Raw genomic sequence first — 61,767 nt, forward strand, 5'->3', positions numbered from 1 at the left:
AATAATTTATTTGAACAGAAACGTTTTCAAAGTTGTAGTTTTAGAAAACTAAAATAAACGTGGACTGTGTGGGTGAGTGAGTAAAAACGTTGAATCTTAATTACAACTTTTTTCAGCCTGTAAGGAAACGAAAGACAAATATGCAGCAAGTGAAAGAGAAATGTGTCAATGCACTATTGCTTAATCCGTTAAGAATGTATTTTCAAGCTAAGCTTATCCTTGTTTTAACCCTTAAGACACAAACACCTTGCAATACTACAATGTGGGATTTTGATAAAACACCTGGCAATCCGCTTACCTTAAAATCTTTTTCTGGCCACGTGACCATACATTAAAGTCTGTAGCCAGTCAAGGAAAAGCTGGAACTGTCATGTTTAGGGAGGAATTTCATGCGAGGACATTTGGCAACCCGTGATCTGTCGGAGCAGGAAAGGTAGAAACCTGACCGTAAACTGCTGAATTGAGTTGATACTAGGTTTACCAAACTAACTCAGCCAAAAATCAGCGACATGAGATGGTTTTAGATTGGTACATAAAAATCCAAAATATAGTTTGTTTTTGTTGGTTTCACATTGTCTTTTGTTAAGAGTTTGTGAGTTTGACAAGACTTGACTGACAGGACAGGCGCGAGGTTAACCCAAGGATTAAGCCTTTAAAACTCTTCACCTCATCACTAATGTTTTATGGAGTGGCATTAGTAACACATTAAAACAGGTAAGCACTTATATCAATATAAATTACTTTCAATAATGAGTGAATGAATAATACAGTACTTGTTTGAGGTTCAAAGTATTAATGATTAGCCGCCATGCTAGCAGCGAAACAACCTGTTGCTGTTCCTAAACATCATCAACAAACCAGGAAATCACGACTGTAAATGCATATAAATCACGTTTAAAATGCGATATAAATTCCAGATCTTATACAATTAATCTTTAAAACAGTTTATACTTAGAGCCAGGAAAAAAGTTGTGTGAGTTGAACTAGAGACAAAGTCGATGTCTTGATTTCGTAGTTCAGTGATTTGACGTTATTTACCACTTTATGAATAATCTGGTCACAGACAGTAGACGCTTCCTCGTCATGTTGCGTTTTTATCACATTTGCTGACTAGTTGGGCTTCTCGTTAAGTGTTTGAAACTAAATGTCACATAATGTTTCATAGTTTTTGTTTTAGACCCTATGGCTTTTGCTCTTAAAGATGTGGTGCCTTTCATCTGCCGTTTTAATGCACTTTCTGTCTTCAGAAGGTAAAGTTTATGATGTGAGGTTGACAAGCCCATGCATTTTCAACATGCTTTCAGTTATCCTGTTCACGTTTCAGCATGCACATCTTCTTAAGGGTAGACACCTAGAAAACCAAATACCCGAGGGTCTCTTTTCTGCCATTCAGACAACGAGCCTCAGTTTGAAGTTGGAATTAACATAAGGTGTATACCTTATGTTTGAAAAGACAAATCTTTACTTTAACATGGGCTGACGTGGCTTTTGTTGTAATGTGATACTCATTACTGTGTTACTTTGATGTTGTTTGTCATGTGCGTGAAACGGAGATATTCCATTTAATGGACCTTGATTTGTGGTGTCTATTTGAATGCATGAGGTCAAGGTAAATTATTAATGATAAGCTGACTGTGTGCCGTTGCTGCTGTGACTAACACAGTTAGTTGCGACGACTTACTTGGGAAGGGAAGAAATTCTTTCTTAAAACTGAACGTAAAGTCCACACTACAGGCTTAGTAACTACTTGCTAGTTTGTAACTAACTCGTTACATTCCCCCACTTGGGGGTCTTGGCCACCTGAGAACGCGTGCACGCGACAGGAAGTAAGAGCACACGTCTGTCCAATGTCTTAAAAACGGCAAAGGACTTTTAAGGTCCTACTTTGGTTGATGGAGTGTCCAACAACAAGTTTATGTACATAGAAGTAGGTCTCCAACTAACGATTATTTTAATTGTCAACCAATCTAACGATTATTTTTTGATTAATCTAATAAAGAGTTTTTGGGTGACCTTATTAATCCTTTGGCAAACTTTCCAATAAATAATAAGTTGTAGTATTTTCTTACATTATAAAGCATATCATACTTTTTACTCCACTACATTTCATAAATAAATATTCTTGTTTTAACATTATAATCCTTGTTTACATTAAAAGCACTTTCTTCTTTTAAGTAAGTTGTTTTAATAAAAAAGACCTTTTAATGTATGTAAGTACTGTATTAAAGGCAAAACATTTAAAAATGTGTTTATTAAATACTATAGTGTGATATATGCTCTGTATTTCTTTCCACCAAGTAATATCCGACTCTGTTTTCAGAGTCGCATTAATGCATTGGCTTCGTTATTTACAGTTATGCAAATCCCAATGATGCTCTTAAGACACCTTCTCCTTCTGAAGTCGAGGGGATCCTTTTGCTCCCCAAAGTACATAACCGTTAGAACACAACGAAGAAGAGATGATATGTTACATGTTCCAACAGTTTACAGTTAAATCAGAGCAGAGGTTATATATATATGAATATGCACACATTCAGACCGCTTCCGGTGCTTCTAATAAATTAAGCTACACTCAGCGAGTAATTCACCGTCTCTAGCGAAATACATTTTAAACAAAACCAGGAGTATCATCTTGTGATTATGAAGAATAATGAAAACATTGGAACATTTGGGAAAGATTAACGTCCTGATCTTCACCGTATACATGCATGCTGACTGGAGATTGACAGATGAAAGCACCAGCAGAGGTTCGAGTTTCTTAATTATGCTATATTGGTTTATTCATCGCATAAAGCTATCGAATGACTTAAAAAGTGCTTTTATGGTGGTTTCATGAAAGTAGGTCCTATTTTGAAGCTAACTTGGAAGTAACGTAAGCAGGGTCACAATCTGCAAAGCTTCACATACACTTACTTACACAAGTACAATAGCATTTATGTAAATTATTGTGTGGTAAGTTTTCTGCTTTCCTGTAGCTCAGTGCTAAGAGCATGGCGCTAACATCGGGAAGGTTGTGGGTTCGATCCCATGGGATTACACATACTTCCAATGCATTGTCCCATTCATTTTTTATAAGTCACTTTGGATAATAGCGTCTGCCAAATGTATAAATGTTTAATGCGTAGTGTTAAAATAAATTAATTCATTACAAAGGTCTACATCTACGTACCCCTCTCCGTCCGTTTGTGATTGCGTGTCCAAGCCGTGATGATCCTCCGTCCATTCACTAACCTACTGTGTCCGAAGTTCGTGATCGCTGTTTGTTTGGTGTATTATACTTTCTCTTGTTCTGCTGATTAATGTACACATGCCCGGGAACAGAAACTGCCATTACAGCAGATAAAAGTGAATAATATGATACGTCAACGCATTTCACGCAGGTTGCAGCCCTACATTTAAGGTTTAAAAGCACTATTTCATTATAATAGCCATTTATTCTTACCTTACTTCTTGACTGACTCTCAAATGGTTCGTTCTGCGATTCATCGGTCTTATCCCCTCCTTTCCGCTAGCCTAGTCTGATGTGATTGGTCAGATAGTCTAGTCTGCTGTGATTGATCTACCGCAAATGAGCAAATGACTGTATCTGAGTATTTTTATGGATTTGAACTAGGGATGGATGCACTGATGTATCAACCCATATTGGAATAATTTAACACCATCGCCATATTGGCAATAGCATGGAAAAAGGCAGATACCGATGGTTTATTAATTAATTGCACGGAGGTAGGGCTGTGCGATTAATCGAAAATAATCAAAATCGTCAATTTTGGCCTTCAACAATTACAAAAACAAAATAATCGTTGTAAGCCAATTATTGTGCCACATTCCATTTTGCAAGGATCCTCTTGTTTCCTTGTGGTATAAATCCACAGAGCACCCCCTCCCTTTACAGTGGAACAGCTGTGCTTTTCTATAAATTTATTCTGACAAATAAATGGATAAAGTAGTTTCGAGAATGAGTATAAGGTTGAAAAAAAAGTCAGGACCCGTATTCTTAAAGCTGCTAAGAATCTTCTAAGAAAGCTCTTAATTTAGCTTTAAATCTTTTAAGTAGGACTACGATTCAGGACCAATCTGAGAGAAACTCTGAGCAAGGAAAAGACAAAAACTTTTATCTTAGTGAGGAGGCAAGGCTGACCCCGTTGCCATGTATGACAAAGTCATTCAAAGACTGTTGGTTGGCTGGTTGACCAAGAAGGAAAAAATAGTAGTAGTTTGAAATTGCTTTTTTCCTGTTATGCCATTCTCACGCATACACACGCACTACGTATATATATATATATACAAAACATCCTGTCTTTATTTTTTATTTACCATGGTGTTAATGTCAACATATTTGATAGAAGATGAACAGTGACACAATAAGTTGTTTGTGTGATCATTTTAGAATATTGTGACAGAACCAAATCATCTCTTCTGCAATTCCCCAGTTGCTAAAGATGCATGCACACGCTATGTTGTACGTTGTAAAATGTGCGCTTCATGTTACCATCTTTTTCACAAGCAGTGATTTGATTTTGTATCATACAGGTTGTTGTTTGAAGTGAACTTGATGTTGAACAGCACATTAAAAATATATATATATCGTTTGTCAACACACGTGAAGCTCATGGATTTGTATGTGTCTCACTGAATAAGGACAGAAACACATGAATATCATATGCATTTAACTGTTTTCACTGTTTGAGAAAAACTGAAAAAAATCTTTTCACCGAACTACACAAACTCAAGCGCCTATTGTGGGAGCATCTTCACAACGACCCGTCAAAATAAAACACAGAAAAAATAATATTCAAAGATCGATGAGAATTGTTCAAAATTCGCACCCCTCCCCCACCGTGACGACACACTGCTTTATTTATCATGGAATAGGCAATCTTACATCAAGCTATAGATTAAGATAACGCGCTGAAACATTAATATATTAACAACCTAGGGATGCACCGAAAGGAAAATTCTTGGCTGAAACCGAAAACCGAAAAAGAGGAAACCAAGGCCGAAAACCGAAACACCGAAAGAAATTTTGCCAATTATTAGTACCCTTGCATTTATGGCTATTACTGTGTACTAACTTTACTAAAATCAAGGCATTGCAATTGCATAAATATTAAAGTTTCAAAGAATAAATTAATTACAAATTATGCAAATATTTATTTAGCACATTGCAACAACGCACAGTATAAAATAAAATTCAACTAAGATGTTTAACTTGACCCCACTCATGTGTATATTAAATAATAATGTACAGGTCTACTGGCCTGCTGAAAAGCTGTACAGTTAAATGTTCTCTCATATAAACAAAGTGCATTTTACATTTTTCTCTGTAGGACTACTACAAGAAAGTCTATTCAGAACAAGTGCAACTGCTTAAAGATACAACAATATTTTCTCTGTAGGCCTTCAACATAATAGTGTATCCAAACAAAGACTCCCACAGCCCATATGTTAACTGTAGAACTTTAACAAGAACAAATGCACCAAGAATTGCAGATGTGCAAAGTTGATAATAAGTAGCGTAAGAATAGAATAACCAACTTATTCTGTCGTCTGAAGCGCTATGATGTTCAGGAACGGAATTTGGAGAAAAACGTGTTTAAAGTTAAGTTAAGAAAATAAATGCCCAACAGTCCAATATCACAATTAAAAATCACTTTACAGTGGTAAGAGACTTACTCTAATAACAATTTAGTAAAAAAACAATTCCTAGTGTTGAAGTCTATAAAAATACTGTACAAAACCGTTGGAATAAAACGAAAGTAAGGAAAATTGTGCACGGCACATTTAAAGAACGAGAGCTCTGCCATTATCACAACACAAGGAAAGTGACAAACGGACATCAACTAATAAGCAGTGAAGCAAGTTTTAAGTTGTTTATCATGCGCATAGTGTCTGGACTTTTGATCATCTCTTGTATATTTTGCGATCGTGGTCCGGCTCGCGTGAGCAGTGGAGCGGGGATAACTCCTGGTGCTGTAGACGCGGAGCTCTGTCATCTCACGAAAACATTGTATAAAAAACTTTGCATGCCATAGTTTACACAGGACTGGCGGGAAATGTGCATTAACACTTAATTTTTCATGTTATATGGTTTACTTTGATAGGTGAACTGTCTTTCCCGCGTCCCAGCTCGTCATCCGACCGGTTTTCCCAAATCGCTTCACATGTCTAGTCAGTCAAATGACAACGACACGCAGATCGCTTCGCGACCATATCACGCTGAAGGGAAACGGGTGTTTACAAATTGCCCTCATTGTAATCTGCCAGAATGACGGCGTCACTGGTAAAAAAAATCTGTCAATGACAAAGAATTTTTGGGATTACGCGACCTCTGGTTCACACACGTAAAGGAATATTGGTCGCACTCTAGAGCCCTGAGGGTGCATGCAATTTAGGAGACGCTTTAGTGCTGCGATTAAAGGAATAACGTCCGCTACAGATGCATCACAGGAGCGGTATCTGTTTGTGTCATCAAACATATTAACAGTATGTCGATCAGCATCAACCGCTCATAATGCTAGGACATTTCTTTGTAAAATATGTGCATGCACATTTATACCAACCAAAAAACAGCAGTGTGATTGATCAAGGAAAATATAATAAAGCGATAAAGATTTAAGACCAGATTTAAAACATATTAACCGAATGACGGCATTTATTAACAATCCGGAACGATTTCATGAATTAATAACTCAAAATGCTTCCATTTCTATCGTCATGAAAAAGTTTCTCCAGTCTGGCAGTGGTCGATTTTCTAGACTGACTGTAAACTCGGTCAAACTCCATAAGATTTTTAAAACCCTTTTCTTCGACAAAGCCGATCGGAAGCATATCCTTAGCAATCATCTAGTATTTAAAGCCGTTATTTGCTTCGCCCCTCTGGTATCCAAAGCTGAAACTATGCGCACCCATTGTCAACAAAATACAAACATCAGTTTCACTCACCGCATGTGGTTCATGTCCGGCATCTTTTAGCGCTGGTACGGCTCTATATGTCAGTTTCAAACGATCTCCAAAATCGAGCGTTATATCCACAGTTTATTTAACATTCATCACACAAATGCAGTGAACTCTCTCTCTATCCTTAACACAAGTGAAAGTGATGTCTGTGCATACCCCTTTTCCTGCTCTCATTGATGCCGTGTGGCTGTGCCGAGTGCTTTTCCGGGGGAATTGGCCAATAAGGGACTAAGAAAATTGTTGCGAAACAGTTTTAAATGTTCGAAAACAACTTTCTTAAACCTATATGATCACTAGAGGAGTGTATCGAGCACAGAAATACTATGTAATACGCCCAACTCGCTTTTTGACAAGTTGACCATGTTACGCATGAGAAGACAGCACGTTTAACATTGTAAAGAAGTCAGAATGCATGACACATCGTTGCAGGGCGGCTTTAAACCTCTGTAGCACCAGTGCTATGTGTAAAAAAGTTCACCCCTGTATTTCAATTCAGAAATTGGATCAAGATTCATTGTTATGAAGATTGTGATATGCTTTTTTGGGAAGATCGCCCAGCCCTAAATACCTCGCTAATAGTAGAAGAGATATGGCGCACCACGACCTCGCCATAGTAGGATAAAAACATGATGACAAGGATTGACGTTTACACATGCACACTTCGGGCCTCCATTACATTTGAAAAAAGGCTACTGATCAATTTGTGTGCTGAACTGATATGGTGAAACTGATGGCACTGTTCCTGTTTATTTCTAACGCACGTTTTTCACAACGTACGAGTAAGCAGTGTGGTACCCAGGCAGTGTATACAACACGTTCCGTGCTGCCTGGGTACCACAGTACAACAATGCGATTTCACATTACATCATTTTATATACATATACAGAAGATACACAACAAGAATAATAAGCCCCCCATCGCTGTCTCCGTGGAGGTACTTCTTTAATGTGTGTTTGCTAAAGTTTACCGCTAAGTGGTAGTCTATTTAAAAAAAATCTTAACTCCGCGCCAGTTGATGCGTCAAACTCTTTGTCTTAACTATGCCTCACTCTGCCGACGGGCGAGAGTTGACAGATTCAGGTGTAAATATCAAATTCAAAAGAATTTAAATCCACAGGCACAAGTAATTATATTTAATACTAGTTATAAATACATAATTTCATTTAACAAGCATTTTAATAAGTTAACAACACTGGTTCTTGCGTGCCCCACATGTGTGGACTGTAAATGGAAAATGCTTTGCCTAAACAATGCTTTAAAGCAACATACAGTAGAGATTTTGTTTTATGAGAAGTGTAAACTATTAAGGGTTCATTTTGAAACCATGGCATTTTTTGTGTTTGTTTAAATTATTCTTTAATTGTCACAGTAGAATGTTGGATTTAACATGGCAGTGATGTGCCTGAAGTCAAATATAGGCTGTACTTTAATTTTCAAAGCTATGTAAAAACTGCAGTGGTATTGGGCCACTTTACAAAACCAGTCAGTGCAGCTCAGTCTCATTGTTTCAGGCTTTTGGTGCACTCTGCTTTGAGGATAGAGTTTAGAGTTTGAATGAGTTTTGTGTGTTAGTGGATTTATTATTGTTAAAGTTCACCTTCAAAATGAAAATTCTGTCTTCATTAACTCACGCTGTTGTCACCTGTGATTTTCTTCTGCAAAATACAAAAGCTAGTATTTAAGTATGAACTAGACTACCAGAGAATTGTCAGAGCACACATGTGTACTGCAAGTTTTTCTCCACCCACTTCAAAAGTCATATGTCTAAACATGCCTGCTTTGTGCATGCACTGTTTAGTCAAAATTCTGCACAACTGAAGAGGCCAAACCAGTTTGACGAACTAAGTCAGCCTTCAAATTGATTACCTTCTTATTTATGTTCTCCTTCATATTTACTGTTTTGTTATGCTTGGTATTCTTTAGTTGAATTTTATTCGTATAACAGTTTAGAATGTGGTTTTACAAAGCAGTTTTGCTGAAATATTTACATGTAAGAATAATGCTTGAAATGGAGGAAGAATATTTTGTTTAAATACTACGACTCTAAAAGGCTGCTGGTGAGATGAGGTGTGTGCACAGTTGTCTTCTGGCTATTAAACAACTACGATTTGTAAAATATAAACAAAGCTGTCCTAAATCAGCATTCTATCAGAGTGTGAGTTCAGTGCAGCTGGCAACATTGAGCGTGTTTACATGCACAGTCTTACGCTGAACATCCTTAAGAAGCTGATATATATAAGGTCATGTAAAAGCATAAACGGTTTTCTTTTATCTGGGAAACGTCATAAACGGCTTAAGCAAAAATTGATCGGCAGAGGTAGGTACTGCGGACATGAGATATAAAAATACAGCTTTTTTAATTAGTAAACAGATTATCGACGATGATGTTACTGGACACGAGAAACCCGGCAAGTCTCAAACTAAACGCGGTTTTCTGCGTAGCCAGTTTATTACTATATGTAAACACACGAAAACAGGTTTCTTTTGAAGCTGATTTTTGATTGATATCCGTTAGGAGTGTAACGGTTCTCAGTAAAAAAAAATAACCGCACGGTTCTCCACCAACGGTTCAGCATGTGCCTGAACTGCGGCTCATCTTAAATCTGTTGACGCATTTATAATATGGTTTGTTAAAAATTATAATGCGTAAAACAGACTGACCAAGTTCAGCTTATGTATGTTTATTGATGAATACACATTTAATACCTACAACAAATCAAATAACGTAGACCAATTTCAATAGGATTGCTTTTATATGATGCCCAGTCATTTATGCTTTCATCACCCTTGTGTTTTGATCACGTGAGTGCAGGTGAGACCTGAACAGCACATGTTGCCGTTTAACAAAACTCATTCAAGCCTTGCCAATTTAAACATTTAAATGCAAGACGATGCACAAGAAAACTCGCTTGCGCTCTGTGAGAAGATCTGAAGCGTGCACAAGGAAAGTCTCAGACGTAGCACAAATATTGAGTTGAAGCGCTTAAACGGTAAAATTCACTCACTAAGTAGGTCAACAGGCCCCTCTTGTCGAGTATCTTAACAAACATAGTAGGCTATGTCTTATGTGAATGGACGAAACACCGCATGTGTACAGTATCAGTGTACTGTACAGTGGATAGTTCACCCTAGAATTCAACAACAATTTTGTTGTTCATTTACTCACCTTAAGTACATACTCACGCTGTTTTTTTATGTAAATCCGCAGCCCTATGTGTTTCATATAATGGATTTAAGTGGGGTTTTGTGAATCTGGCCACTGGACCCCTTACATACAGTATATAATAATATAATGCAGCCCAATGTCTGACTATCATCGGTAAACAATAGTATTGTATAGAGATGTAACGATATGAAAATTTCACAAAAAAACATGGTTTTGTTCAAATGAGCTAAAATTGTTCAAAAAGAACTGATACACAAGCTGAGTTTTATATTGGAAAATCATCTAACAAAAATTACATATACAATGTTTTTCGAATCAGAATATTCAAAGAAAGAGCTCAATGGCCTGAATTAAGGAATTTTTCTTGGTGATAGACGCAATTGTGCTCAAAATTTGTATAAAGCGCTGAGAGGTTTAAGTTTTTCTAGAGCAGGATTTTAATGAACAGTACCTTGGATGAGAACACCAAATCCATACATAAAACAACACAAGCAACGTGCACAAATATTAATGCAGTGCTGTAGGACACAGCGCACATATATATCTCACGTTCATGAGATATCAGTTAATTTTGCGTTAATTACAAGGGAGATAATGAAATATTACCTTACCCGGTTATCATGATAAGTACAGTTTAAATGGTAATACTAACCGTCAGGACATTTTAGCGTGGTTTATCATGAAACCGGTAATAGTTTAATCTCTATTATTGTATCTTAATAACCTAAGTGCGGGGGTCTGACTGACTGTTTGTTTTTATGTTTATGATTGATTTGAATAGCAATCCTTCTCTTTTTTTTCAGGATCCTCTGTTGCTGCTGCCTTCTTGGTCTGGGAATGGAAAACCGAGGTAAGAAAGTGTACAGATTATTATAAAAAGCTAGCTGAAATATCTGTGATTAGCCACTGTGGTCATTGGGATGTGCAAAGCTACAATTTTTTATAACATCACGTGTCGTCTTACAAATTCAGCACTTACAGGGTGAGCAACCTGCATCAAAACAAACTGATTTAATAATTTTACATTATGTTGGGGAACATATGATTGAATGAGATTTGAAATCTGGCAGCAATTTAAACTTCTCCTGGGCCACGTTAACACAATGAAAAATGAAAAAGTTTTTCCTTTGTGTTTTTGAAAAGTTTCACGTACACATGACAGCGTTATCAAAACTGTCTGCATTTAAATGGATCCAGGAAAACGGATAAAAACTGTGTAGTATGCACGCCAGGCCAGTGGATGGCGATGTTGTTGTGTAAAGAAATAGGACGTGCCTTGGCACATAAACATGCACGTAAATGTAAATGTAAATAGTGTGTCTCTGCTGGTCTTATTGGTACAACAATTCCACATTTTGCTGGGGAAACGTTAATACATAATCGAGCAGCAAGAGCTCACAGTACGGGAAGCCGCCATATTGTTTTTGGCTATACTCGCGAGACTGAGCACGTAATACGCATGCACGTGATGTCGTCGGAAAGTTCTATCTTGCCAATTACATGGAAACAAAAAAGGCGGCGTTTTCAAAAAAATTGCACTTTGACACCCGTCTACTTTAAAGGGGATAAATACTTTGAAAAAGGTGAGTTTAGAAATACTAATTCTTTGAGACGGTTCACAGTTTATCAGTCTAACTGAGAAAGTGTAGTTTTTTTGCTATTTTGTTTTACTTTTGGTTGACCACAGATTTATAAAACTCATAAAAGCGTTTTATGAATATAAGCCCGTTATCTGTTCTCCTGTATGAAAAACAGCTCCTGAGTTATGTCATGGATTATGTATGCATTTTGGTTCATGATATCACTAACATTATATGTGCAATGTCAACCTTATAAAAAAGCCTGGTCACGTGACTCATAGGTGTGTGACTTTCGAGCAAGATATCTGATTGTGCTTTGACCAGTTGACACACCCACAGGTAAAACACTGCGCCTTTTATTTGCCAAAGTTTAGCTTCGCTTTGCTTTGTGGAATTTGACTTTTATGGAAAGCGAGAGTAAGAATGTAGAAGAGGAGGGTACCTCTGGTAAGACATGTTTTTATAATAACACCCTTGATAATGTCTAAATGTTAAAGTGAAATAGACTTAATAGTGTATACTATTCTACCTTTCAAGTGCCGTTGTCTGATAACAATAAGCAAGTTGAGTTAATACTGTATTGCTAGCCTCATACATAGCCTTGCCTGTTGGTTCTTGGTTTAGAATTTGCTTCATTTAGAACTATTTATTTTGTACACTGATTTTATTGAAAGATAACTTTTAGTGCTGCTACGTTTATTCATACAGTTTTGGTTTGCTTGTTGGTTTGTTCTGGATATGAGTCTTCACCCACACAAGTAGATTCCAACAAATCGAAAGCGCAAACCGCCCAATCAAGTTTCTTTGTTTTCCCAGAAAACATTTCACACTTGACTTTTGCCAGATGAAAACAATGTTGTCAGATGTGCTTGTGTGTTGTGAGGAAAAGATTCTCTCTCTGTGTTGTAGACACTGTGTCTACCAGAAATTAACACACAAGGGATACACCGAATGTTCAGCAACCAAACTTAAAAAGTTAATGTACAAGTTAATTGGCCAAATAAATTTGACCAAACAATTAAGTTTTTGATGAGGCGAACAAGCAGCAACCAGCTCGGAGAGCAGAGATAGCGAAGCGCATGCTTTACGTATGCACCAAGCATGTCAGCAGTGTGTAGAAGCATTTTAGAATGTCAGCTTTCCGGTTGCTCAATGGTTAGCAATGCCAAGGTAATGGGTTAAATCCCATGGATTGCACATATTCTGATGACAAATGTATAGTTTAATGCCATGTAAGTCACTCTGGAGAAAAGCCACAGCCAAATGCGTAAATGTAAGTGTCAGAGAAAGGCACACCGCTTGACTTGAGTTAGGGATAAATTCTGGTATACTTCAATCGGTAGAGGGGCATTTTTACAGTAGCCCCACCACTCCCAAGATCCTTTGACATCATACAGTAGTGGCATGCACACAGCTCTCGAGCTGTGTAAACAACTTGTCAAGCTATGTCTGTGCATCCCTGCCACGAGCGTTCATAATTTCAAAATTGGCTTTAGCAATGAATCCATCATCTTCTATACTTGATCCTCTTCCTACTTGTGTTTTGAAGAAATGTCTGCCAGCTATTATTCCTCATATTTAAGTGATTGTGAACACTTCACTTATTTCAGGGATTGTTCCCCCAGCACTTAAAGTAGCAGCAGTCAAACCAGTTCTTAAAAAAATTGGGAGTGATAATGTCTAATTATAGGCCTATATCAAACCTGCCATTTGTTGCTAAGGTTCTTGAGCGTGTGGTACTCCCAGCAGACTACTAGAAGCTTTTCAATCAGGGTTTAGGTTTGGACAAGGGACGGAGACTGCCCTTTTGATGTTAATGAATGATCTCCATGTTTTAGCAAATTCTGGAGCTTGTGGCATTTTGGTTTTGTAAAATCTCATTGTTGCATGTGATACCATTTGTCACACTCTACTACTGGACAGATTACAAATGGATTAGCCTCTCTGGTATAGTTTCAAAATGGCATATCTTTCAGAATGCACTCAATTTGTTTATTCTGGTACAAACAGATCTCTACTCCATTGCGGCAGGGCGTCCCTCAGGGGTCGGTATTGGGTCCTACACTTTTAACATTTATATGTTGCCTCTTGGGCAAATTATTCAAAAGCATGGTCTGGGTTATCATTGCTACACAGATGATACCCAGATTAACATTATGACTCAACCTGATGTTACATCAGCACTTTCGACGTTATCTGATTGTTTACTGGAAATACAGGTTTGGATGAAACAGAACTTCCTACAGTTAAACCGTTCAAAAACTGAAATTCTTATTATTGGCACCTAAACTGATGTTAAAACATGTAATAATTAAAAATTTACATTGGATTGAGTGTCAGATTCTACCTTCTGTACAGGTGCGCAATTTGGGGGTGATTTTAGAGGCACAGCTGATTTTTAACACTCATTTTAAGAATGTTACTAAAGTAGCATTTATCATCTTCGGAATATTGCACGTATAAAACAGTTTCTCTCTATGCCTGCTGCAGAAAGACTTATTCATGCCTTTATAACATCTAGGCTTGATTATTGTTATTCTGTTTTTGCAGGGTTACCTGCAAGTAGGATTAAGAGACTGCAATATGTGCAAAATTCAGCTGCTCGTGTTTTAACTCGCACATTGTCCTGAGGTCATATCACTCCTGTGCTTTCTCAACTCCACTGGCTTCCAGTTCAATCACGATTGATTTTAAAACTCTTGTTTACTTATAAACCAGTACATCGGCTGGCCCTAGAACATATCTGTTATTTGATCACAGTGTCCACACCATCTCTGTCACTTTGCTCGGCCGGTTCTCTTACTCTGTACAATTCTCGTTGTAAACTCAAAACTATGGGTGGGAGGTCTTTCTCTTATATTGTTCCCAGTTGGTGGAATTCTCTGCCTTGTCCTATTAGGAATGCTCCGTCTTTTGATTGTTTAAAGAGTAAGTAGCATATGAGTTTTAAGGGCTTACTTTGCTTTATGGAGTGTCCAACAACAAGTTTATGTACAAAGAAGGTGTAAAAACACTATTATGTCGTAATAATAGGTAATTATTCTTAACTTACTTCTTGACTGACTCTCAAATGATTCGTTACGCGATTCATCCGTCTTATCCCCTCCTATCCGATAGCCTAGAGTCATGTGATTTGGTCAGGTGGTGTAGTCTGCTGTGATTGGCCAAACGCGCTTGTAACGAGCAAGGCGGTACGAGTGCAAGTTATGATCATAAGTGTCAGCTGCGCATTGCACAGGTATCACATCTCTTTGGAGGAGATCTGAAGCATAAAAGGACGAGCGACCGGAGTGTACGTCGAGAGAAGACCAGTCCTAGATTTTATGTTTGTGTGCCCGGCAGTCGACTGTGCGGGTGCTGCCGGCATTTTACTTTCGTTTTGTGGTTAGTTTATTTTTATTAAAAGTTGTTGAACATTCGTCAGTTCCTGCCTCCATCTTCCCATTACTTGAATTTTTTGAAAGCGTTCATCATATGTCGCAAATGTAACGCATCTGAAGACGATTGTAGACAATAGATATACAATAATAGATTGAACACTTGAATTAGCCGGGTTCATAGATAGATGAAAAAACTGTAATACCCCAGAAATAACGGTACATTTTAATGTTAACGGTATATGCATTAGCTAAACACAGACATAAGGTACACAAATATTTAGAACTCACATGAAAATATATGCCCACATGAAAATATATATATAGTAAAACATACTTAACTATACTACAGCATTTATTCAGACATATATATATAGATATTGCAATGTTTTTGAACTCTTAAGAAAAAAGCAATAAAATAGTGCGTAATTTAATTCTATGTTAATATAAACCTGTATCTTACATCTTATGTTTTTTTCTTTAAATGTATTAAGTCTACTAACATTAAATTTTTTTGACGGCATTTTTTGACACAAGCTTCTTTCAAAGGAAATGAAGTATTCCTGCTGAAATAAAAACATAGAACCCTTTCCAAAATACAACAGAAATTGTATGGATTTAATGTTTATAATGGGAATTGTATTGTATGGATAATTGTTTTTTACTTGTGTGTGATGGATTATATTGGTGGGATTGTAAATCCTGTTGGAGTAAAACCCAAAACACTCTACAAAGAGTAATTTAATAGAAAATTCTAATTCACAAATTCATTGTTTTTTTTCAGCAGGGATGGTTTTTGCAGTAAAAACACAGTATCCACAAATCTTATCTATATAGAAACCATACTCCAATTATGCTATTTTTAGTAAAACCACAGTAACTAAACTTTTACCATAGTTTCATTATAGTAGCTATACTCTATGTCCGTAGATAATATGTGGTAATACAAACGGTAATAAATCCTACAAACACATGGCTTCTAACCTCTCCTATACGCAAGAACCTTACTACTTACTGGTAAATTGCTGCTAAAACTGGTAAAGGGAATATACAGAAAAACAAAACACTGCTTATAAATACGTATGGGCCTAGGGGGTTAATGAGGATAATCAGGCTAAATAAAGTATTATATCTAAACTAAACATATAAAATACTTAATACGACTGATACTGTGAGCTACTCTGTGTATTCAGTGTGTTGCTTTAGAGACGTAAGGTATACGATAATAAAACATTGCACAACTGACAAAGAAAATTCACTTTAATACTTGAGTGCTTTTAAAAGCACGTACTTCTGTCCTTTTACTCAAGTATGAATCTGTCTCTACAACTTTTACTTTTGGTGGAGTCATATTTGACCAGTAGTATCTGTACTTTTACTCGAGTAAGGAAGTTGTGTGCTTCGTCCGCCTCTGCTCGCAAGACACTCAACACTTAACTCTGATAACACACAAGATTAAGCGAGCATCTAGCAAACCCAAGCGTCTCTTTTATCATAAACCCAATCGGCATGTTTGCAAGAGGCACGTATTTTGACATGATGCACAACACGCATAGATTCATATGATGCGGCAAACACATATTTTGCATTCCTGCATCCCGGGAAACTGCGGAGGATGCAGACAAAATCCTGTGTAGGCAGTGCCGCTGGGAACAGGCATGCCTGGGCACCTTGTCCTTACATGCAAAACTGGGCATTTAGGGCATGGTATGATAAAGGGTTTGTGGTGAGCTGAAACTTCATAGACACATTCTGTGGAACCCTAAGATGTATATTACACTTGTGTAAAAGTAGAAAAAAATCAAACATGAAACAAAATGATTACATTCAGATAAGTAAGTACTAAACCATTGTAACTAGGGCTGCAGCTATCGATTATTTTAGTAATCGAGTATTCTACTGATTTTTCCATGGATTAATCAGGTATTCTAAAAATAAATACTTTTTCTTTATTAAAGAGTAATACTAAAATGGGTCTCATAAAATGAACTAATTTGTTTCCTTTTTAGAAAAACAATTTTTTAATTGCTGAAATTGTATACATTAATATCTGTGAAAAGCTAACCAAGCGCAGACGCAGACAAGTTCATGAGGATCACGCGTGTAGCATGTTAAACTGTGCAGTTCACACGCAGAACAGCCGGATGGCATGTGCAAATAACATCAACTACACATGCAAATTCATGTCATGTATGTGTGTGTGAGACCAATGAGAGAACATAATAACATTGCAGCGTGACATCTCGTACATACATTTTATAGATGGAGGATATCCTGCACCCGCCTATTTTTTCAGCACCGTCCCAACGAATTTCGCATGTGGGCAATTCCAGCGTTATGGAAGTGACATAAAAATGCTCAGAGAATTAAATTATGTTTATTTTGAACCATCTGTTTATATTTTACTGAACCCTTGTTGATAGAGTCTAAACATCAAAAAATGTCAGTCTATGGAAACAATTTTTTTATAAAGGGAAGTCTAAACATGCTACAAAAAAGGACGTGTATTTTGGGAGATGATAAACTTTGTAGGATTTCTGTGAAATAAAATGTACAATCCTGAAGCAATAATACCCAATGACTGGAGAAGTTATGCCTCTTTATAGAACATACAATAGTTACTTTATATTCATTTTCATGTGTCCATTTATGAGGAATATGTTACGTTATGGATGTAACAATCCTGAAAATGGCACTTACCTTACTATGAAAAATCATGCACTAAAAATAAAACAAATTCTTTACAAATTTGAAGAGAGATCTCACATGGGTATTTGAACCACCAAATGATAAAATCTGTGCTGTTACCATAGTAAGAATCGCTGGTAAAAACTATTTTTTTCGTGGTAAGGCAGACATTTTCACGGAATTGCCCATGTCTAGTTTGACCGCGGCATAATTATGTAAGCGATCTAAGAGCATGGTATGGTCAACAGTATTGAATGCGGCACTTACCAGTACCAATAGTGAGATACAGCCTTGGTCGGATGCTAAAGGCAGGTCATTTTTTTATTTTAATGAGAAGAGTTTCTGTGCTGTGCTTAAAGCCCGACTGAAATTTGTTGTGCTATCATTATTTTGTTAAAAAAAACACGACTGTGTGGACACTAGTTTTTCAAGTATTTGAAATGTTCATGAAATCATCGCTACCAAGGTGTGGTGGAATATCCAGTTCGGGTGATGTCTGTATGTACAAATAATGACGTTATTCATGCGAGACAAGCAAGTTGCAACAGGACCGCTATAGTTGGCTGTAACACATTATGGACAGTCGTAAGTAGAAGCACCCTTTTAAATTCTCCTTGATATGCATAGCATCATACACATTTAGGAAAAAAAAAATACTAATAATAAAAAAAATCAACCCATGTTTTCACGTGGACACACGCAATGATATGAATATGCACACAAGTTCAATCTGAGTTAGTGACACATTGTGCAGTATAAAAAGATAAACATGATTTACGGCGCAGGTTTATTTTTACAGCCTTTTCTCATATTTACCATGGGTGCCAATAATATTTATAAAGTCATGTTTAAAATGATATCTCTTTATTTTACTCCCACGCACATAATGGGGCCATTTGTTTTTAAATAAACCTATCGGCCGCCTTTGTATCTGTCACTCTCTGTGTAATTTTAGGCCATATGAAGTCACATCCTGCCAGTCAAGAGTTCCACCTCGCCCCAGCTCATATTGCACACGGCTCTCAGATTACACAACACCTTCTAAGGCTTAATAGAAAATTGGTCTTGGCACCCCATGACTATACAACCTCTTCAAAATATTTTTTCAACATTTGTAAACACACATTCAAACATACTCTGTGGTTCCCTCCTTCGATTGTGAAAAATCTGAAGTGTTTAATGACTTTGGACCCGGTCAGCTGTCATATTTCAGATGAGCAGCCTACCTTATTTATATATTCATGGCTTTTGATAGGGAGGGACTTGAGTAAGCAAGAGAGACCAAACGGAGTAGAGGAGAAATGTAACGTAAAGAAGGAGGGACTTGAATTTGAGTTTAACAGTTTAGAGTTACAAAGCGGGAGTATTGGCTTGCTGGAATAGTGTAGCTGTGTTCGGTCCTCCCTGCCACTGGGCCTGGAACAGGCAGAGGACGGGACCCAGGAGGGCAGAGCCGAAGTATGGGGCAGGGAGCGCTCCCTCACACCTTATACACAAACCCTGCCTACATAACAGGTATGTCGCAACCTGAGCAGAGGTTGGGAAGTATGAAGTTGGTACTATGTATAGTATTTGTTTACATTCTTAAAAAGTTGCAGTGTATTACCATATTAACTATTTAATAGTACAGTTCTTTTAGACAGGAAAACTGTACATTTAAAAGGCATATCAAACCATTTTTTGCTTGTAGTTGCTGTGCGCTGAAGGGCAATGGACTTTGTGTGTGTCCATCCGAGGGCTGTCCCCCCAAAATCAATAAAACTTGCACTGTCTATTTTGATAAATATATTTATGTTTACCTAAACTAATTGTGTAAGTATAAAAAAATACAAACGCAAGAATGCGTTTTAAGTTTAGAAACAGTTGAGTTCCCCCTCCCCTTTCTCACAGTGGTTTGGCCCACTACCTGCTCTCCCTGTTCATCTCACCTATGCTACAAACACACACAGGTATGCGGCTCAGTTAATCAGTGCAGTGGTTATTCAACTCTTCAGTGAACTCTTTTTTTTTAGTGGCAACCTGGCATGATGTTAACATTATCGGCCACAATTAGCCACCGATCCTTGCCATTCAGGTCGCGCACATACTGGTGACAATTTTGTGACGTTGGCACTATATTTAGCAAATTTTAGACCCCTTTGGTCAACAAAAGGTGCACGGCTTTCATTCAGTTGGAAAAGGTCGTTTTCTCAGCATCTTTTTTGTGCACTGTGTGCGCAGCAGATAAGCTTAACATTCAGTTGACACTCGGGAGATTCATTAACGAGTACAACACAGAATTCAAGCATCTGTCACTGTCACTGACTGTTTGGGTCCTTGAACAAGAACAAAGTTTGTTGGCGGAGGCAATGCACTACATGGGAACATAACCACCACTCTTTAATGTAGATGTATTGTGACTTTGTCAGATGATGTTGCAGTATAAATCAGGATAAAATGTAAAAAGTGTTTAAAAAGTGACTCATTGGTAACGTGTAGTATGATGCGTAGTGTGTTTTTATATTTGTTTCCTGTCTTGACAACAGAGACAAAATAAATATGTAAATGTCTTTCCTGTAGCTCAGCGGTAAGAGCATGGCGGAAACAACGCCAATGTTGTGTGTATGATCCCAGGGGATTGCACATACTTAGAAACAAATGTATAGGATATTGCAATGTAAGTAGCTTTGGATAAAAGCGTCTGCCAAATGCATAAATGGAAAAGGAAATGGAAACAGCTTTATGAGGGGTTCACTTGTATAACAGTATGTGACGGTTCAGTTATAATATGACTGCAAGTCTGCATGATAAACCTAACGCATATTGTCGCTTTTGGTCATAGTAAGTACAATTTTGATTGTATTATTTGTGTCCCCTCAAAAAGTTGCTCTTGAGATATTTTATGTTTATTGTCCCCCCCTACTGCTAAATGCGATTTACGCCCATGAACTGAACTAATCTAAATGATCAGCAGTGTGCAAGTGTTACAGAAGTAGACAGGCATGGGCAGGTGGGGTGAATGCATGCTGATGGAATGTTGTGATTGTTGAATCAAACATTTTAATGTTTCTGTCAAGCACATTGTTATAGGCTTATTCTAGTGTGTGTGTGTATGTGTGTTCTTTCTGTTGTCTGATTGCACACGTTTTTGTATGTTGTGGAACTCATCCTTTATCTTTACCCACAGATGATGAAATCGATAATAGTGTGCCAGACAGTGATGGGGCGCATCCAGGAGGAAATTCTTCAACAAAGGGCAAGGGCAAGTTCTCCAACCTGGGCAAGATCTTCAAGCCCTGGAAGTGGAGAAAAAAGAAAAGCAGTGAAAAGTTCAAGGAAACATCAGAAGGTATGTGTCTGATTCATGACAAAAAACCCAACACTGGCAGGAACTCTAAACCAGTTTATTTGTTCATACTGATCTTGATGTTAACCTTTTATTATAACATAACTGGGTTGAAATGGTTGGAAATGTTCAAATGTATTATTTCCACAAGTAAATAATGTGATGTGATCTGGGAAAACCTGCCAGATGTTGTACTGGGATGTTCTCAGGAATCTAAAACAATACCTAGATTGTCAGTTTTTTTATTTGTTATTCTACAACCATCCATAATGTTATTTTATTACATTATGTATGTTTCTTTAAGTGTTGTTTGAACACATAACTGTGTGTCAGGAATGTGTGTACAGAACCGCCCTAGTATTATATAAATTCACCCATTCCATGGAAAGGGCTTTAAAGCAGCTTGTAAAACCTATAATATGTAAAATTTCAACATGTGATGGGTATTCCCAGATCGCATCACTTTGTCTAGCTATGCTGTAAAACTGGTTAATCTGTCAAGAACATTATTTGATCATGTTTCGGTCAGTGTTTGAGATGACTACCAAGCGTCTCAATTAGGCTAATGTGTGTCTACCTCCTTTCTGAATCATTAGTGCTGGAGAGGAAGCTGTCAGTGAGAAAGCCCAAGGAGGAGCTCTTAGAGCGAGGATTACTAAAGGACAATCCTGACAATGGTATGAATTCATTTTTTATATTTCTGCCTATATGTGTATTCCACACAACCTGCTAATCCGAACACTTATATCATTTTGTTTTCATTCTTTGGAAAATGTAACCAAGTGCTTTAGTTGACAGATCTGTCAGGTTTTTAATTCTGGTCCTAGCGACCCTCCGCGCTGCACATTTTGCATCTCTCTCTTCTTTAACATGCCTAATCTAAATCACCAGCTCGTTAGAAGAACAAACCGTATTGGTTGACACGGTCCCTACACAATGTTCCCTGCTCTTTACTCCCTGTACACATTATATCAGCTGGTTTACTTCACTTAAAGGGATAGTTCACCCTAAAATCAAAATTTTGACTTTTGCACTCACCCATGACGTTCTACATGTTTTAAGACCTCCCAGTGTCTTGATGACATCCAAGAGCTTTCAAGGCCTCCTCATAGACATCATGGTAAATCTTTGTTAAATCTCTCATTGTTAAAATGGTCCATCTGATCATCGTGGTTTGAATAAATCTTTATGAATGCGCAAAAGAAGGCAAAATAACGACTTTAAAGCTGCTATTACATACGTTTCTTCCAATCTCACATTAATCTTGAGTACCTTTCAGGAGTATTGCATACTTTGTATCTTCGAAGAGTATTTGGTTTGATCACATTTATAAAAGACAGATACAACTGTACAATTACTTCCGGAAAAGTACGAAATCCTGGGGGTGTGCGGCAGGAGGAGCTAAATCACAAGCACACAATAGCCTGCCCGACATCATCACATTGTCCCTGCATAACATTGATTCATCACAAGTTTGTGTTGTTAAGATTATGCACATACAGATTGCCAGACAAACACAGACATGTGACTTGGTTTCACTTACCGCATGCTGTTCAAGTTTGTAATTTTTTAGGGTTGGGACTGCTCCATCTATTAGTTTCAAACGTTCTGCATATCCAGCATTATATCCATCGTTTATATTACATCCATCACTGAAATACCGTTAACAAACAGACACTCCTAAACCTCACTATTGGAAGATAAAGAAACGCTTCGAAACAATTTGGAGTGCTGGAAGAGTGCATCAAGTAATACTACACCCACACATACATCCACCTCGTTTTTTGACAAGTTGACCATGTTAAGCATGAGAAGCATGCATGTTTAACTGTGTAAAGAATTCAGAATGCATGAAACACCGTTCGAATCCCCCTTTGATCAACATATTCTTCTCTTCCCTCTCAATTTATGATGCGAGTTAATAAGAGCACCTCAACGCTTCTGCTTCCAGGTTGTTCGCATACATCTGTCCTCGTGCATCTTTATTTGTGTTCCGAAGACGCTGGGAGGTCTTAAAACATGTAAAATGTCATGTGAATTAGTAAAAAATGACAAAATTTAGATTTTCGGGTGAACTATCCCTTTAAAAAAACTGAGTTGCACTACACGGCTGCTTGTATTGCCTTCACAAACAGACAAAACTTACTAGAGAAATGTTAAGGTTTATTTAACTGTAATCATGAGATTTGCGTAGTTGTCACGTCTTGTGCATTTTAATGCCCTTGGAATGGAACATTGCTGTGTCCCAATTCTGGGGCTGCGTGGTTTGAAGGCTGAATTTTAAGACCGATTGCATCACAGCAGCGCGACTGAAGGGCTGGTAAGGCTGTCTCAATTCAAAGGTTGCTTCAAAAGAAACCCCAAAATGCGACCTTATTTTTGCAGGTTTTTAAGGATAGATCAAATGTATCCTTCCCAGCTTTGGCTATCCCGAGGTTCATTGCGCGACTACAACTGTGTGAGATTTTAAAATAATCTCTCAAAACTTTAGTTAAATAAAAGAATGTAATTCTCAAAAACATGTTTTAAAGAGTACCTAGCATATGTTTTTTTAGGCCCTACTTTGGTTTATGGAGTGTCCAACAAAAAGTACATACAATGTGTTTAAACACTATAATGTCGTAATAATAGGCAGTTATTCGTACCTTACTTCTTGACTGACTCTCAAATGATTCGTTCGGCGATTCATCCGTCTAGGCCCCGCCTACCCGCTAACCTTGTGTCATGTGATTGGTCAGATGGTGTAGTCTGTTGTTATTGGTCAAATGAGTTCATCATTTGTCACAAATGGAACCCCACTACCATCATTACAGGATTACGGTTTACATGTGGTTGGATGTCTTTATATATATGTGTAGCTAGAGATGGCGGCGATTTTACCGTACCAATTTGAGCCCGAGTCTGACGAGGAAGAAGACGCTAATCCACAACAAACTCTACCACGACTGGAGCAGGATGTTTGTCAGTGGCAAGTGACAACTCTTGTCATAAAAACTCCCAGTTTGACAACATGCATGTTGTGCTTTTCCTCATCAATGAAATAAAATATAATTTTTTTCTTAAAATACTGTTAATACGTTAGTAATACTATTATTTCGTCTTAACTGTGCAATGTTATGGTACATAGAGCATTTCAGAAAGTCGACGTTATGAAATATTATTGTAGTATCACCCGAATATATCTATATAGGTGGACGTGCGGCAAATGTGTCAAAATGCAAATTTAATAGCCAGATAAACAAACTGTAATACCCCAGAAATAATGGTTCATACTAATGTTAGCGTTATATGCATTAGCTAAACACAGACATAAGGTACAAAAATATTTCTTTAAGGTAAGAAAAAAATGAATAGTCACACTTACAGGTGGTAATTCGGAGGAGCTAACAGGTCAAATAGAGTTGGTATTGCCCCCTCTTTCAAGGATAGTTTTTTCACATACCCTGCAGTGAACTCGCCAAGATTATTAAACCAATCTTCGGTGAAATGACGCGCGCACAGTTAAACCCTGGGGTTATACTCCTTTGGTATCGTTTGAAAAATGAATTGTAACCATTTTTCCCTGAGACGTTCTTCCTTTGGTCGTTGAAATAAGATGGACTTTGTTTCACAAAGTAAAAACACAGGCTCTAGACATGATACACACGCATCACGAACGAGCGACAGTGTTTGGGGGAGGAGAGATACGTTTTCGCGTCAGTCTCAGCAAAACGAAGGCGGGGACTATGTATAGTGACGTAGATATGCGGGTGTACTAGTCCACGTCTCGTTTGTGTGATTCAGAGTCGACTCCCATTTTTACAAGCAAATAACTTTATTTATTCACCTTCGGACTTACAACTTGGCAGACTGCTTAGTTTCAAACACGGCAACATAACAGACTGCATGAAATGTCATTTTCATGATCTCATGCTACCTACTCTTAATATTATATGATGTTTTTTAAATTCACACTATTGGTGCATTGTTGTGTTTTTTTATTTGTGAGGTTGGTTCGTTTAATATACTGTTAAGCTGTTTTAATATACATAAACATGACATATTTTCTTATATAATTTTTCTGGCTCCATATTTGTTTAAAAATGTCAGAAACGTTTCTGCTGTGTCCTGCTGTCACCATGCAACAGTAGCATCAGGTGACGCAAATCACGCAATTAGGAAATCCTCCGCGAGGCTAGACTGTTTCTTTTCAGTTCACTTCTTTGACTTTTGAGGCTGCGTGCTTTGAAAACCAAGTCAGCGACTGTAAAGGTTGAATCCCCTGAATTGGGACACAGCCTATACATGTGACAATGCTCTCGCATTCACCGTGAGACAAACGCAGTTTAGTCTGCTCACACGTATTTCTCATGCTGATATATAAGTGATAGCTTGTATTGAAATGGTGAACTGCTAAACTTAATGAAGTAAAAGCTAATAAGATATAAGATAAGTGCTGAAATTGTGTGTAGTGAAAGATGAACAGTATGAATGTTTGGATTGTAACCTTCACTTTTGGGTTAAGCTTTTGACTGAAGCTTTAAGAAACTCATCTATTATATTCTGTATTTTTTTGTTTTAGAGTGTAACGACGTGAATCACTCTAAAGGTCCTTTGGTAAAGAATGGCCACACTGGAGACAACAGGATGGATACGGTGTCAGATGTTAAGGGACCATCTCGGCCGCCAGCAGAAGAACACAGGAATAGTCTCGGACTTGAACCCGAGCGGCGCAGCAGAGTGCCCTCCGACGTAAGCCGGAACCGACAGCCTTTGGACGTGGATGCTCGAACCCGGTTACTGCCTGATACGGACCGTCGCAGCCATCTGTCGTCAGACATGGAGAAACAAGCAATATCATTACAGACAGAGAGACATGGACACGAGGAAAGAAGGTATAGAAAGGATGAAAGGGAGGACAAAGGAAATAAGGACAGAGATAGACGGGATAAAAATGTTGACAAGGAAGGACACAGAGAAGACCGAGACAAACGGGAGAGACCAAGGACGGATTTGAGGCCAGATAAAGATGACTGTTATGGAAGAGGCGGCGAGCGATACGAACAGGAAAAAGAGGGAAGGAATGACCCCGAGAAGCGGGAAGAGAAGGACTGGAGAGAAAACAAGGAGATAAAACGGCCAATAGAAAGGAAGGAAGATCGTGAAAGATGGAATGACCGAGAGAGGGAAGAACGAGTTTGGAGAGAAGACAGGGATAGACGAGAGGAACAGGAAAAACGTAATGAAAGGGAGAGAAAAGATGGCAGGAGACCGGAGCCTGTGAAACAAGTGTCTGATGGAAAGTTGGTCCGGCCTCAGTCAGAGTTGAACATGCATCCCGGTCTTCAGAAGAGTTCATCTGACATCAGACTAAATGTCCGACCAGCTTCAGAAGCCATCCAGAGCAGCACGCTGCCACGATACACCCCCAATGAGGAGGAATCAAGAGCACGAACAGGTAAAACTCAAATATATGTTCAACATTCATGTCAGTGAAGGGGTATTCAATGAGGAACATTATTATTTAAACACTATTCTTAATTTGTAATGACTATCATGATCTTTGATCACAATTATAAGTAATATATTCTGGTTGATGGTTTGGTGTGGGTTGCTATGGTCACCAGAGATCTGGTCCTGCGCCTAGGTGTTAGTTGCAGATTGGGGACCCCCTGGCGACTAGCTTGCTGCTTGGGTGAGGAGTGTGGTTGTTATATTTAAGAAATATAACTAGTTATTGCGTGTCTGATCGGTCTCAGGACCAAAATCAGTCAATTACATTAAAAGGTCAAGAATGTTTTGGAATTTGGGGACCTGAGAATGCATCCGAGTGCTATTGCATACATTAGTGTTCTTCCCTTTCTTCTTCTTCTATTGCATCTATGGCAGCTCATAGAACCATACATACGATAGTTATGACATTTTACACACAGATAGAGTGCAATATTTCTTATCTCATATGTTACCATGTCACCTTTAATGTCTCTAATTCAAGAGTCTAAAGTTTAGCATACATTTTTTACCTATAACCTTTGAACCGTAAGTCATAGAAACATTTTTTTACTCTGAGCTCATTATGATCCAAATGCACCCTATAACGTTTTTGTACTTTTTGTTTTCAGTTTTTGTAGATATGACGCGTTCGTCCTGTGTAATAGTGTTGTCATGTTTTTTACACCTATTGTATTAATGCTTGTGTATGACATATCGCTTTATTGCTCCCTGAAGTCACTTTGGATAAAAGCGTCTGCTAAATGACTAGATGTGAATAGTTAGGTGAATCAATCCCCCCCTTACTAAATAAATGTAATATTTAATTTAATTTATTTCTTCACATACATAAGATAAGCGTGCATATAAATCTGTCTGGTAAAATTCAGTCACACATTTTTTTACATTTTGTGTTTAAATTGCTGCTATAATGATCCAGCACACTTCTTTTAATAATGCTCCGGGCTAAAGACAACTTATTTTGCGTGTATTGCACTTAATATTAATTTGCACTTATTATTCATTTCTTTAAAAATAGGGAACAAAATCTAAAGAATATCAGAACCAATAAGAATACCATTAAGCTATCGGACCGATAAGCAGTATCGGTTGAAGTAGTAAAACCATATAATCTTAACGATACCCATACCTAATCGACACTACAAAATGTTTCTAACACTGGTATATATACAGAAGGGTTGTCCGGTGTTCCGGTGCTACGTTAGTATTGCAATGCTAAAGCTTCAAAATACCTGTGATGGGTCTCTATTTTGTTTTATTGTACGATCTTTCAATTATGAACATGGCACAGCATTGTGATACTACTACAGTACAGTATTGTAAAATAGGTTTATGGTACTGTGACAACTCTTATATATAGTGTTATCAGCAGATCTCAGCTGCATCTGCAAACTGTTCCGCTTCTGTCTTGTGCAATTAAAAACTTGCTTTATTACTGGTTGCGAAATAGTATTTACTGTAAATAAAACATGTTACTCATAGTTTGCCCGATTCTTGTTTGTCCATAACAGCTGGCATGTTAGTGAGTACTGACATGACATGGACATCTCAAATATAAACAAAACATTTCTTTTTGACATGGGGATCCTTTGAAAGCCTGTGCAAAATGCTTGATAACCACAGCCAGAAAGAGCACAATGTTTGTCTGGCATCGCAATCTTACTGGTATTAAAAACTTATAGTGAATGTAAACAAGACATTCTTCAGATTCACTTGCTCCCCAGGCTGAGGAGCCAATGTTGCAATGATGTAAAATAGTAAGTGTTGTTATCTTGCTGTTGCTAGGTCGGGAGCTCATATAAAAAAGAAAATTCCTTGTGACATCACATATCCAGGAATTTTGCATTTGTTTTTTTCTGGCAGACAATAACATACATGCTTTCGTTATTGATGACAATGTCTTTTTAAGATATGACATTTGCAGGATGTATTAATAATATTAATATCTCATACATTTGTCTACAGATCAAATGCTTTTATTATGCTTTTATTATTATCAATTGCTTGCCTTATGCTTGATCTAACTTTGCTTCCCCTTTTGACAGTGCTGTGAACTCATGTGTTTTGTCATTTTGTGTGTTTGAGCATGTGTCTTTTTCTCACTGTTAGGTTCGGTGGGTATACGGTTTGCTCCTGACCCCACCCCTGAGCCCAAGCCTGGATTTACCTCCACCCGAGAGCCACAACCACCCACTAAACACGCCATCCTCCCACCCAAGTGGCTCATGGCTGCTTACTCCTCCACTGAGCCTGCTCAACCCCCATCCACATCATCGTCATCTTCGTCATCCTCCTCCTCCTCTGCTCCCCCCATTGCTAAGCCACCTCCCCGGACTGTGTCTTTAAACTTAGACAATTCCCGCAGCATTGCTGTTACATCAGCACCACCAGGGGACCATGACACCCCACCTAGTGTGCCTGCCCACTTCACCTCTCCGGCCCCTGCTGCCCCAAAACAGCCTCCAGTGCCCCCTCCCAAACCCGCCCATCACAACAGTAACACTGCACTGCAAGGTGAGTTGTTTCATCATGCTTGCTTTTGCTAGCTGCAAATTGTTGGGTGTCATTTTAATTTTAGCGATTCCAGATCAAATTTTTCATTCTTTTACAGTTGAAGTAAAACACTTTGATATCAACCTGCATGGACATTTAGCCTGCATAAATATATATATTTATGAGCACTGTTTTGTTTACATATACTTATAGCAACAATTTTTTGTCAGATTTTTTTATAATTTGTGTTACCATAGTTTAAATACATCATTTACATTTAACCATTTAGCTTACGCTTTTATTCAAAGCGACTTGCATTGCATTATCATATACATTTTTTGTTTATAAGTATGTGCAATCCCCTGGGATCGAATGCCGCGTCATTTAGAGCGGTCGGCACCGTGCGAGAGAGAGTTGACTGCTCTGTTTGCTTTTGAATTGCTCTTGCGTTTGCCTACATTAATGTCATATGGCAGGTGGTTGTGCTCACCACCGCACAAAGTCGAACAAGCCTATTTTCATTGAAGCACCATGGATTGCCATATTCATTAGCTTAAGCTCTTAGCAATATACAGTAATGCCATCAGTGTCACCTAATCAGTTCAACACGTGGATCGATCAGAGCTCAAAGTGTAACGGAGGCCTTCTAGTGTGTGAAAGTGTGCATGTGCAAACAGCAATCTTTGTTAGATCAGTCATCTGTTTCCGACATCTGACCTATTGGCCTCTTCGGAGCGGTTTCACATCAGACCGGTTGTAAGGAATGCGTCAGGTCAGGTGAACTAAGGGCAAGTTGGGCCACTCACAGGTATCGCACACCAGAGTGCAAAGTCCACTTCTGATAGAAGTTCATTTTCATTTTTTATTGAACAATGGATAGCCTCTATATCACGTTGGTAAATCTGTTATTGTTTTCTTGTTTTGAATCCTTTTCTACACATATTAAACATTACAAAATGGTTACTTATAACGGTAACTGATCAGTGATTGTTGGTGTAAGTCCTTGTTGACAAATTATTGTCAAACGGATAACTGTAATTTGTGTAATTTTAATGCAACCGTAAACCTTTAAATGGTCACGTGTAATTTTAAGCTAGGCTTACATGTATTGACTTTTTATATATTATTTTGGACTTTACAGATTTTTTATTTTCCTAATTTTGTGGAGATATAATTTTGTGTTGGGGAAAGAAAATGGGATGGGATTTAAGCGCGGGGATTGGGGGTCCATGAGGATGGTTTAAGATATGACGGGGTCCAGTACTCCAAAAAGGTTGAGATCCACTGCTCTATGCAACGCTGGCCAATCCATTGTAAGCATGTACAATAATATGCTGATAACATTGGCGCTTTTATACACACTAATTTGGTGCATTTTAAGATTTGATTCAACCTCATGGTACCAGTAAATCTTTATTGTCTTTTTTATTTCCACAGTTGATCCCTCCCACAATAAAGTTCCAGTCAAGCGATCTCCTCCTGTTCCCCCCAAAAGAATGACGGCAGTAACCAAACAACCTTCAGATGACTCCACGTCCATCAATCAACCTCAGTCTGCGTCTGCAGGCCCTGCCCTTGTTCCACCCCCTTCTGTCCAGTCAGATGACAGCAGAGACGTAAGCTCTGGAGCACTCTCTCCTCCACCGACCCATATCCCCCCATCCCCTCCACGTGCCCAACACCCCCCTGTACATTTCAATGTTGACCCACCCAGCCCGACCACAGAGCCACCCTCTCAGCCTCCATTACCTCTTCACATACGCATCCAGAGAGCCTTAATCAGTCCAAACACTGTCCAGGCCAACTCGGACAGATCCCAGCGAGCTCACTCACTACTGTTTGAGTCACCGTCAGACTACCTTGCAGAGACCCCAGGAGGGGGAAGATACTCCCTTCCTGTTACTATCGAACCTCTCAGATTGTAAGTGTTCACAAAGTGTAAAATTCAACAAAGAACACAACATATTTTGGTCATCACACATAATTATTGATAGTGCCTGCTAAGGATCACTGTTTTCGTTGTCTGTACTTTAAGGATTTGCAGCACATTAGCTATTGTCCAGGAACCAGAATATCATAAATATCACCAACCATTTGGTGGTAAGCAATAAGCAACCATAGCACATGGACATGATTGCAACCACACAGCGATTTTTCACCAACCACTTAAAGGAGTAAATTTCAGTAAATTGTTGGGGTAAGCCAACAAAACATTGATTTGCTGTATTCATAATTTTCTACAGTTAGTTTTTTTTCTGTATCGTTCAGGCAAGAGGATGACGACTTTGACATTGAAGAAGAACTGCAGAAGCTTCGGCCCACACAGCAGATGGAGCTTGAGCCAGGAAGCCGGCGTGGTCTGGTAGAAGATCCTCGAGTCAGTGTTATTCCAGAGGACGGGGGACCTGAAAGCAGTGAGGACGAGGAGGAGACTGACTCAGATGGGCCCATAAATTATGAAGATGATGACGAGGATGAGGAAGTTTCCACAAGTACGATTCTTAAGTTCTTTCAGACATGCCACATAAGACCGATTTTTGCTTTTACAAAACCTGGAAAATTAGTGGATTTGAAATGGATTAGATTAGTCTATATTAGCATCTATACATATCTAAGTGTCCATATCTAACTAAAAGAAAAAGTGCACAGATAAACAATGTAAACATTATGTACGGAAGGCAAACATAAATAAGAAATATAATAAAAACTAGATAATAGAAATTGGAATTATACCTTATAAGGGCATTTTGCACACAAAAGGACCAATCAGCTTTCTTTGATCCTTTTATATTTTTTAAGTTCTTAAAATGACTCGAATTTGACAATAATAAGCCTAAAGGGGTTTTCACACTGCAGTCGATAGTGAGACGCAATGACGTGCTGGAATAAAAACAGTACATCCCCATGAAGCCTTTCACAGTGCGTGCGATCGACCATGCAGCGAGGATGCTATGTTGATGCTATTTGAGAAAGCAATGTGTTTTTTTCATCCAGTGTAGATTTTTTTTCCAAATGCGCAGTACAATTCGATTTTAGCTTTACATAACAGGGCCGGAGCCGCTACAGTTGCCCAAATGGGCCACGCCATGGCGCTAAAGCCCTGGAGCTGACTTCAAACTCCAGAATAAACAAAAAAGTTGGACACCTGTATAGGAAACAAATGATACTACTAATAAATCTCTTTATTGCGTTATACTTTTCTTGATAATTGTTTTAAAATAATTTTATTGTCACATTGTTTTGCGATATTTGCATATACACCATAACAGAACATTATATGGACATTCCTATGTTAAATCATCCAAATTTTGAATATCTCCCAAGCTCAAATTTTTGTTCATCTGAAGTGATGAAAGCCAAAATATAATGGATGAATATTTACAGAGTAATCCACTAATTTCTAGAAAGGGGTAAAAATGACAATTTTCACGGTTAATTTGGAGCTAAATTAGAGGAGGTGGAAATGACATGAGAAACATGCCAGCCTCATTATTTTATTTTTACACAGAGATTGATTGAACTATCAGTGAAATTAGTTGTCTTTGAAAATCCTTGTTTCATTTTATGCCAATGGTGACAGTTGAAAAATGAAGAAAGGGCATTTTTTTTCGTTCTTTTTACAATATAAGCATGCCTGTAACTCAAGAACTGTAAGAGATACCTTAATGTCCTTTAAGATTCTTTTTTTTGCCTTTTGCATCTTTATATGGATGGGACAGTGGAGAGAGAGACAGGAAATTATGGGATGAGAGAGAGGGAATCGGAAGCCGGGAAAGGATCACGAACATCTTTTCGCATCAAATGTTTTTGCATTTAATTATAGAGCGTATTATCGATAACAGTATTGATAAGTACCGGTACCTACATGCAGTATCTATAAAATCTTAAGGATACCCATCCCTAGTTGGGACAGGTTGGTTTTCTGTAGTGTCTGTAGTAAATGCAACAAGATCAGCCTTCTTGACCAGGGATGTAGTGTTTACAGTCCATGAGGTCCTGGGGTATGTGTGTGCAGAGAAATTTTAAGGTGGCCACTTGTCTACCAATCCACCATTTCTCCCCTGATGTGCATAGGGGCAGTTTCCTAAAACTGACGGTGAGATCTTTACGTCCCATCTCATTTACGATTGGTTGTTTGGATAACACATTTCTCAACCGTGACATTGTCAATGCAGAACTGTAAATAAATTAGAACTAAAGGAAAAAGTTAATAAACACACTCCATTTCAAATCCATAGGCAGAGACAGGAAGATGTTCAACATAGCAAATCTGGGAAATGTCTGGCAAATCTAATGAGACGAAATAAGAGCCATTTGACCCATTGTGTGTACAGTAGATATCAGATGTGTGGACATTATTAATAACAGATTCATTGACCTCAGTGGTTCTATAAGAGTTCTATAAGCGCAGTAGCTGAATGAGATGTCCTGGCATTGACTTGTCGTCTTTGTTGTCAGGCGGTCTTGCAAATCGCGTGAAGCGCAAGGATACACTGGCACTAAAGCTGGAGCGGCAAAAGGAGAAAGAGCAGTGTCCAGATCAGGAGAACATCATATGGAATAACAAGGACCAATGGGAGGCACTCCGCAGCAAGATCGGCAGCACGCTCACAAGGTGTGTGATTGTGTGTGTGGCTTGTATATATGGTTTACGGGGATGTGTGTACTGCTTGTATAACAATGCATGGTTTACGGTAACACTTCCTGTGTCCTCTTCAGCTAAATGGCTTATTTCTTTATTTAAAAAAAGGTTTTCTATGATGATTAGGTAAAATAATGCTCCGAATGATACTAAATGAAGAGTCATTTAAGAGCTGGCTTTTCTAAGGGAGCCGAGCCAAAAGAGCCGAATCTTTAAAGAGCTGGACTCCCCATCACTAGAATAAACAGTATAAAAATCATTGTCTATAGAGAGACCCAGTTAACATCATATGCAAGAATGCATGTGTGTTCAGAGAGTATTTTTGTATCCAGTCGACTGACATGGTTTCTCTCGTAGGAGGCTGAGTCAGAGACCTTCTGCACAAGAACTTGAGCAGAGAAACATCCTACAAGGTCAGTGTTTTGTCAGCTGTCTTAAGCTTGTTCAATACACAAACTTTATGTCATATTCACGCCTCCAGTCATCTGTAGAATCAAGAGATGGTGGTTGATGTGGAATGCTGTCTTCACAATTCTATTGTAAATTTCCTAATGGATGTCAAGACAATCTCAGACATTTTTTGAAGTTTGTCTCTGTGTTCTTTTTTAGCTAAGAATGAAGCAGACCGACGGGCTGAAAGGAGCGAGATCAAACGCAGATTGACCAGAAAGGTTAAAAGCACATATCCAATAGAAATAAACATGATGTTTCATACTGAGCCTTGCAAATCAAATTATTTGTTCAAACTTAATTTTGCACAAAACTCCATCTTGTTCTGTGTCCTTCCAGATGGAAAATAGCCTAAATCTATATATATATATATATTTATCGATATTAAAGATGTATATGCCGCTGTTAGAGATGTAGAAAATGTTTGTCTTTTTATTTGCGCAGTTGTCACAGAGGCCTACAGTTGCTGAGCTCCAGGCCAGAAAGATTCTGCGTTTTCATGAATATGTGGAGTCCACTCATGCTCATGACTATGACCGGCGTGCTGAAAAACCCTGGACCAAACTCACACCTGCTGACAAGGTCTCACTGGTTTTATATGCCCCCTTGTGATAACAGATGGAAGACAGATTGATTTTAGCCTTGTAGTTACATAAAAAAGAAAACATTTGCACACAGAGTAAATGCTAAGCTTACTTGCCCAAAAACAATTGTTTAAAGAGTAACACAGTTTGAAAAACCAATCCTTTTATGTCATTGCCGTTATACATAAATAGATTATATGTTTACTCTGCTAAGAATGTTGCTTTGTTTATTCAAAATGTGTTTTCTTTCCCCCTCCAGGCGGCCATAAGAAAAGAATTAAATGAGTTTAAGAGCTCAGAAATGGAAGTTCATGAGGAAAGCAAAATATACACAAGGTCTGGTACTTTCGCTTTCTTATCAGTACAGTGATTGTTAATGAATTTATGCCGCACATAGAGTTTAAGTTGTATTAAACACAGAACGGTTTTGTCCATACTTTTTATGTTTTACATTAAAGGAGTAGTTCACTTTCACAATACATTTTCATGATAATTTACACACCCCCATGTCATCCAAGATGTGTAAGTATTTGTTTCTTTAGTCGAAAATAAATTAAGGTTTTTGATGAAAACACTGGTGGACTTCATTGTATTCCAAACGGTTGAAGGTCAAAATGACAGATTTCAGTGCAGCTTCAAAGGGCTTTAAACCAGTTATAAAAACACATACTTGCCTTGCTCTGTTCTGCGATGTGCGTTCATGACTTCACAAAATACGTTATTACGTATTTACATTATTATTTGGTCTGTGTGGGTCCTGATGCCCCAGGATAGTGATGGGGCCCATGTCCTTCAGATGAGACGTTAAACAGAGGTCCTGGCTCTCAGTGATCATTAGAAATCCCTGGCAAAAATTTGCCTCTTCTCCTCTGTCCATCATCATGGCCATAATCACCCCATATGTACTGATTGGCTTCACTACACTGTCTCCTCTCCACCAGTAAACTGGTGTGTATTGGGTGTTTTGGCTCAATGAGGCTGCGGTCGCATCATCCAGGTTGATGTTGCACATTGGTGATGGTTGAGGAGATTCCCCCCTTCCATGTAAAGTGCTTTGGAACCATGCAATATGTATGTTAGATGTCAAGATTTGGTAGCAGCAAAAAAGTTTACAGTATAGTATAGGAAAGTTGTATTTATAAAACTCTCTTATTCTTAGAGCACATTTTATTAAAAATGTATTTTGTCATCATAGGCATTGTAACACATGTTTTTCCATCCAGGTTTCATCGTCCATAATTTCCAACTCGACTGTTGTACCCTTTGGTTGGACTCAGAACCCTAAGCATCTAGAAACCGCCCCTGTAACTGCCGCTAAAAGTGTCCAGCTCACTTTAGCGTCCTATACCCATGATGCATATCACTGAGTGCCCCCGGCCAGCCAATCAGGACGGATGCTGGCACTTCATTTCAGACATTTTTGAGAAGCACATTCAGAGTGTATTCAGATGGACCGGATCTGTGCTGGATAATTTTAGGGACACAGGACTAAAGGTTAGGGTCTGTTTAAACTGTCTTTATAGTGCACATGTTTTGTGACCAAGAATAGACTATAATAGCAATAATACGATACTGGTGACACACAAACTGTTTTAATGGAGAGTGATTGTGAGAATACGTCTTTAATGATAAACGGTGTCAATTTTTGCCTTAACACTGGTACTACATGACCTTGTAGAGTAATAAAGAATATCTGTTCGTACAGATGTACAGATATATACTGTAACACTTTTTCTTCACCCTGAACGCACACTGGTGTGTGTGTGTATTTGAAAGCATCTTTGACATTCTCAGGACAGCAGTTCATGGTACAACTTTATCTCACATGCATTTCATTCTGAGTTTTATGATGATGCTTTAACATAAAATGATGTCTTTTGTTTTTATATTTTTTGCAAAAGAGCACTTCGCTTTATATAATGTCATGCTGAAACTGAGAAGTCTGGTCACAATTCACCACAGAAAAAAATAAGGCACAAAAAAAGTCTGCTTCAGGATCATAAGCATCCTTTATAGCAATAACTTGATGACAGTTAAGCACATTTTTTCCTTTAAACTTTATTTTTACTTTTCTCAGCCAGTATGAGTAATGCACTGTAGATTATTCAATTCAGTTTTATTTAAATAGCGCTTTTCACAATTTTCATTGTTGCAAAGCAGCTTTATATATATATTTTTTTTAAATCATAGTAATACATGAATAAATAGAGTATATGGCATTTAAATGCATGGTATGATTGTAGGTTTTTTCTCTATGCAGTGTACATTGATGAATTTAATGGAAATAAATTCTTTGTTGGATTGTTAGATACTGTAAATTGTTCAGTTGAGCTAAATTATTTAACTGTAGTATATTATTGTAAATATTATTACTACTGGAAACTTAAAATTTCAATATACCAGAGCTATTAAAATCGTAGTACACTGTAGGTAATGTAATACAATCATTTACATGCAAGTAATATATCTAGATGCATTACAAGAATAATTGAATGGGATAAATGTGCTTAAATGTCATCTTTGGTGTTATGTTATATAGTGAAAATCTACTAATGTTAATTTTGGGCTGAAGATATATTATTCAAAAACTTTGTGATTCATCCTTCAGCAGTCACTGATGTAAAGTGTAAAACAACGTGTTTATTGTTACATTATTGAGAATCATACTTAATCGCACTTGTGAGTGGTTTTTAAAAACGAGTCCATTTCTGCTGTTGGCTTCACGATACCTTTATTGCACTGTATAGATAAACACTGAATGTTGAAGATATTTTATATCTATACCTGTTCTCAGAAATAAGATTTAATTGTAATAACTACAGTATAGTATTACACTATCCTGTTTTTATAAAACAGCATGAGTACAGGTTAAATTATGCAATGATCCGGTACAGAAAAAAAACATGTTTTATTCTACTACTGTATAGTCTTTTTTAAATGTAAAGATAAGATCACATTTACAAATTGTTTGTTTTTAATTAAAACCTTGAGCATTATTTGCCTTATTGGGTGTTTTTTATTTGAAATACATCTTTTGTGCAGATATATGAAGCCTATCAGTGTTTCTTGTTGTTTAGATTTTACATCTACAGTTTTTTATATTAAGTTTTATTTAAAGGTACCATTTGTCATAGTCATACCATGTACATAATATCAAGTACAGTTACAGTATAATATGCATCAACTGTATAATGAATGAAACCATTTGCAACATTGCTACTTCAAACCAGTATACCTTATTTATACCATTCTCTCAAAAAGTCAATATTGTGCCCAGCGTTTTGTCGAATGAATGAAAATGACAAGAACTTGAGAGCATTCGTTTAGCATCCACATTTATTACAGTGGTTACTTGATGCACCAGGCAGCACCCATCATTTGTTCTGTTAAACACAAAGAAAGATATTTGTAAGAATGTTAGCAATTTTCAGTTCTGTGACATCATCCACTACCATAGTAGGAACAAAATATTGTATTTCTTTTTTAGTTGTCTTGAAAAAGAAAGTAAGATATTTTAAAGATTTTAGGAACACAAAGACTTCTGGGGCACCTTTGACCACCATTTTGTCAATAATGTCCCTGAATTGAAAATTGCTAACATTCTTACTAATATCTTAACATAATTTATACAGGTATGAAATGACATGAGGGTGAGCAAATGATGACAGAATTAAAATGTTTGGGTGACCGATCACATTTAGGCCCATGCCAGCAGCCCCCGTCCCACAGTGGTCCCGGATGAACCTGCTAGACCACAGCAGTAATGTCCAGCCCACTGGTACTACTGAGTCCATTTACTCCCCCATCCCCATGCCTCTCCGCTCTCGATTTAATATTTTTGTGTTTTTTTAATAACCTTAAAGTTCATCTTGCAGGTATCCTTTTTTAAATAAAAAATATAGTGGTGGGCATAGATTAATTTTTTTAATCTAGATTAATCTTGGAATTAATCTAGATTAATCTAGATTAAAATGGCTCATTTAAATTCTGCCGAAGGCATTCAGAATATGTGTGCTACCCAAATAATGACTAAAAGTAAGTCTTTGAGAACAGGTTTCTCAAGCCAGGTGGCGCATTAGACCAGGGGCTCATCTCCTGTTTCCAAAATGCATCACAAACTGCTTGAGAAAGCTGTTCTACTATGATAATTGGTGATGAAAATTAAATTATGTTCAATAAGATGTACTCGTGTTTACTTCCGCATTAGCTAAGGGATGATTTGCGTTTAGGTGGTACTTGAGACTGGAAGAGCTCCTACAGTACATTTACATTTAGTCATTTAGCAGACGCTTTTATCCAAAGCAATTTACAAAGAGTGAGGGAGCAACAAGCGATATGTCATACAGGAGCCATAATACATTAGATCTCAATACAAAGTTACTGGTTTCAACTAAAGCTAGACCAGAACCTGTTGAGAGAAAGTGTTTTTTTTTAAACCAATTCCGCATTGCACAAGGTGCAAACAACCTTAGTCTTGTCGATGTTTCCATTGGGAAGCTTCTTAAAAATTAATATTCCCTGAAGCAAACCCGGCGGCTTCATAGCTGCATCCATGTTAGCACGTCACGTTTGATGCAGTAATTTCACAGTAACGTTATGTTGTGTTCAGACCAAACGCGACTGGCGTGTCAAGCGCGAGTGATTTAAATGTAATGCAAAGAGCCAATAGACCTACTTGAGGCGCGAATCGCGCGAATGAAGCCCTGGTTATGAGATGATGAGGCGGCTTCTGCTTCCGCGAATGACGCGAATCACGCGAGTTGAAAAATCTCGTTCTCGCTCCGTACAGTGCAGTTAAGCTGGTATACATCCGCGCTAAAATATCAAGGTGAAAGTCATCATAGCTTGCGTAGTATAGACCCAGCTGCCAACCCAACTTTGAGAATAGATTAACGGCGACATTTTTTTTATCGCGCGATAATAGTCTCACTGCGTTAACGGCGCTAAAAAAATACCATATGAAAAGCTAATGCCGGATTTCGTAAGACACAAGGGCACAAATTAAGTAGAAGGAGTGACCGTTTCTTTGACAGTTTTTCAACATCGTGTCATTTGAGGTCAAGAAGAGAGAAGTTTGTCGCACTTTGTCTTGGCTCAGAGCAAAGTAGGCTGGTGTTCAGATTTTGAATTTTTGGAAGTTGATTCCAATTACTGGTTTGGGAATCTTATGAATCGATTCCTAGCTGCTGTTTTCGATTCCTGCTCAATTCCCTGTTATACTAAAGTTTTGTGCAGGTCTACAATCTTGTCCTTGACATCATTTGAAATCTATTTGGTCTGGACCATGGTGGAGGAGAGATTGAAATGGAAGATACAGATTCTGTTGGCAGGCATCTTTTATATACATAACAAGCTGATTTAGGAGTACTTTGTTAAAGCGACAGGACTAATCCGTGGTCCATATACGCACATAGCCAATCTGTGGAGCCAGAATTCTTGCTGGTTTGGTAGGGGATAAAATATGTATTTTACTGACTGAAATGCAAATCATTTTTTAACCTTATATATTATTTTTCCCTGATTTTTTTGGTTGATATTCTGTTTCACGTGTACAAATGATATTATGGTCACTAATACCATATTTCAACACGCCTTCCCGAACAATGTTATTTTTATCCCAAACTCTGGTGGATTGACTAATAATCTGAGAAATAGTAAATTGTTTACATATTAACCTCAAAGCATCATTATCCTTTCCAGTTTTATAACTAACAAATCATGATAATAAACAGCTGGCAGATTTTTCCATTTGTTGACATGACATGGTAAGATTCAATTGGGTGTGCACCAGAGATGATCACCATATTTATAATTAAACCGTTATTTGTATTATTAATCATATAATTCGGATTATGTCATTTATTGTTATACTGTAAATCTATTTTAAATTATGAGATCCAATGGTTTCAAAATCTTTACTTTTTTTTAAATAATCTGTTTCTGTTTTTTATATATTGTGATATTAACATATTTTATTCACAGTAAATTATAGAACAAAAATGAATTTATTAATCTAAATAAAAAAAATAGTACAAACATTGCTAAAGTGATTGTACATTTTCTTAAACATTATTATAACCATATTATTATTTGATCTAAAGAATTTGTATCAATACTGTTTGCCTTTTACCCAATGCTGGGAAACCCCCCCTGGCCACCTCATACATTTATACGATTTTTAAACAAAATGAAGCACGTGTGATTTATTTTCACACAAAATCTGTTGCTCCATAAATATTTAAACATATATTCTTTTCCTGCAATCATACATTAAGGGTATGAAAAGCACATTATTTCTTAAGGAGTGCCTTTAGCCCCCGTATATTTACAAAAACGTATTTCTGATACAACACACCTCAAATGACAGCTGTAAAATAAAATTCTGTTTAGCGTAGCTCACAGTTTCACATACTATTTTAACTGTTCATTATTCCTTTCCAAACACATCACCAGTATAATTTACGAAATAATAATGCTTAATCTGAAATTTAGAAGTGTATTGTAACAATAGGTTCTGTGTAAACAGGTTAATTTATTTACAACGTACGCCAAGCTATGTTATTCGTTTTTTTATTTGTGCAAATGTTGCAGAGGTTTCGCGTAACAAAGGATATATTTCAGCATTCATAATATCATACAGATTGCATATTTCAAGACAAAACCTGGATAAAAATACACTACACATATTCCTGTTCTCATTCAAATATCTTAAAATCCACGCAACAGCACATTAGTCATATAAAATAATTATCTGATCATCATTACAGTATTGCTGCATTAAGTGTTAGTGCATTTAGAGTTTAAATAACTAATAGACATCCGGTCACAATAACCATGTTTATAAGAACATCAGGCATATCAAGCTGAGATTAACCATAGACGGCACTGTTATGAGATATCAATATCCTAAACATGGAGATCACATGGTGGGCACAAGGTCAATATTTGCAGGACTTATAAACATTGTCACGTTTTAAATGCAATTTGCTACAATATCATGCTGGAGACCTTTGGAAACAAAGGGCAATTGTGGAAACTATGAAAAGATATTTTTCCAGGCATGCTGTTGTTTTTTGTGGGTAAAGAATACTGGTTCTTGTTTGTCGAAGCTTGGCCAATGTATCCTTAAAGTGATTTAAAAAGTGGAAGAATTGGAACCCAGAGTTCATGTCCCCCTCATGTCACTTTTCATCATTCTGTTATTGTTGTTCCGAAACAGCTCTTTTAAAAAAACAGTAATATCAATGACAACTGACCTTCAATTCATTTATAGGCCTTGTTTGTGCTTGAAATGTCATTTACACAACCTGCAGATAAAATGTTTTGCCTTTAAACTCAAAGAATGTCAATGCTTCTTCATCCACTGGTTAGCACCTCCAGATTGAAGAATTGATGGTAGTTCGCCACTACATGGTAACAGCATAGAACTTTTCAGTGTATTATAGCTATAGGCCCGGCCTCTTCCAAACATTTATGTTTAGTCATCAACCAAAGCCCCCACTCATCCACCAATTTTGAAAAAACACTGAGTCCAAAAAGAGAGAACAGCATCCACAATGAGGGCAAGGTTCCTGGAGTTCGGGTGATCAGTTCACGGACTTGAATTTAACGTCTTTGCTCTTCGAGTCTTTATGCCCTTTGTGGCTTTGGAGGGGTCTTGGAGAGGAAGACTTGTTGGCTGGGTTGTGGGAGTGAGAAATGGCATGTTTTCCCTTGGATCTGTGGTGAGAATGGTGCTTGTGAGGAGGGTTGCTCGATGGTCGGCCTACAGTGACCTTAGAGGGATGTGAGGCAGGAGATGAAGAAAACTCTGGTAGTGGGTCTAGCACAGACGGCACTGCTTGGGGCGTTGCCTGTGGACAGGAGCTTGCGAGGAGCGGAGAGCGAGAGGCAGTTTCCAGCAGACCTTTAGTACCCTCCGTACACTGTTGTTATGACAAAGACATGAAGGAAAGAAGGAAGCAGATTCCAGTCAGATGACGAAACAAAAAGCAAAACACTTAAAGGAACACTCCACTGTTTTTGAAAATATGCTCATTTTCCAGCTCCCCAAGAGTCAATAAGTTGAGATACCGTTTTGGAATGTATTCTGCCGAACTTCGCATCTGGCGATAGCACTTTTAGCATAGCTTAGCATAGATCATTGAATCCAATTAGACCAGTAGCATCGCGTTGAAAAATGACCAAAGAGTTTCGATATTTTTCCTATTTAAAACTTGACTCTTCTGTAGTTATACCGTGTACTATAGAAAAATACAAATGTCATGCGCTGCGTGATAACACTGCGCCTGCTGTGGCCATGTTACGGCACCAAACTTACTTGATGATTATGCCGGAATAGGAGAATAGTTCCTTATCAAATCGGCCTAGAAAATCACCTGTCTTAGTACACGATATAACTACAGAAGAGTCAAGATTTAAATAGGAAGAATATCCAAACTCTGGTCATTTTTCAACGCGATGCTACTGGTCTAATTGGATTCAATAATCTATGCTAAGCTATGCTAAAAGTGCTATCACCAGACCCGGAGTTCGGCAGAATACATTCCAAAACGGTAATTTAATTTATCAACTCTTGTGGAGCTGGAAAATTAGCCTTTTTCCCAAAAATGTGCAGTGTTCCTTTAAGGTAAAAGTCAGTAAAAAGTCTAATCTTAGTAAAAAAGAGCAGTAAGCTGCAGCCGTTAAGAAAGCACCTACAGTATGATGAGGCATGCAGATGTCAAAGTAACAAGTGTTATTTTCTGCTAAAATAAAACGTTTTAGACGAATAGAATAATTGATGAATGAATGGTTCTGTAAACTGTGTTAGGTTATATGAGACCAGTCTTCTTTTTTTGATTTCACTTATGCTTTTGTTGTACTTATGCTGTCCTAATTGCTTCCATTGCCTACCCCACATGTAAGTCGCTTTGGATAAAAGTGTCTGCTAAATGACTAAATGTAAATGTAGAATAAGTATCACAAACAAAGGGTTACAGTGATGGTTGTCATTACATTTACTCGCCCTCATTTCATTTCAGAAACACGACTCAATTGAAGACAAAAGCTTCTATTAAAATGTTCATTTCTATCGGATGAAAACGTGACTTACCATATTGCCATCCTCACCTCTACACTACTGTCAATTAATCAAGAAAGTAAAATGTTAAAAACAAGCTTGGACTACTAAGAGGGAAGGATGACAAGGAACCTTGTTGTGTAGTGTAAGCGCCATAGCAATTCAAGCGGTTCCGTAGTGTCTGCTCTGTTTAAGAAGGGTTGAGATTGGTCTGGATATGAGACTTCCTTGAAAAGGTGTTAATGAGACCAGACGGGGTTGCTCACCCTATGGACTATGTGGGGCCTAAAGGCTTAGTATGATGATGGAATCCAGTCAGATAAACAAAGCCAGGACGATAAACTAAAGCCATGAGCAGTGTTGGGTAATTTACTCTGAAAACGTAACTAATTACGTATATATTACGTTCATAAATGATTATTATTAACTGACCAAATTATACAAATGTGAAAAGCATACATTTAAAAGTTAGATTTATAATTTTGATTTCATTTTCACTATTGAATATATTACACAGTATTTAGTTGAATTAAATCAGAACTAACTAATGAAATCACAGAAAAAAGAAGAGTTTCCTTAGGAAAGAATGTCCCTACACCCATTCTGCCCACTCACAACTATTTAAGAGATCAATTATAAAGAGATTAGCAAACATCGTGCATGGTCACTGTAATTCTGACATGGCAGAAGCAAAGGTACAGCCAGGCAGCATGCAAACATGCCCAAAACACCTGCCTCGGGTCTTACCAACCTCCCTATAATCCCGCCTTTGTCCACTCAAACTTCAGCTGGTACAAGACAGGGCAAATTCCAGGCAAACTTTTTCCTAGACACACATGCACAACCACAGGGGTCAAGGGTTAATGTGCTGGGCTAGTGAGTGCCTCTCCTAATTTACAGATGCTTAAAGGGACAGTACTTGCATGCTGGGAAAATGGACAGTAAAGATCTGGGGTCTCATTTTAAAATGTTGCGGGTGAAAGGCAAAGGTTGTGAGCTTTTAAAATCAAACTTGATGGGTGGATGTGTGCACCTGTAAGTAAACTCTGACCCATGCGTACGCACATTCTGGAGACAAGGGGCACACACGGTGAGTTAATGAAAACAAGTTAGATTGCAGAAACTAAGTGATAAGCATTCATTTTTTTTATTTCATCTCATATCGTGAAAGATCCACATCATCCAGAAGATTAAATCTAGTTTAGTTTATTTGCGCTTGTGTTGAGTGGTAATCGTTTCATGCAACTTCAAAAAATAATTATATCCAAATATTCAATCTGTGCTGTCTCACCATCACACTACGAGCGCATGAGGAGGAGATGATCCGCCTGCCTGGAATACAGGACAGCATCATGAAACTGCAGATCACAGTGTAAATAAATAACTGGTATTTGTGCATTATATTATTATTAAATTAAGTTACGTTCAGGCTTATTAATATACGAATCAGCATTCATGAGGTGCTTTGCACTGACTATTTATGGGTAAAACTGGGCGTGTACAGGTTGGGATATGAGGCTGATTCACGTATGCACACTTGCAGGCGATCCGTGTTTTACAAAGCGAATAGGTGTGCGTACGCAGGGTTTTGAACATATACAAGTCTGAATATTTATTGGCGTTCACCATTTTTGGCTTTCGGGCGCACGTACACTTTTAGTAAGGATCCTTCGCACGGTTTTATGAATGAGACCCTGACCCTTTTAACAAACTCAATAAGGCAGTAAAAGACCAATTTACATGCAGCAGAAGAATTCTGGGTTATGGTATGAAAAATATTTATTTTTCCATCGAAATGCATTGTGGACATACACAAGTGTGCAAAAAAAGGTGTTTGTAAAATGTTCAGGAATGTTGTGTTTTTAAAAAGTACATACTGTAATTCATACAGATTAGGGATTTAAACCCATTCATTCATACCTAAAATCCCTTCAAATCATTGTTTCACATGCAAACCACTTCACCACATGTACATGCGCACAAACATAATCAAAAGGCTCGTGCATCCCACACTATTCCTAATACAGATATACCAGTAAACTGTGTATCAGCGCTCAGATCAGCATTGGCGCCTTTGCTTTGCAACTTGATAAAATAAAGAGCATCACTTTTTGCTGTTATTTAATCCAAGTAGACTTCTTACAGATCTCTTCATTTTATTTCATGGAGGTCTTCCTCTGAAGCTAAATTACAAAAAACGTTTTTGTTGCCGGACAATAAATGAGAACAAAAACAGCACATAATCTTACAGTGACCAAAAATATTACATCTAAATAAACGGCAAAAACAAGCACATTGATTATTTATACCCTGAGGATTTTTAAGAGCACCATTATTTGTCATAGACAATACTGTACAAACCTTTAGAACCACCACCTGACCCTACCACTGTCTTTCCTGTTTAGTAACTGTGTATTCAACCAAATGCTACAGGAAGTCAGCAGTTTCATTTCCTCATCCTGTGCAAAGAAAACAAGCAATTTTCTTTAAACCATCTTAACTCTAACCCACTGATCTATAAGGAAGCCTTCAGTAAACACCTTCAGAAAATGACCCTGTATTTCTATTTCATGTAAACAACATAAACCACATTGAGATACGTGACCAAACAGCACAGGCGCAACAGCTGTACTCAACAGCAAAAAACAACAACACAGGATTCAAGAAATAAAAAATATAATCAGAATTCAAGAAATAAAGAATTCAATCTAAGGTGCTTGAACTAGTATGGCAAACCTCAGCAGTGGAATGACTGGAAGGATTGGATCAAACACAGTAAGTCAGGATGTTGAGAGGCTTTGAACTGAGATGTCAGGCTGATGAAGGGTTAAGACAGGGGGTGGAGGAGGTCTGCCTGAGGTGATGATTCGTCCTACCATGTTTATGTCATTTTTAGCAGCTGCCAGTTCAGTTTCCACCGGGCTGGTCTGAACAGAGTCATCAGAAGGCACAAACCCTCGCCTGTCAATCAAACTGACAAAAGAAGGAGGAGTTCAAAAACCTGCAAAAATATATAAACATACGCGCCTAACAAGGGTAACAGCAAAATAGATGTTATGCAATAAAAGGTTAAAGCTATTTAGTGGTTGATTATCCGAAGCTATCCTAATAAAGGCCGTGCATATTACACATCTAACAAATTTAAAGAGAGATCTCACATGAGTATTTGAACCACCAAATGTTAAAATCCGTGCTGTTACCATAGTGAAAACAGCTGGTAAAGACTTTTTTTTGGTTAGGAAGACATTTTCGTGGAATTGCCCTAATGATAACAGTGACAATGTTTGATTGAATAGTTACTGTACCATGAACTAAAATGACTAACATGACACGAATCAACATTTACAAGGATCAATAAATGCAAAAAAACCTATATTGCTCAGTGTTAGCCAATGCATTTAATACTGCTAACAAATAGCACCTAATTTTAAATGTTACCCATATTCCTAATCTCCAGACATCTCACCTGGGCGGCATGGGTCCACAGAGGACAGAACAACAGTTTTTGATTATACTGTTGTAGCTGTAAGGATTTCCAACATCTTCATTTCCACTTTTTGCTGTAAAGGAACCTTTAATCTGAGATACACAGAAAATGCTGCCATTAGAGAAAATGAAGAAGTCTTTTGGATAAAAATGAACCTAAAATTAAAAATCAACAACACTTACATCCTCATTGGTTGTAAGATTTGCTGCTATAAGGTATGTATGGAAGCCTGAGAGGCCAAGAATTGACCATACAGAAAAGAAGCAGACCACTAACTCAAGAGCAGTGAGCTGGAGTCAAGGGAACAATTAAGATAATCAGATATTGATCCTAAATTTCCGAAATTCTAATAATATAGTATAATAATAACAACAACTAACGTTTATGACTGCATGATGCTTTGCTTTACAGCTTTACACTTTAGTAAAGTGTTACAGTTGATGAAGATCCCAAAACATTCCCTGAAAGTATTAATACATTGATCTAGCTAAACTTATTTGAAATGAAACAAAAGGATATCTGGCAGGACTCTCCTGGAGAGCAAAAACCATTCCACTCCCTCCTTGTGACCCTATAAGAGACAGCATTAAAAACACATCTTAACCAGACTTTTAACAGACCTAGCTGGTTTGTGTCGGACCAATAATAATCCCAGTTTCAAAAGGCCATGATAACAGCTCATGTACACAAATATATTTTTGAGATGTAACAACACACCTTTTTTAATAAGATGCACAGGAATAAAACTAAATGCAATGGGATGTCTACAAAAGAACTGATTTAATCGAGGAACAGATGCTTAAAGCATTTCATGTAACTGTGAGCTCACAGATATAAAAGCATTTGGCTAGTGTTATGCAAGTGCACATACTTAGTGCCAGGTGTGTGGTTACACAACCAAAGATGAAGGCTGTGAGGAGAGACAGCGAGACGATGAAGGTGTAGAAGAAGCGGTAGTTTCGTTTTCCCACACAATTCCCAACCCATGGGCAGTGATGATCAAACCGCTCTATCAAACACAGACAACAACATGAAATAATATGGCATTAATAAAATATTCTGTTGCCTTTAGATGAAGCACAACACAAGAAGGACCTTTGTGTTGTTATAATTATCCTTCTTCTGCCATGGAAGTCTATTGCAGCCCATGCATGGGAACGTTGTGAAATTTGGCACACACATAGAGGACAGTCTGAACTGTTACTATGGCGAATATGGAGTCTTTATAGACATACTTCCTGTCCGCCATATTGAATATATAGAAAACATACATGTTCGAAGTGTCTGGTTTGCACAGAATTTGGTATATGGCTCATAGAGACATCCCTAAAATAAAGTTTATCAAAAGCTTTTTGATAGGTCAAACATTTCCTGTTTACAATTTGAAGGCGTGCGTGGCAAAGGGTCATGTGGCTGTTTCTTTGCGACACTTTTGTGTATTGACACGAAACTTGGTATGTATCATCACTGGCACATCTCGTCTGCCTCATAAAAATTTGGTGACAGCACACCCTAGTATCAAAAGTTATGAGCAATTTTACTGTGTTCCAAGTGCATTTGCCTGTTTTTAAACTGTGTTTTCAAAATCGGATTATCTGACATGTCAGAAATATTTGCCTTTGTGCCGTGGTTGGGCTTGGCCCCTTGATCGCTGCTTGCAGCTATATTTTTAACATCATAGCACAACACACAGTGCAGGTTACTCCTAGATTTTTTTATCATTTGGATTAGGAGTTTGTTCAAATCTTCAATATACTATCTGCTAAAACAAATCATCCCTATTACATCACAAGGACGAGGGTGCAATTTGGGGAAGGAATCAGAGGGGGGTGTTTTGGAAAGTTTTAAGAAAATACATTACAAACCACAATGAGCTATATGTAGTCCAGTAGGCTATAGTATCATTTATAGAATAATAATAATTTTAAGAAACCAATTTAGAAACTATTTTAATGCTAATTCAAACCGAGCCAGCAAACACATACATTGTAATGTTTTAAACCTATTTAGAGCATATATTCTCTGCTATATTTAATGATAAATCTGCTGGGAAAAATAAGGTGTGGTGCAAACAATATTTACAAATTTGAGATTAAGTAGCGTTTATCAATGTTTACTGGGTTTTGATGACAGACAGAATACGGTTTATGCATTTTCTGCTTGAGAGAGACGAGTTAAGGTTCGCTATGAAGTGCAATAACTGCCTTCTTATCACATTTCAACATTTATACAACAGTTCGTGGTCAAGTAAAAAAAACTGAGATTTGCACTTGATGACACTATGAAAACCCGTGCCTAGATTCAAGACCGGAACATGAACAGTGTTGTGACCTAGATGCACTGTCATCTTGCGTCAAACAAGTTAAAGTGCTGACAGTGAAAATCGCACCCTGACTATTACCATAGACAAAGTTTAATACCTAAGGTACAAGCTGAGGCATCAGACAATCACTATACACTCAGTGTGAAAAAAATCCTCACCCACACAGTTGTCACACAGGCTGCAGTGAGAGGTGCGAGGAGGACGGAAGATCTTGCAGGTGAAGCAGTACTTGAGTTTAACCACTTGCTGGTTGATAACAATCTCTTTGGTGCGCGGATGGGGACGGTAGGACGAGGAAGAGCCATCTGGGTTGTCTTAGAAAAACAACAGAAAACGCATTAAGGTTTTAATAACGCTAAGGTTCAAGTTACAAAAAAGTTACAAACTTAAAGAACAAATTAACAATATTAAATTGTTGACCTTAATTTCTACTTTAGTGAGCAAGTATCTAAAACACCAGTGTTCATAACTACTTTCTTTACCCTAAATTCCTACAGTAAATTTATCATGCGAGTTTTCAGATCATGTAACTTCAATTCCATTCGCCTGTAGAAAATAACTCCAATATGAAATAGTTGAAATTTTATTTTTACTTTTAACCAGCGATGGCAATTAATAGGCAACTTGAATAATGCTTTCATTAATTTTTTGGTGTTTTAAAGGACAATTATGTGTCTAGCTGTGAGGTTGTGAATCGCACCCCTCCCCTTTGAAGCACTAGGCTGAGAGAGGACTAGGATGTCGAAATGTGTTCAGTGGATCAGTTTTTCGATTTAGGGCTACTGTAGAAACAAAATGACAACAACATTTCATGCAAGCAGACCCGTGCTATGTAGGTATATGAATTAGCTCATTCTAAGGTAATAAAAACATAACACTTCATTATACATCACAAAACACAGTTATGTATAGTGTATTGCATTTCTGTTAATAGATCCTCAAAAGGGCGACTAAACGATGACCGATCATTTTCAGTGGGATGGTAGTATTTTAACTCTTTCACCGCCATTGACGAGTTATCTCGTCATTTAAAGAAAAACGGTTCCCCGCCAAAGACGAGTTATTACGGCAATCAGTGTTTGTACTGTTGTGCAGCAGGTGACACTATTACACACCTTTGGGAAAAAGTACAGAATCCAAGAATGTAAAACGTATAGATTTTAGCGGTTTGAAATGATTGTTCTGAGTGGAATCTGGGCGGAATCTTTGACAAAAAACGTTAATTATCTCAGCTGTTTAATCAAAGTGATGCTTTTTTGAAGAAACCTACCTATATCTACAGGGTGATAAAAAATTAACAAATGAAGATAGAAGAATACGATTTCTTCTGTTTAAAAGCTGAGACTCTGTTCTTTCTTTGACATATTGTTTGACCATATATTCTTTACAGAAAATTACTGTGAGCCTTTAAAGTTGGGAGAAAATGTTTAAAAAGGCTGGCGTAGGCTGGCAACCTTGTTTTAAAAAGGCTGGCGGGGAATTAAATGTCTATCATCAGACGTATGCTCCCTCACCAATCTGTTTCTCGATGTCTGCAGCCTCTTCTGGTGTTGCTCTGGGCAGAATCCCTGGATCTGTAAAGCTTGTCTGGAGAAGAGAGATGATCACAAACACAAATAGGACCCCTCCGATTGCTGGAATGAAGCCAGTCAGATGTTTCACCAGGAACGGGCAGCTATAATGACAGAACAGCTGAGTCAAGACAACATTGATTCTGGAAAATGGTCTAAAATCCTGTGTCCCAATAAAAGTTTTTCAGTGTCCAGTTTTTCCAGTTGTACGTATTCTGCCGAACTCCTGGTCTGGCGATAGCACTTGTAGCATAGCTTAGCATAGATCATTGAATCCAATTAGACCAGTAGCATCGCATTATCACGCAGTCAACATATACAAGTAAAACTCCCAAAAATGATATTAATGGTACGTGATTATTGAAAACATAGAGTTTGATGGGTTACAGTGGATTTACAAGGTGTAAAATAATAGTTCAGGAATAGCGTCATATTTTTTCCTGTAGTGTTAATATTATATGCAACTCAAACGTTTCAGTGGCTGTTATTTTAAATTAGTGGTCTATTAAGGTGTACGATATGTATGTTATGTAGCGTAACTTTGGCAACCGCTTCTCCGGTGCCATGTTTTGACAGAAATGCGGTAAGAATCCTTAGGGGCCATTCACATTTAGCTTTTCAAATCTGGATACGAGGCATGTAAATAGGAAGCCATGTGGCTGAGACGTGCATTTGATTTGGCGCCAAATTGAAATGAATATGTTTCAACTTTTCAGAATGCCGCATGAAGTCACAGAACAGACACAGAAGATCACAGCATAAATAAATCTAGTAGCAGAGTTATTACAAGGTATTTTTAGTGCACATAAATCCATACACCATTTCATAACAGCCATGCCTCCTCATCTCGGTGGCAAGCATGCTATGGTTGCTTAGCAACGACAGACACCAGGACAGTGCAAACTCCTAGGCGCTTTGGAGTAAGCAGGGCTGTTTTAGACACAGAATGTGAATCGCCGCTAAAGTTTTCTTTTCCAATGCATTTCTCTAGTGTGTTTTAAATTCTATGAGAACCTTTAACACAAATAAATAATAAAACACTACTGTTATTACATATCCGAGTAAACATTTCATAACAGTTCTAAGGACTTTGATTTACAGCTTCTGGATAGTCATTTCCATGTTGCCTATAGACACAGACCCTTTTGGGGTTTAAAAAAATAGACCATTTGTTCTTCAATAGCCGAGGTGCTGTGGCTCAATGACCACAACTGCACTCTTGACGTGATGATAGCAGACTGTCATCCCAGTGGATGTTCAAATCCTCATGTGTAATAAAGTAAATCCATGCTCAGAACATGTTTCAATCTGTGTGAAGCTTTATAAAACGGTACAGCCATGCCTGGGGGAACTGTTTTATCTATTTTAAACAGGTCATGACTAAACAAAAGTTTTGAATTATAGCAATGTGCAGTGTTGGGTAAGTTACTCTGAAAAAGTAATTAATTACTAGTTACTCATTACATATTCAATAGTGTAATTAGATTACTGTCCAAAATACTCCGTCTAAAAAGTATTTAGTTACTCATTACTGATTACTTTCTATATCCTAAATCGACCTTGATTAGTTAAGTGATTCAAGAATATACATGAAACGGCTTATTGAATTCATTCAAATTATATTATTAACTGACCAAAGTATTACAAATGTGAGAATTATACATTAAAGCACAGATTTTAAAGTAAGACTTTGAATTTTGAAGTCAATTACGCTATTGCACACGCATATATTTAACAAAGTATTTAGTGTAAGTACATCAAAAGTAACTGTATTTAAATTACAGAAAACATATGAGTAATCCCTTACTTTACTTTTTCAAGGGAAAAGTAATCAGTAACTAATTACTTAGTAACTAGTTACACCCAACACTGCCAATGTGACATGTTTAATATATAATATTATAACTATGAGATTTTTTTTACTAATCTACATCACTCGCTAATTACCCCTAAATCGACCGCTGGTAAAGCACGTTCGCTATGGGAGAATATAGACAGGAAACGTTTTCGCACCCTGAGATTTAACCGGAAATACGAAGGCTGCGCTCAGTGCATACAGTCTATTATGAAATAAAATGCATTTAAAAGAAAAATACGATGGTTTTTCATTTAAGGTTAATTTTACAATTAAATTATTGTTTTGAACTTCTAGAGAAAAACACTTAAGATATTTTATTCCAAATGATAAATCTAATATAGGACAATAATAATACGTAGACAGGTGTCATTTTGATGTGATCTGGCATTCTACCAAACCCTAGTATTGTCTCATCATACAGCAGTAACCCCCAAAATCATCAACTGAGCACTTACTCGAATATGAAGAACAGTCCGCTGGTGAGCAGTATGAGCCCCAGTGTGAGAGGCAGCACGCCGCTCTGACGCGCCAGGATGATGCGTCCATCACAGTAAAAGCGGTTCTTGCCGCGAAACACCTCCCATTTTCTCCGGGCTTGTTTGGCCTTTTGCTCGTGAAGAGGTCGCGGTGGAGGTGTTAGTCTGGGTGTCGCGAGTGCCTGAGGATCTATTTGCTGATATTCGCGTTTTTTCATCGTTTGCAACGGTAGAGACAAACCACTCCGCGTTTAGTGTCCATCAGAGATCAGCTGCTGGTAATGATCTGATAAACGCCGTTTATTGTGGCATTACGGAGAAATCACGCCGACAGCGTTTCGCTATCTCAACAAAGAGAAAGCGATCCAATAGGAGCACGACGAAACACGGCGGATTTACTGGTATGTGACGTGACGCCTTATGACGTCACCGTCGCTACACGTTTCAATAAACAAGCGGCGCCAATTATGCAGCGTCTGTGTGTATATGTAAAGATGTGTGTGTTTATGTTTACATTTTTACTTTTAATTTCCTGTGGTTCAGTGAGCATGGCACTAGCAATGTCAGTATCATGGGTTTGCACATAGTCAGAAACAAAATGTATAATACAAAGCAATGTACGTCGATTTAGATGAATTGTAATTTATTTTAATTTCATCAGAACAAACAGATTTATAGTAATTTGGAGCAACTCGAGGTTGAGTAAATGACAAGTTTAATTTTTGTTTGAACTGTACCTTTATATAACCACTAGATGGGGCTGTGGGATTAAACATTGCAGTGAGCAGTCGTTTTTGATCTGCACGTTTGCCTGTTGTGTCTTACATACTTTACTCATTTCACGGATGAATTAGATGTAATTGGGACACATTTCACATTAAGTGATGATTTTGGTGTATTTCTATACACGCATCAAAGAGCACTGGGTTGCATACAACCAGGCTCAACCAACTGAATGCATATGATGCCTTTCTATCAGTATTTTATTCACCCTCGTTTTAAACTCAAATGGCATTTTTTTTCCTCCCTCAGGATTACATTGAAAGTAGTACGGTGGCCGCTAGGTGTCACTGCAACAGAAGAAAACATGCAAACACAAAAAAACACAAGCAAATTCAGAAAGCATCTTCATTAGTTTGGCGACACATGCCCTGCAAATACTCGCAACACAAACAAACACAGACACCTAGCAGCCACCGTAAAGTAGCCTGTGCAAAAAAATGCATAAATTGACCCCCAGTATCTAAGTATTAGTCATAGGACTCGTGCCCTAAATTTATACTAGTAAGCTAAACCATATAAAATTATAATGTCTGTCGACTCAATTCTATATCACCATCCGTTAATGAAATAGTCGATATTCTTTCAATGCAATAATAATTCAAGTATTTCCAATTTCAAGGGTAGGGGTAAGAGGCACTAAAAGGAATGGCAAGAGCACCAGTCAAGGAAAGCCTACATCTGTGAAATCTAAAAGAATACTTTACATTATAAAGTGATCAGAAAAATAGTCAATTGTGTTATAGAAAGCCGCTTTGGTCTTATAGAAAACTTTTGCTTAAAAGTATATCCAACCCCTGTTAGATACACTCATTATAGCACTTCTTCTGTTGTTACCTCTATGATTTCACACTTCATTGTTTCCTCGCCATGAAGTAATTAATCTTCCACCTTCTTTAACTGATACTCATTTTAAGTGACTCCAATTGTAAATTGGATCCAGGTATGGACAGATTTCATGTTCGGTTAGATTCTTCTCTAAATTCTATGTCGGTCATTAAACATCTTACAGATACACTGGATATTGTTGACATTTGGATGTTGCATCATCCTGCTGACAGACAGTATTCATTTTTTTCTCTTGTCCGTAAATCATATTCAAGAACAGAGTATTTTGTATAAAATATTGTGCAAAATATTGACTGGTTCAAAGGACATCAATAACCGTTTTATGGAATTCTATCCAAATTTGTAAGAATCCAAGACGTCTGTATCATCCGACACCGTGTCTAAACCGGACTCGGTGCTTGTTCTAATGGGATTGACGCGCATCACGTCCGGTTTGGACAAATTTGTAAATTATAATGGGTTCTAATGCGTTCTAATGTCTCTTGTCACATTGCAACACGCCGCATCGGGGGTAGACATGATGTAAGGTGGTTTCAGACTTTCTCACTTCGATTCCCCTTCCAAAATTAAGTGATGTTGACCTGGAAGTCTTGAATGCCGATATAACTATTGAAGACATAATGAATCCATTTTATGCCTTTCCTTATAGGAAGACCTCTGGCCCTGATGGCTTTTGTATTTAATTTAAGAAATTTGCACCTCTTATGTTATGGATTTTGTCCCATTCGTTTACTGAGCAGAAAGTTCCGCCTTCACTCTACTTGGCCAACATTTCTTTACTTCTTAAAAAAGACAAGGATGAGACAGACGTGTCATCTTTTCGGCCCGTTGCTCTTCTTTATTCCGATTTAGAAGTGTTTACCAAAGTTTTGGCAACTAGATTAAACTAATTTATTTCTACCATTATCCATCCTGACCAAGTTGGCTTTGTCCCTAAAAGATTTTCTTTTTTAATGTCAGGCGCTTTCTAAACATAAATTATTCTAAACTGGAATCACATAAAATTGGCAATTAATAAATTAGTCGCACAAATGCGTCGAATGGAATTATATCCTAACTACTATTAAAGTATTTAATTTTGGTGATAGGTTCACTTTTTGGGGTCAGCATGTTATATCACTGTCCTTGTACATCAGTGCTCACCTCAATTTGAGTTGCCTATTGGCACACAACAGGGGTGGCCACTTTCACCCGTTGTTTGCCATTGCCATAGAACCCTTATCTACAGCCATTAGGCATCATCCAGATTCCCCCTCAAGCTTAGGTCAGGTAAATCATATTATTCTCTGTTCTTTTGTACCTTTCAGATCCTGACTGCTCTGTTCCCCCTCTTTTGGAATTTCTAAATTCATTTAGTAGCTTTTCTGGTTATTCTGCTAATGGGCAATAAATGTGAATTTATGCATGTCAGCGACACTATTGACTCTGCTTTCTTGCAGAACTCGCCATTTAAAATGGCTATAGACAAGATAAAATACCTAGGTGTGGTGGTCCCAAAGAATCCAAAAGATTGAGTTAAATTAAACTAGACAACCTAAAGCAGGAAATAGAGAGATGGAGATCACTCCCCATATGGAGATCACTCCCCATATCAATTATCGGCCCAATGCAATTAAAAGGGGGACCCTTCCAAGATTTTCATATCTTTAAATCTGCCCTTTTTTGACCTAAATCATTCTTCACAACTCTTGAGTCCATTATTATGCCTTTCATCTGGCATTTTAAAATCGCTCGAATATCTAAAATCCATGTGTATATGCCCAACTTTTGTCATTACGAATTGGCGGTGATTTATAGAACATTAATGTATTGGCTAGACTCTTTTCAAGGCACCGTTCAAGAAGACACCCCTTCCTGACTAGCGATAGAACAAAGTGCCATCAACTCTTCTCTTCCTGCTCTGCTTTTTTATGCAGCTTTGCCTAGAAAAGAGGTTATCAAAAATAATTGTATTCTATATAATTCTATCAAAGTATCTATTTGTCAATGTTTGTTGGGAATTTTCTTGCAATCATTGGTTATTTAGTGATAAATCACTTGTGCATTTTAATGTGAATGTCTTAAAGAGTGATTTTTGATAGGGATTTATAAGGTCCTACTTTGGTTTATGGAGTGTCCAACAACAAGTTTATGTACATGTGTGAAAAAAACACTTTAATTTCGCAATAATAGGCAGTTTTTATTACCTTACTTCTTGACTGACTCTCAAATAATTTGTTCTGCGATTCATCCGTCTAATCCCCTTCCTTCCGCTAGCCTAGTGTCATGTGATTGGTCAGATGGTCTAGTCTGCTGTGATTGGCTCCAGTGTGAAGAGTGAAGTTTTTACGGGCAGTCCTAGCAAAACGTAGGCGGGGACTATATGTAGTGATGTATATCAGCGGGGGTTCGCGAGTTGGACTAAGGACGACTCGTTTGCTTGATTCAGAGTCGACTCTGTTTTTTGTTATTCATTCACCTTCAGATTTACAATCTGGTAGACTGGTTACTTTTCAAACACTGCAACATTACACAATACATGAAATGTCATTTTCATGATCTCATGTGATGAACTCTTTAAAATAATTTAAGATCGGATGTACTGATGATCACAGAAGCATGAGTATGAATGCATGCATACTGTTAAAAGTATTTAACATCATACATTCTTAGTCAAATTAAACACACTGATTAATATATCTCTCTAACATTCATGACACAAAAATGCTACTATAGCCTAAATGTAATCAACATAGTATAATCAGTGGACATAATGTGGTGGTATTTAGTGAAAACTGCAGAAAACACAGCTGCTTCCACTGTCTGTCCTGCTTAAACCCATTCAATCAGACTGACGGTTTGGAACTATTGGGTTGTTTAGTCTGACGTCACGCACCATCATATATGGAAAGTCATATACTGTTTCCTACTCCAAAAGCTCAATGAAATGCTAATATACACTCATGGCTAGCTGTAAAACTATTGGAAAACCACAATCCTAACCTTTATCTTCATAACAAAATCCCAGATCGCCAGTCACTGATCTATTTTTCATAATTTCTTCAAATATTGATGTCAGAGATTCCCGTAAAACTGGAGACTGTAGGGTATACTGTGATTTATTAAATGTTCTGCTTAAATATTGAATTGAAAGCTCCATGAACCATGACCACGCGGCGGTGAGGTCAAAGTCCTTCAAAGTGTGTCTGTGTTTTAACAGCTCAACAGAGGCAAATAAGTCGCACAACACAGAAGACTGCATTTCGTGATGGTCTGTTCAACTTGACCTCATGTTTGACATTATGATGAGAGAAAAGGCAGTGATGGTACTTATAACACTTCTTTGAAGTGATTTGATTGGACAAAGCATTAACACATCTTAATAGAAAATTGTTTATAAAATAGAGAACCACTTTAACAGATATCACTAAACTTGATCAAAGAAACAGTGTGTTGAGGTCACACATCTCAAATTTAACACGAGAAACATTATTAAAAGGCAGCATACAGAATGAGTGTGTTTTGCAGAATAGTATGGTATTCGTGAACTTTTCAAGTCAAGTGAAACCCAAATCGTTATTCACAGACAGTTTTTCACATTATTGAACCGTAAACCACTGACACCTGACTCAAACCAACACTGTTTTACAAATTTACATTTTGGTCAGTTCCTCACATGATGCGATCACGTGGTGGTTGCAGGGGAAATTCTTAGTAAGAGCACCATTGAAGTATCAGAAATGTCTTTCATTTTGGAATCTAACAGCCAGTCCTCAACTCGTTTATTGAAAAAGTGGACAAGGAAGTCTTTAAAAAAGGATGTTTTACAAGGTTGAAACAATAGAACAGATATACACGTATAAACCACTATTTAAAATGACAAAAATTAAGTTGTCCAAATAACTTTTTTGTGCCACAGAACTCGCACAGGTCACTCTTGGTAAAAAAAGATGTTTAAAAAAATAATAATGTGTGATCCATGACAAGAAGTCCGTTGACTTTTTTTAAACTTAGCAGTTTTGTAGCACAGGCCAGACAGTTGTAACTTGTAGCACAAGAATAAAACGTCTGTTACATTAGAAAAATATACACAACAAATATTTATGTGTAGTTTAGCTTCTCACATATCAAAATAACTTGACGCACAGCCATTAAAAGTCTTAACCGCTGGCAACAAAAGTGAGTAAACCCAAAATGTCCAAATTGGGTGTCAATATTTTGTGTGGCCGCCATTATTTTCCAGCACTGCCTTAACCCTCTCGGTCATGGAGTTCACCAGAGCTTCACAGGTAGCAACTGAAGTCCTCTTCCACTCCTCCATGATGACATCACAGAGCTGGTGGATGTTAGAGACCTTGCGCTTCTCCACCTTCCGTTTCAGAATCCACCACAGATGCTCAATAGGGTTTAGGTCTGGAGACATGCTTGGCCAGTCCATCACCTTTACCCTCAGCTTCTTGGGGTCATTATCACATTGGGAAACTGCCCTGCGGCCCAGTCTCCGAAGGGAGGGGATCATGCAGCACTTATGCTGCCCCAGACCATGACACTCCCAACACCATGCTTGACTGTAGGGAAGACAACGGTAACACTTTATAATAACTGCACGCTATGAATCATTAGTATGCCTTGTAAAGCATTTACAAATGAGAGTTAAAGGCTCAGTTATCTTCTAAACAGAAATAGGAAAAACACAACACAGAGGGATACAGAACATATAAATATTAATTTCAAGATGCAAAAGAAATTAAACTGTACAACTGTACATATTAATGAATATAAGACGATTTAATATAAAATAAAAAATAAACCTCTGCAAAATTAAAATTGTACAACCGAACATATAAATTAACATTAAATGAATTGATATATAATGAAAAATAAACTTGTGAAAAAAAATTAATTCCTGCACACCTCCAGAAAAAAAATAACTGTGAAGTGATATGCAACTCTCATTTGTAAATGCTCTACAAGGCATACATAGTCCTCACTTTAGATGAGCTCACAAAAAATAGTTATCTAACAACTAGTAAATGTTTTATAACTACCTTAATTAATCATGAATTACAGCAGGAATGTGTGTTAAAAAAGCATTTATTAACAAATTAAGTGACTGTTACTATATGTCAGAATAATAAGATGTATAAATGTGCATTCAAAGAGTTTATTAATCATTTACTTACACTTTCTAAATGATCTCATGAGCCACTGACAACTCCTAACTAACTGGTTTGTAAGTAATGTAATCCTTAATTTAGAAATGATGAATTCATCCTTAATAAAGTATGAAAACTTGATTATTAAGCATATTATATATATGCTTATAAATCAAGAACAAAGCATTTATAGCTGTATTTATAAACTGCTTACATATGTCTATTAATGTGGGGCCAATGCTTCATAAATGATTAATTAACTATGTACTGATGCTTAACTAATGATTCATAGCATGCAGTTATTATAAAGTGTTACCAAGACAACCTTGTCTTTGTACTCCTCACCTGGTTGCCGCGACACACGCTTGACATGATCTCAACCAATCAGTTTGTCTTGGTCTCACCAGACCACACCGGGGAGGGACGATGGCTAATTGAGCCCAGTTTGGACATTTTCACTTAGGGGTATAGCCTACTCGCTTTGGTTGCCACCGGTTCAGACATTAATGGCTGTGTGTTGAGTTATTTTGAGGGGACAGCAAACTTACACTGTTATACAAACCGTACACTCACTACTTATCATTGTAGCAAAGTTTCATTTCTTCATTGCTGTCGCATGAAAATATATAATACAAAATATTTACAAAAATGTGAGGGGTGTACTCACTTCTGTGAGATACTGTTTATTTGTCCACATACTGTTGTATACTTTTATGTTATTTACAATGGTAAACTGCAGTAAAATTACATGTTTTTATATACAGCCTATTCAATATTTGTAAATAAAGTAGTCTAGTTTCTCTAATTCATCAATTTACTTCTAGAATACTATAATTTATTAAAGTTAATATAATATAATACAGCGTTTTTAATCTGGATGTTCAAGTTAGTTTAAAGGGTCGTCCCAAAGAGTTTGTGCTGTGTTGACCATATCTTTCCTCCAATAGTAGTATACTTCTGAAATAAACTCTCAGAACAGCTCTGCAGATGGAGTTCATGTGCTCATGTCCTCATACAGAGACGCAGACAAATGCACGAGCCTAATGCATTAAACGGTGCAGGTCATCCACATTCAATTAAATCAAGCAGGTGACATTTAAAAAGCAGGATAGCGCCCCCGTTATTCTTTCCGTTTCCACATCGCGGAAATCACAGGTCTCTGAATTTGGAGTCAATGCAGCAGGAAAACAAGTTTTAAAAGTAAAAAACAAATAAAACAGAGGCGCATCATTGATTTACATAGCACACAAACAAACAGCGTGACAAACACTTCACACAAACAATCAGCTCTGTCCAAAACGTCCAAAACTGTATCGCACGCGTGCTTCACTGGTAAATTTATTCTTGGCGGACAGATTTTTTCATAGCATGTGCGACATATGTATACACGGTACAGCCCTGAATGGGTTTACATATTTATATCCTCATGCTTTTCGATTGATTGAGTTTTACTTTTAACTGAGAAGAGTGGA

At 37.6% G+C, this 61,767-nt stretch overlaps 2 protein-coding genes across 4 annotated transcripts; one reads left to right on the forward strand and one right to left on the reverse strand.

The window, feature by feature from the left end:
- The first annotated feature begins 401 nt into the window (after positions 1 to 401).
- Positions 402 to 37,751, forward strand: phactr4a (phosphatase and actin regulator 4a). 3 transcript variants are annotated; one of them, XM_056741731.1, is made up of 14 exons: positions 402 to 714; positions 10,930 to 10,976; positions 20,938 to 21,099; positions 21,693 to 21,773; positions 25,658 to 26,533; positions 28,696 to 29,100; positions 30,517 to 31,000; positions 31,348 to 31,571; positions 33,538 to 33,694; positions 34,079 to 34,134; positions 34,331 to 34,392; positions 34,616 to 34,753; positions 35,015 to 35,091; positions 35,979 to 37,751. In XM_056741731.1, the coding sequence occupies exons 2-14, from the start codon at positions 10,964 to 10,966 to the stop codon at positions 35,992 to 35,994; spliced, it is 2,751 nt and encodes a 916-aa protein (XP_056597709.1). In that variant the 5' UTR covers positions 402 to 714; positions 10,930 to 10,963; the 3' UTR covers positions 35,995 to 37,751. The 3 variants fall into 3 exon arrangements, with proteins under 3 accessions (XP_056597709.1, XP_056597708.1, XP_056597707.1); XM_056741730.1 differs by lacking the exons at positions 402 to 714; positions 10,930 to 10,976 and adding an exon at positions 12,037 to 12,153; XM_056741729.1 differs by lacking the exons at positions 402 to 714; positions 10,930 to 10,976 and adding an exon at positions 19,137 to 19,286.
- Positions 37,752 to 41,309: 3,558 nt separating this feature from the next.
- zdhhc18b (zinc finger DHHC-type palmitoyltransferase 18b) lies at positions 41,310 to 54,215 on the reverse strand. Its single transcript, XM_056741474.1, has 9 exons — positions 53,511 to 54,215; positions 51,141 to 51,301; positions 49,785 to 49,940; positions 48,175 to 48,312; positions 47,823 to 47,874; positions 47,486 to 47,588; positions 47,283 to 47,395; positions 46,693 to 46,789; positions 41,310 to 42,680 (listed from the first exon to the last, which is right to left on the reverse strand). The coding sequence occupies exons 1-9, from the start codon at positions 53,747 to 53,749 to the stop codon at positions 42,342 to 42,344; spliced, it is 1,398 nt and encodes a 465-aa protein (XP_056597452.1). The 5' UTR covers positions 53,750 to 54,215; the 3' UTR covers positions 41,310 to 42,341.
- Between the last annotated feature and the right edge of the window lie 7,552 nt (positions 54,216 to 61,767).

This window comes from Triplophysa dalaica, chromosome 25 (genome assembly GCF_015846415.1).
Source record: "Triplophysa dalaica isolate WHDGS20190420 chromosome 25, ASM1584641v1, whole genome shotgun sequence".
Classification (NCBI taxonomy): Eukaryota; Metazoa; Chordata; class Actinopteri; order Cypriniformes; family Nemacheilidae; genus Triplophysa; species Triplophysa dalaica.

What these genes read in the sequence shown, in the direction of transcription:
- phactr4a (XM_056741729.1), top strand. Translation starts at nt 19,232, where the DNA reads ATGGGGCAGGGAGCGCTCCCTCACACCTTATACACAAACCCTGCCTAC. An exon ending in GTTCAAGGAAACATCAGAAG is followed by an intron (nt 21,100 to 21,692) that starts GTATGTGTCTGA and finishes CTGAATCATTAG; the next exon opens with TGCTGGAGAGGAAGCTGTCA. An exon ending in AACGCAGATTGACCAGAAAG is followed by an intron (nt 34,393 to 34,615) that starts GTTAAAAGCACA and finishes TTATTTGCGCAG; the next exon opens with TTGTCACAGAGGCCTACAGT.
- zdhhc18b (XM_056741474.1), bottom strand. Translation starts at nt 53,749, where the DNA reads ATGAAAAAACGCGAATATCAGCAAATAGATCCTCAGGCACTCGCGACA. An exon ending in AGACATCGAGAAACAGATTG is followed by an intron (nt 49,941 to 51,140) that starts GTGAGGGAGCAT and finishes TGTTTTTCTAAG; the next exon opens with ACAACCCAGATGGCTCTTCC. An exon ending in AACCACACACCTGGCACTAA is followed by an intron (nt 47,875 to 48,174) that starts GTATGTGCACTT and finishes TGTCTCTTATAG; the next exon opens with GGTCACAAGGAGGGAGTGGA.